Genomic DNA, 72,089 nt, shown 5'->3' with positions numbered 1-72,089 from the left:
ATTTTTAATGTTCAAACTCATGACTTGATATCCCACAATCAAAATATTTAGCTTTTACTTTTAAAATGACTTTGGAACATGGATTTGGACTAGTTGAATAGTAAACTACATGTTTGTAATTGGGCAATAATTTTTTTGTTAACAAAGAAAAATAGACTGACTTATAAGCCATGCTGCTTATCAGGTCTGAAATCCCCAAAGTCTCCTGTTCTACATGCCTTATAGAATGAGAGGGGAAAAAAGAACAGAACTTCATTTATCTTTGACCATTATCAGCCACTTTTTTAATTTCAAAATTTATGTTCTAATATTCAAATTAGTAAAACATTCTTTATATTTTTGGTAAGTAACCATTTTTCTGTATTAAGAAGATCTGAGATTCCTTTATACCTTCCTTCTCCCCCTGACTTTTGCCATTTACTTAATCAGGTGTGCAGATATGGACACTTTAAAGAGGAATTATTAATCTGGAAGCATGCATTTGTGGTTCTCAAAGTTCGAGGCCTGGTTATAAAGTTTTATTCCTTCTAGTGAGCACAAAAAGTTAAGGGGTTTTAATTTACAGAAAGATGGTTGCTACAGGCTCTCTGGGTAATTTTTCTGAGTGATGTAAATGAATTATGCTTCTGAATAATAAGAAGGACCCAGTATAGCAGATAAAGAATTATTCTTTACTACAGTGCTAGCAAAAACCTTAACAAAGAAATGAAAAATATGCTAGAAAAACCAACTGGACATTGACTTGCAGCAGAGTACCTATTCTGTCACAGTCTCATGCAATTATATATTTTCTTCTTATTTAAAAAGGATATTGTGATAGCATCTCTTTTTTGTACAACTGGGCTGTGCATTAAAAAACATGCAGCCTCTTCTGTCATTAGTAAATAAGGAAAAAGAACAATTTTCATTGACCTTTCTTTATAAACAAACCATAGAAAACATTTTGTTTTTCACCAACACTCCAGATATCATATCAGTGTATCATACAATGGATATGATTCAATAAGGGTTCTAAGTTGTTATGCATCTTTAATTTTATCTTTTATGGAAAGCAAAAATCTTTCAGTTTGATGCCATATATTTAAGAGAAAATGTCTTCATTACACTTCAAAGAGCATTCTGGGGACCTGTTTTAAGTTGTCATTTGAAGAAAAATATATGTTTCCCCTTTGTTCTTTTATTTTTAGATGCATTCATGGATAATGTTTCTAATCAACCGTATGCACAGACGTGTTCCTGTCCACTTACTTCTTTCATCATTTAGTAACTTGCTTTTATTGCTTTGTATGGCTTACAATGAAAATCTATATGCAGGTAAGCTTAAATGAGTTTGCAATGCTTTTATTGTAATACATAACTCTTTTTTTATCTTAGTGTTGATTCAATGCCTTTCTTACAGTTACTAAATTAAATTTTGTTGCTCTTATTACACAAGACTAGTTCACAATAAAGCAAACATGGAATCCAGTAACTATATTAACATTGTCTTTAATTAATTTTATCATAACGGTGATCATCACCTGTGTTTGATCATACAACACAATCTCTTTAACATACATTGGATAAGAACGCAGATCCCTGTGTAACATGTGAGTAAATGTGTTTTAATAAAAGGATAGAAATAAAAACCCTAAAACCCCAAAAACCAACCCCTGAAACCTTAGCTCATTCTCAGACACCTTGTAAGAAACTGAGGTTTGTAGAATTTGTGGGAGGTTAATAAGAGACTTACTAGATCAAAGTTGAGGCAGTTTAGGAAAGGAAGACCCCATCAACCAGGAGATTTCCCCAGTGACCATGTTGTCTGTGCCTATTGCGATGTATGTATCCATAATGTTGTATATTTTCCAGATCACTACACACATGTCACAAATGTAGGCTTTGCAAACCAAGTACAAGTTGCATTGTCAGTTAGGCTGCACACAGATGAATGGCAGGTGCAAAGCAATAGTTGATATAGTAACTGTTTTGATTAGAGGAAATTTCATCCAGTTCCCTGAAAGGATAGGCAACTTCTTCTAATGTTGTTTTTATTTCTAATTTTGCATTTATGAGGGATGAAAGCAATATTTTAAACACAGGAGAAATTATAGTTACACCTTACAACAAGGCATAATTGTTAGATTGCAAATGTTCTGTGTCATAGCATAAATGAAACTATTTAGAATACATTGGCTGATAAATAATTACCATTCTTTGGCTTGTGCATGCAAAACATTGTTAAACATATTATTAATACTAAGAAAAAATGATAATGAGTTTTGCAAATAGATCAGGGAGTCTGCAAACAGAAGAATCCTGTCAAGCACATTGGGAATAAAATCCCCCTTTCTAATGCAAAGTACAACTATAACATTTCATAATTGGAGAATTAAAAACCTCCTATTTCTGCAGACAAAACTCAGTTTTTAAAAACTCTCCTATCATCTGAAATGAGTAGATTATTCTCCTAGAATGCACAGAGAATTCGGCTAGCTCAATATACTGAAATATCCTAGAATTATTGCCCAACAGCTTGACAAGATAGACATGCACACACTGAGCTGATAATCTCCACGACTTCCAGTGAGAAGCCTGTTTAACCTTTACTAACAAAACTACTTCTTTAGTGTTTTTTTTTTTTGTTCAGTACAAGTATTTTTTGTTAACTTTACTGTATAATGGCATTTCCACAGTAACACAAATGATCGCAATTTGTTTGAAAAATAGCTTCAATCTTATCCAATAAACTGTCACTGTGGTCTCCAGGAAAAAAAAGTGGTATGGCGTTATGTGCTCTAATCACAGGGCACGGTGTTTCAAGTTCTCAGTGCCATTATGCTCAAACATACAAATAGGCTGTTTAATCTCTTACGTTGCTTTCTTTAGCATTTAGTATTTATCTTCTCAAAAGACTGGCAATTCCCATTAAAATCCATCTGCATACTATTTGCTGTTAAATAATGGTACTATGCTCACACCTATGGCCCCAGTAGACCTAACATATTCTGCTGCAGACAATGGAAAGAAGAAGGAACCTCTGAAGACATCTGGAAGCCACCATGGGAACCCAAGCTATACCTCCTGTCTCTCTGTGATTTGTATGGGGAACTGAGAGGAAAAACAAAGGACACTTCATGTGGGATTGAGGCTGCCTAGCCTTCTGCTGTGGTTAGATGCCTAATGGAGAAAAGTTGCCTCTTTTTGCAGCACACAATGATGCCAAAAGTGTCCCAAAAGCCTATGTTCGGGGTCCTTCTCACCTTGAGGAGGCTTGACCCCCCAACCACACCAAAATTACAGGGTGTTTTGAAGGGGTGGCAGAAAGAACAGTTCAGGTCCCTCCCGTTGCAGCAAGCAGACAGATGGAAGCACAGGTCTCACCTGTACAGAATGAAAAAGGCACTGGTTCAACCCCTGCACTATGGCACATGTGCATATTTATGGAAGAATATGACTGGAAAAGAAAGAGAGACAATCCTAGGAGCGGAAATCAAAATGTGAGGTCTCATCCCCTTCCACTGAGCTGCCCTTCTTTCCTTTTTTCTGGGACATTGTCCTAAGTAAGATTCAGGTTTTGTTTTCCTTCTAGTATTTGCAACACTGAGAAAGCCCTCTAAATCAGCGTTAGTACTCTGCTGTGAAGATCAGCTCCTGAACTCATCAGGCTAATCTGTCAATGTCAATACTAGAAAAAAAAATAATGAGTAAGTTAGCACTAGTGTTAGTTAGTTACCTAATCTGTGACTGATAATAGAGTGGACACCAGTTTGGGGTATTTATTGGTTTAAAGAACATTCAACATTTATTTATATTTGACCATGGGGCACTATGTTGGGTTATTGATAGGTGGTCTTTTTTATTGTCCTGTGGGTGCTACTCTGCATTGTTTGTAGTGCTTTTCATAGAATCATAGAATGCTTTGGGATAGAAGGGACCTTTAAAGGTCATCTAGTCCATCGCCCCTGCAGTTGGCAGGGACTTCTACAACTAGATCAGGTTGCTCAGAGCCCCATCCAGCCTGTCCTTGAATGTTTCCAAGGATGGGGCATCTACCACCTTTCTGGGCAACACGTTGCAGTGTTTCACCACCCTCATTGTAAAAAAATTTCTTCCTAATGTCTAGTCTGATTTTAGTATATGAATAATTTATTTCCTTTTTGATTTAAACTTTGATGTGCAGATTTACTCTGATAGTAATAAGACATTTTGAATACTTATGAATTCTCAGTGAGATTGTCTTTGTTCAGAAGGTCAATACCAGGTCTGTTGCTCACACCATCCCAACCGCCACTTTAAATATCTATCATACCATGTCCAAACACTACATTAATGAATAACTTTTTACAGCTCCATTGATTAAGGAGTTCAGTTTGCTAGTTCTCTTGTTTCTGTCTTTACACACAGTTTTACTTTCAAAGAAGAGACTCACATTTCCATGTAGCTCAAGAAATGGCATTTACAATACGTATTATTTTGGCTGATTTAGCAGCATTTCTAGAATCTGTTTGCATTTCTTTGTATAATTTTTTTTCTGTCTCATGCTGTTGTCGCCATGGGACTATACTCACCAGCCTACTGTGTTATTTTTTCAGTGTCTCTTAGGCTCGGTCATACCAGGGATTTGCCTGTTTTACCCTTTCTAAAATAGAAAAGATCTCCAAACTTAAATGCAGTTATATATATGTAAAAAGGCTTATATTGGTGGATGATGTTGTACTGTAGTGCAGGTTTTTACAACATAGTTGTGATGATAAAAAATAATTTCCAAAGTTATCATAGATATTTCAACAAAACTTTCCAATACAAAACTGCTTTTGAATTGAAGTGTATATAGTGTTGTAGACAAACTGATCAAATCAGTGTCTCTGTCATCTGCTTGTTTCATCCTGACTTTGAACAAGTGTTCTGCATTGGGCTTTTTTCTTTGTTTTTGAATGACAATATCAGTATTACTAACATTATACTGTTTAAAAGGCTAAAGACCCCTCTCTACAGCTTCCTAATAACTTTTGGTCTTCTGCTGTTGTCATTCTTGGGTCATTCGATTGGCTTCATTTGCTCTGAAAAACTGTTGGACCAGACTGTTCTTTCATATGTGTTGAACTAAGTATGAATAATTTTATGTATGTGTGTGAGATGTGAGTATGTATGTGCAAAGTATCTCAGCAAAATCTAGTACTGTCACACAAGTTCTTTCATTACAAATATTACATTATTAGATTAAAAGGACTTTTTGCCTCTTTGCTGGATGTACTTTTTTAGAGAGAGAAGGTACTATGATCCAAAATAATTTTAAAAGAAAAACATCTGAAAGTGTTTTCAAGGGCAAGAGAGTAGCACTGATGGAGAGAATAAAGAATTGTCATTAAATGAGTTTAGCACAAAGAATGCTAGCAGTAAGAAGATTAAGAAGAGACTGAATCCTGACACATGAATGGCTATTAAAATATTAAAAAATAAACTCTCTCAGCTTTTCCTCAGGGTTCTCAAGTAGACTAAAAAACCATGTAATGTAACATAACGTAACATAATGGCTGAAAACAAGCTGCAATTAGAAATGATGGGTGATGCGGGCTAAAAATAAGGGCATTTTCCTTAGAATAATGGTGGAATCTTTAGCACTTGAAATCAAAACTGAATTATTTTCCAGAAGATATTATCTAGCTCAACCAGAAGTCATGTGCTTGATTTGGGAATCACTTGGTAAAAATGATGGCCTGTGTTATGCAGGGAGTCAGACAAAATGATTAACATGGTCCTTTCTAGCCTTAAAATCTATGAAATTGAAACTTCCATTGACAATTTCATTGTGATTTGAAGGCACTCAGCACACAGACATATGAAGGTATATTAAAATAATGAAAAAATGTCAATGCGGCTCCCTAGAAGGTAAAGCAGATGATCAAAATGCTCCCTTTTGGCCTTAAGTGATACGCTAGTGAAATTCAGAGCATGGTTAATTTCTAAGGCATCCATAAGTAGGAATAAATCTTGACTTTTCACTGCAGAGACTGCATAGAGTCCTGTTGCTACAGTTAAAAACACTACTATTTGTAGTCCTCCAGTGAAGCAGATTTTAAAAAATTGCTCAGTTTTTCTTGTCGATTCTTACTGTCATCATGTAATGACAAGGCAAAGAAGCATAAGTCTGGTTGCCTTCAATACTCATTTCTGTATGTTTCTGCTCATTTACCTTCTGTAAATGAGAAAAGTTTAGATTTCATTAAGCTATATTCTTAAGATTCTCATTGGCAACTTTGGAGATGCTCACTTTGGAGAGGATGCAATATTTCTTTAATGTTTTCACTGCACAATTTCTGCTCTATCCTTTCAATTTCAACTTCATTTTAAACAAATTTTTCTAAGTAAAATCCCTTATTTTTACTAATTACTGAAAAAAAAACCCAGTACATAAAAAATAAACTTGCAGGGCATGTATACATGCAGTGTTTCTAATATGGACATACATAACAAAAATCTGAAAATATTTCATTTTAACTCAAAATATGATTCACTGCTACTCTGGGCCAATGCAAAACATCTGCAGCATTGAGGCTTCACAATGACAACTGTTGGATACCAGCCAAAGCTTACTTTTGAAACTGCCCACTTGCAGTGAATACCTTTGCAGAAAGGGTTGTGGTAGTGAGACCAAGGTTGTGTGAAAGGCCATTCCTCAAATCATGGTATCTCTGTGCTTTACGGACTTTTATTTTGATCCTGTCTCCTATGCATCTTGGCTTCCAACCACCTGTTAAATTCTGGACATGACTGGTTAAATGTTTTCACGTTAGTACTATTTAAGGTTCATTTGAGCCACTGGCCTTGTCCTTCTAGTGGAGTATACAGTTATAACAATTTAAAAAAAAAACAATAGCAATCTTAACTAATACTTACTGCACAAGATTTCGTCATTGGTTCTAAGTGAGATTGGGAGAATCGCTTCTATTTTATTCTCGCAATCATTTATGGAAATAAAAAATTACTTGGATAAGAAATTTCATCAATGACCCGATTAACAACAACTTCACTTGTAAAAAACCTCAGCTGTAAAATTTCACCCTTGGAAAATTCATCAGGTCTCAAAAGAAGTGGAAAGTTTGACAAGAGGGCATGTTATCTTTTCCAACATCCTGAATCTATACTTTAAGAGAAAGTTGAATTTTAATTTTACAGTTTAGTGGAACCTCTATCACAAAATGGCCTCAGAGTCTCCAAGTATGTCATTGCCTTTTGCATTGTTCTTTAAACTATAAGATATTAAAGTCAGTGACTTTTTACTTTTTAAATGTTATATCTTGTCAAAAGCTCTGCTTGTATTCAGGTAGTGTTAATAAATTATAATTTCACAAATCTCTTCTAATACCATGCATTTACTTCTGTTTCTGATTAGAAATGAATGTAGTATTAGTAAGAAAGTGTTAAAATGGAAGCTGGTTTAAATGTGAAGGCAACAAACCTTAATACCTTTGCATGATGCATGTGTACTGTATGTATTTCCTAAAGGTGATTAAATATTCACAGCACAGTCTTTGAATGTTGCCTAGATTTTGAAAATTTAAGAAGTGTTAAGCCTCACCTACAGTTCACCTTCTTTTGCTGATTCCTATTACAGTAAATGGCATTTTCACATATCTCAGTAATTTTCAAAGGTCATTTTATTGGCTCAAAATACATGCATTACAGAAATACATTATGTAATCCATTTGCATTTGTTCTGTAGCTAATAACAGTCCCGGTTACTTACACTTTACTTAAAATGCGTATGTATGGCATAGCAAATGATTAGGCCAAGATCTTCAATTAAGCATGTATGAAATATGGCTCTTTGCCAAAGTCTATTAGGATTTTTTGAGACAGCTTGTTGAATGGTGAGAGAGAGATGAAAAACATGGCAGATACAACACTGAGAATAAAAAATAAATAATTTGTAATACATTTTGTTTTCTCTTACATAGGTGCAATATCATGAAATGTTCTGCAATTTCCAGCTACTGATTCACAGTAGAATTAGTCCTTTTGTTAAAGCATTCCACTTCAAGGCTTTTGGCTTAATAAATACTAAAATACGCATTTAAAATAAAATAATTTTAAGGAAGAGTATATATATCATAGGAATCTATAAAACAGAAAAATAACACTTATATTTAAACCCCTAATGAAATGTCAAGAGAAATGAGAATGAAAAAACAATAGTTAACATTCTTCTTCTTCTTTGTTTTGCAATCTTTTCCCTGTTAGAGGGCTTGGCTTTTCATTTTCCAAGTGGCTTTTATATTCATTGTCTGTTACTATAAAATTTCACTAGAAAAACACTAGATACTTGATGCCAGTTGTCATTTATTAATATAGTAAAATAACAGTGGGTAAAATCCTCATGGCTTATAATAAATTAAAGCAGATACAGGAGAAACATTAAATTCTTGTTCTTTCTGTAGGACAGTGAAGATTGTACTTTGTGTAAATATTCCTTAAGAGTCAGGTTTAACTTAAAGAATTCATCTTTTGATTCATGAACGCTCTTAAACAGATATTTAATTTCATTTTTTTGCATTAGTCCGTTGTCTAGAGGTAGATACAAGCATATGTTCAAGTGCTGTAATGTACTAGAATCCTACTTGCTGTTTTTCATGCTGCTAAGTGGAAGAAATCACATGAGATTTGTGGATGTAGCTGACTAATGCTCAAATTGCAATAGGCATTTTTTAATGGGAAGTTGAGCTGGAACGTTGTTTTCTTTGCTTCAAGACACTTTTCAAACTCTGGGAGGATTGCTTATTGTTGGCATTCTTTATTTGTGTTGTACTTCTAGTGGCTACCAAAGGCACTTTGACTCCTTTTGTGTCTTTTCCTTGAACAGGTCTTTTACGCTACTGGAATAGAAAATGCAAAATAAGCCAGAGATTTCATTAAGTTCTGGCTGGGCTCTGTGCTTTCTTTGTTTTCATTCTATCTTAAAAAAATTAAAAAAGGAAAAAAAGAAAAGAAAAAGAATGAAACAGACTCACACAAAGAAAGACACTTCTTAATGTATAATAGGTGCATATTTTTTTAAGTGCCCACTGGGAAAGTTCAGAAAGTAGCAACATAACAAGTCCAGCTTGGACTCATTCATGTTTAATGGGACTAACTTCAGAAGGGTCGATGAAGCGTTTATGTAAACCCCTCAGGCAGCTCATAATTGGCTATGTAAAATGAATCTCAATATATTTTGAAGAGACAATAAATACTCAATGCCTTGAAAAAATCTGGCTGAACTTGTAAAAAATCACAAGGGTATTTTTAGAAGTTTGTGTTGCTGCAGTATGATTACTATAAAACCTTAGCATAATTATAGTGAAAATCACTGCTATGAACAGCGGAACTCATTTAGCTGAGCTACAAACTGTGTGGAAGTAAGCTGAGACCTATATAGCAAGTTATAGGCATTGGCTATATGTTGCTTCCTGAACTGTTCAAATGTTTTTATTTAGAAAATAGTATTAAAATATCAATAATCAAGGGAGGAGGGACCAGAATCTAAGATTTCTCCCTGATGAGTACCTAATCAGGAGATTAAATTCATGTTTCTTGCTCTTTGCTCTTGAGTGCCCAATCAGTACGCTAAATCATGCTTCCCTTTATGTCTACATTTCTTGCACTCTTGACTACCTAACTGGGCAGCTTCAACAGGAGAGAAAAGTCATGTTTGCCAAAGCCTACAGCCTGGTGGCTACAGCTCCTGCCCAAGATATGACAGTCAAGGCAAAGCATCTAATCATGAGAATACAAAGCATTGTTGGTTCTCAGCTCTTAAAAAATAAAAGACCTTGCCCATTGGGTCGTTGATTCACAGGAGAGGGCTCTCAGCTTGAGCAGAAAGAAACATGCAGTGTGTGTTTCATCTCAACTAACTTCTGATGAACCTAAGTTCAGATGATTGCATCTAAATGCATTTTCCCTAGCTACTTTGCAGGCAGTAAAAAAGGCACTTTTAGAGAGCGATTCATCATGGGTGAGTCACACCCATTAGTATCGTTTTCACCTCTTTAATTGTAAAAGCAACTTCTGTGACTAACTCAGATATATATATGTAGATTTGACCAATATTTGATTACTGTTATAGGGTGCCTTGAATGTCTAAGCTCCAGAGAAGTATTGAAGTGTTAAACAGGCAAACTTTCTGCCTGCCTTTCCAGAAGTGCCTAGGTCATTATTGGCAATGAAGGGACCCTAAATGCCTAGTTTGTGTGCTGTGGTGCACCTATGAGAGCAGGGCCCTTAAACCTCATGTTTAATTCTAGTACCAGAAATTGGTAGTGTAAGAAGATAATCAGACTCATTCCTCATGTTGTGCTTTTACTGGTTGATTGGAAGAGTGAGCAGAGACAAACAAAGGGTATAGTTAGTCTGCAGTGTCTTAACAGATGATTTGAACAAGTTTCGTCAATATGTAACTGCACGGGAAATTGTACTATGGTTCTGCTAAATATTTGATGGAGGCACCATTTGAAACCCAGTTTTTCCCTGTCAGCTCTCTCAAGTGAGCAGAATTCTATCCATGGCTGCAAAGGATATTCCCCAAAACCCTGGAAGAGATGGGAAACAGTATTTCCAAACTATCCTGGCATTGCACTCAAAGGAAGACTAGAGAGATTAGACTAGCACTTAGCAAGCTTGTCTACTTAGTGTGAGTTTAAGGTATTTGAAAAGTTCCACACAGTATTGCAGCTTTTGCTGTGATGGGCATCTAAAGAATAGTAGTACCATCATACAACTACTATTTAAGGGAAAGGTTTACCAGTAGGCATTGCTGTTTTAATGATGTAGAATACCATTGACTAACCAGCTGTTTCTGTTTTAAAGAACTGGTAAACCTGTACATTTTAGAGAATATTTGATGAAAGCTGATTATGCTTACCTTCAACTTATGAACAATATCACCTGTTTGTTGCAACGGCTTCACATTTTGAGTTCTGCCTTCCCAGGTTTGGTTCTTGCTTTTCTGGCTATGAGGATATTATCTGTGTGCCAGGTGCAATGGAGTGGGGAAGCAAACCTTGAATATTTAAAATGTTTATGCACTTAGGATATTTAAACTTCACAGTACACTGAAAACCAGAGTAGAGAAAGTGTGTTTTCGTAATTTGAGAATATGTAATTAACAATATATTTATTATAATAATCTAACAATTGCAATCAGTCAAGCATGTTTTATTTGCTTTCATTTTCCATATCTTTAAAATTTGTGCCCTTGTGTTGTGGTTTAACCCCAGTCGGCAACTAAGCACCCCACAGCCTCTCACTCACCATGCTCCTTGCAGCAGGATGGGGGAGAGAATCAGGAAAAAAAATGAAAAGTAAAACCTGTGGGTTGAGATAAAGACAGTTTAATAGGACAGCAAAGGAAGAGGAAATAATAATCATAATTAATTAATAATAATAATAAATATTATAATTATAATAAAAGAATATACAAAACAAGTGATGCACGATGCAATCACTCACCACCCACTGACTGATGACCAGCCTGGCCCTGAGCAGCGATCACTGCCCCGTGGGCCAGCTCACCCATGTTATATACTGAGCATGATGTCATACGGTATGGAAGAGCCCATTGGCCAGCCTGGGTCAGCTGTTCTTTTCAACTTCTTGTGCACCTGGCAGAACATGGGAAGCTGAAAAGTCCTTGACTTAGTGTAAGCACTACTTAGCAACAACTAAAACATCAGTGTGTTATCAACATTATTCTCATGCTAAATCCAAACCACAGCACTATACCAGCTACTAGGAAGAAAATTAACTCTATCCCAGCTGAAACCAGGATGCCTTGACTATGACCATTCCCTCCATTTAAGAGTTAGGTTGTGGTTTAGCAAATCAGCACAATCATTCCACAAATATACTAGAGTTTTCCACACAGCAGGTAAAATTAAGAAGTTGATTAGAAGTGATTCTTGAAGTGTTTAAGGTTGTATTACTTGTTGTATAGCCCTGTTCATCTACTAAACAGTAATTGTTATCCAGCATTTAGGAGAGAAAAGAAAAAGTAAACTCCTGCTTATGTAATTTACTAAGTCATTTGAGCTGCTGCACAACAGTTATTCTCTGATTAATGTAACTGCTGAAGCAGGGAAGATATAGATGATTATGAACTTCATGCATTAAATAATTATCCAGCTTTTCAGCATGAATCAAATCTTAAAATGATTTATGAATAAAAATATTTAAAGAGAAATAGCACAAGCTTATATTGTGCCTTGAGTCTGCTGCTGTTTAAGAGTTCTGTCATTGATTTTAAGAGGTGTTAATGGATGGTGCAAACTCTCCATCCATTTCTGGGAGGCTCCTTTTGATCTTGCTGGATTGCCAGGCCTGGGCTCAATGGCAGGAGTTTCACATGTAATAACTAACCGCCCTTTCTGTTCAGTTCAATAAGAGACCCCTTAAGATCATTTATATTTTTGCTTTATATGTTAGCCTCCATAAATTCAGGCTGACTCAGCAAAGGGTTTTAGGTATTAAAGGAGCTCTTAATCAGAAAATAGCAAAATTCAGTACTATATTCCAAACAATTTTCATCTCAGCTACCTTCCAAAGGCAGCATTGCCTAAAGTACTGTGTTAACTCTTTTTACATTCGTTCCATAGACTTCTAACAATCTGCCTTCATTTTTTCACAGAAATGTGCTGATCTTAATGGTGCTGAACAGCTCAGTATCAGTCACTGTGGGGATTCAGGATTTGTGAGTTCATCCACCTTTATTACCCGAAAGGTTCAATTCAGTTGGTTTTCTCAGATCAGATTGCTACTGCTGCCTTCCTTCTAAACATAGACCGAAGAGCTGCCAGCTCACTTTTAGAAGTAACTTAGCAATTAAAGCACAAGTCAGGAAAAAAAAGGCCCTGAATTTAAGTTCTACCTGTGCCTGGAGTGATTAAAACCCATAATATTGACCTCCAAGCATATATCATTCTCTCGTTACTCCACTTCAAGATTAGACTGCTTTGTTACTCACCCCTTCTTTGAAGTCTGTCCACATTCAAAGTAGAATCAAAGTTCTAATAGGTCCAGAAAAAGTCTGTAAGAGTGAGAGTCTTTGGCTTAGTGATTAGGACACAGACTGGACAGCAGAGAATCAAAGATGACTGGTATGCATTTATTTCAGACTGCCCTTGAACAGAGCACATACGAAGGTGTGCTCTAGATCATCCTATTTAATTCTCCTGCTTCCCTTGGTACCCCAATGAATCCTGAGGTGCTCTGTGTATCTTAGACAAATTATAGCAGAAGCAATGGAGACTACAGATCAATGGAGCATTGGAGGAATAATGTGGAGAAAGGGCATTAAATACATTGCCTTCGTAGATTAACTGGCCTGACAGATGAAGCACTAAATGTGATATAGCCTGACTTCTAGCAAAGTTTGCAACACAGTTCCAGGTGAGATTTTCATAAACTAATTGGACAAGTATGTTCTGTGTGAAAACATCATCAGATGACCACACATCTTGGTGGAAAACTCTGCTTCTGGAGGAATTGTCACTTATTTTTAAGTAAGCTTGCAGACAACATCAAGTTGGGTGGGAGTGTTGACCTGCTGGAGGGTAGGAAGGCTATACAGAGGGATATGGACAGGCTGGATCGATGGACTGGGTCCTGCACTTCGGTCACAACAACTCCATGCAACGCTACAGGCTTGGGGAAAAGCGGCTGGAGAGCTGCCTGGCGGAAAAGGACCTGGGGGTGTTGGTTGACAGCCAGCTGAATATGAGCCAGCACTGTGGTCAGGTGGCCAAGAAGGCCAACGGCATCCTGGCCTGTATCAAGAATAGTGTGGCCAGCAGGACCAGGGAGGTGATAGTGCCCCTGTACTGGGCACTGGTGAGGCTGCACCTCGAGTACTGTGTTCAGTTTTGGGCCCCTCACTACAAGAAGGACATTGAGGTGCTGGAGCATGTCCAAAGAAGGGCAACGAAGTTGGTGAAGGGTCTAGAGCACAAGTCTTATGAGGAGAGGCTGAGGGAGCTGGGGTTGTTTAGTCTGGAGAAGAGGAGGCTGAGGGGAGACCTTACTGCTCTCTACAACTACCTGAAAGGAGGTGGTAGCGAGGTGGGGATTGGTCTCTTCTCACAACTAACAAGCAATAGGAGGAAAGGAAATGGCCTCAAGCTGCGCCAGGGCAGGTTTAGGTCGGATATTAGGAAAAACTTCTCCACTGAAAGGGTAGTCAGGCACTGGAACAGTCTGCCCAGGGAAGTGGTTGAGTCCCCATCCATGGAGGTATTTAAAAGACATGTGGATGTGGTGCTCAGGGACATGGTTTAGTGGTGGACTTGGCAGTGCTAGGTTAACAGTTGGACTTGATGATCTTAAAGGTCTTTTCCAACCTAAACAATTCTATGATTTTATGATTATTTACTGCTCACCCCAAAGACACTTCAGGTGAAACCTTACAGAAGTCTGTTCTGGGTCTGAATCTATTTGATATTTTCATTAATGGATCAGGTGATGGAGTAAAGAATATAATGCATTTCACTGATAAGTCAAACCTAGAATAGCTGTTTTGGGGAGAGGGATGAGAATTCAGAATATTCTTAGTAAACTGAAAGGAAAATTTGAAAGAAATAAGCTGAGATTCAAGACAAAGAGCTGAAATATTATGTATTAAGAGAAGCTGAATTAGAAAATTGAGACAAAGGGACTAGGTAACAATATTGCAAAAGTGGATCTGGATGTTGCAGTCTGACCCAAAAATGTGATATTCTTGCAAAAATGAAAGGGAACATTCTAGGATGTCTTAGCAAGAGTCGGGTATTCAAGATACATATGGTTCTGGATTGATAAAGATTTATACAAGTCATGTATATTTTTTGAGAAACACACTTGGAGAAAGATAAAGATAACTTGGAAAGCATCCAGAAGATAGCAGCAAGTATGATAAGAAATTTCAAGATCTGTTGAAAGAATTGGTTTGTTCTTCCTTAAAAAGGAAGACTGAGGAGAGATGTTAATTCTTCCATGTGAAAGAGATGTTATAAAATGGATACTGGAAGAGAACAACATATATTTCTGCAAAAATTAGTTAGGCTAAATATTGAGAGAAGTTTTAAAGCATGGAACTGAATATGAAAATAATATAGAATGCCCTTCACTGGAACTGAATAAAACCAAACCAGAGAAGAGGTTTATTGTAGCCAGTGGACATGCATACACCTGTTCCAGAGCAGAGATCTAGATTGCACCTACACATACATTGTTATATTGTTAGATGCTAAATAAATTCTTGCCAGTTAGATGATTTGAATTTCTAATTTAAATAGCTTAATGCAGACTTATATACTGAATACCTACAACTTTCTACTGAAAAAAGGTTGTTTTGGTGAGGAGCCAATGATATCACTAGAATGAGAGGACAGGGAAAAGGATTAATTCTATTAACCCTACTGAGTATTTAGCTTTGCAAAATTGTAGGCAAAAAAATTTAGGTTTTGGTACTGATTTTTAAGCAGAAGAGGCTCTGGTTAATTGGGGAATAAGCGTAAGATACAGTAGTGGTTTTGGTTGGAACTTTTGGACTCGATACTAGCATTATTTTGGCATCAGCTATTTTGGTTCACAGCTTGTAACATTAAATTGCAGTAAGAACACAACCGTGGTGAAGATGCTGTAGAAATGATGTATATTTAAATGAATGTTTTGTATAGCCAGCAAGGAAAGAGATTCATTAAAGCGTTAGTCAATATTATTTGAAAATGACTGCAAAATGAAAGTATAAATTAGAAAAAACAGTGGTTTAACAAGCATATTAGAAGGATAATACTTCAGAATGTGGTATTTATTGAGTCCAAGCTGTCTTCTTAATTGGGCCAAGTAAACAAGGTCTGAGCATGCAACTAGACAGCAAGCTGCTGACAGATTTTGCTCTGTGAAAGTGCTTAATTTTAATATTATCCGTAGAAGAACATAGTGCATTTGTCAGATTCTGCTGAAGTAAACCTCCAGCTTCCTGCAATAATTTCAGAGTGGCTGGATAGAGTCAAACCCAGCCAATGTCAGGCATGTTGAACAGGCCTTATCTAATCTAGCAATCAACACAGGCCCAGCGTTTCAGGGAAATATCACACACTTCTGTTTATGGTCCTTGCTGCAGGGAAAGAATACTCCATTTATGTAGTTTAAAACAAATTAAGATCAAAGTGCTTTATTGATTTATAAATGACACACAAATAACTGGCAATCAGTGAACTACAGATTCAGGATCAGTATCAGTAATACAACAGATAGACCCAAAATACGAATCGCAAATGCTAATAAACACGTACAAATTTTTGAACCTCCCTGGGGGAGGCAGTGCTGCCTGGCTCGCACAGAGTGGGCAGCACCCACCTGCCTGCCCACCCCCTTCCCCGCCCCCAGGGTCTCTCACACTTCATGCTGCTTTTCAAGCCTTTTCCTTTGTTTCAAATTCTGTTGGTAATCTCCTGGCAACTGCTTAATCCATTTGATGATTATCATCATCTTCCTCATTAGCATTATCTATTTGGCACAAATGTCATCCAGAACATTTTGGGTGTTCCATTCCAACATTCCTATACGTGCTAATATATAATGTTAATACATTAAGAACTGTTGCTACCCAGGCCATTTTGCCAAGCGTGGTCTGTGGGAACAGCACACAGCCCTGGTCTGTGTTCATCACAGGCAGAAAGCATCACCAAGAATTGGCTTGGTAGCAATACACTATATGCACTGCTGGGACTAGTTCCTTAGTGCCTTGGTTTAACCCCAGCCAGCAACTAAGCACCACACAGCCACTCGCTCACTCCCCCCAGCCCTTCGTGGGATGAGGGAGAGAATCAGAAGGGTAAAAGTGAGAAAACTCATAGGTTGAGATAAGAACAGTGTAATAATTGAAATAAAGTATAATAATAGAGTAGACAAAGCAAGTGATGCATGATGCAATTGCTCACCACCCACTGACTGATGCCCAGCCTGTCCCCAAGCAGTGATCACTGCCCTCCAGCCAACTCCCCCAGTTTATATACTGAGCATGATGCCATACGATATGGAAGAGCCCATTGGCCAGCCTGGGTCAGCTGTCCTGGCTGTGCCCCTTCCCAGCTTCTAGTGCACCTGGTAGAGCATGGGAAGCTGAAAAGTCCTTGACTGGTGTGAGCACTACTTAGCAGCAGCTAAAACATTGGTGTATTATCAACATTATTCTTACACTAAATCCAAAACACAGTACTATACCAGCTACTAGGAAGAAAATTAACTCTATCCCAGCCACAACCAGGACACTTAGCCAGGCAGTAAATTTTAAAGAGCAATAAGACTTTCTGAGTCATAGACACTAGAGCTGGATAAAATCTAATAAATTTTTTAGGCTCTTCCTCTGTTAGCACTGAAATGTTCCCCAGGGTACACTATGCTGTATTTTCTAAGACTTTGTCCAGTATAGCTTAACTTGCATCATGCAGTGTGCCTTCTTGCCCATATTTTGTTTATTTTTTATATCTGGTTTGTATTGAGGTACAAATATGAAATGAAGACAATAACAGCTTTCTGAAAATTCCTGGTAAAACCTACTATTCTCAGGTGTCCCTTTGACATGAATACAAAAAACAATCCAATAGTAAAACAAATGCCATGAATAATGTTTCATCTAATGTGCAACCCTGGCATAAGATGAAGGAAAATGCCTGCTGGCAATAGTCTGCTAGTACAGGGACAGCATCTGAACAAACCTGAACAGAACACCTGTAACAGTTATATATTTCCCCAGTATGATACATGCAAAAACAATTCTGGTACTAGCATTTAGAATTATCTACCTGAAAGAAGCTGAGGGACAAATGCAGAAATAAAGTAAAATAGCAGTGACAAGTAGAAATGAAAACACTGAAGAAATTATGCTTATGAGCTCTTCTAACTGCATGTAAAATACAGATAGCTGCCCAGACAGAACCGCTCTGTGTACTCTGAGCCTCCTCCAGGAACTGCTTTACCTTTGGACAAGCAGACCCTGTTTTTTTGTTCCTCATTGGCACCTGCTGCACAATGAAATATTCCAAACTTGAGCTAGGATAGCTTCAAATCAGAAGAGCCTTCTCCAACTGAAGCTAGTAGAAGATCAGCTTTGGATTTCAAGGGCAGCAGGGTAAGTTCAGAAAAAGCTGAAAGACTTGAGTGTATACAATTTTGGCATAATATCTGCTGATCTATGACGAGATTTGGTGCCACTTGAGCTTTAGGATATATTACAGAGGACAAACCACTACAAATGGAAAGTCCTGCAAACTGCCTACTTGTTGTTTTTTCTGGAAAGTAAATGCTTATCCTATTATTTTTTTTTTATTCATGAGGAGTGATTTCAGTTCCCTTCTCTATTAAAAAATCAGCAGGGAGACACTACAACTTCTGAGCTGATTCAGACATAAATGCTGTTTTTCTGTGAGGAAAGGAATATTCTCTGAGTATTTGCCTCAGGATTATGTTACTAAAAAGTGAAATAAAATGAAAAGCCAGTGTAATTTTTTGTCTCTCTTTTTTTTTTTTTTTTTTTTTTTCCTTCCTCTAAGGAAAAAGGCTTGAAGAAAGCAAGCGGTTTGATTTTAAAAACTGCCGCTTTTCTAACCTCTTAGACATAGTCCATTTCTTTTTTTAAAAAAAAATCCAACCCAAAATCCAAATAAAGCATACTCAAATCTCCCCTCTCCCCTGAGCCCCAAAGCCTGTCACCAAACCCCAGAGGAAGGCACAAAGGGTGCAGGCAGTACTGCAGTAAATTATTTCTTGGTCTCTATCAACTGACAAAACCAAAGTATAGTAGAACTAAAAGTGGAACTGTCCCCTTAGACACATACCATGATCTTTTGAATATTTTGTACTTGTTCAGCATGTGGAATTTCAGGCGACATGGGTAGAATGAATCAAGCCTCTACGCCAGGGATTCATAGTGAAAACTGAAGAGGACAATTTTCCACCTTATGTAAATTCCCCAGCTGCTTAGAAATTCAGAAGTAAGATTCTGCTTTTCAACACCAAACTTCCTACACTGATTCGTATCATATTTGGGGGAATAAAATGGGAGTAAAGTTAAGTCTAATAAATCTGAACTGCAAATAACATGAAGTGTTCTGTGATAGGAATGATACTGAAAATAAGTTTAAATATCCAAAGTTGGAAACCAAAATTGCAGCATAAATAATGATAATGCTATACTGTAAAAACAAAGAAAATCAGTTAACATGAATAATACAATCCTTACTTATTATTTATGTAAAGTTTTTATGTTTGATACCAGTAGGCTTCTTTCTGTCTTTCTTGGTTCAGAAAAGCAATGCAGTTCTGCAGTCTGTAGGAGCAGCTGTGCAGGGTCAGATTACAGGTTTGTCTAGCCCAATAGCTAGTCTGTAGCAGTAGTAACCAGAAAAATCTTATAGAAAGATTAAGGGAAAATGGAAAATATTATAAAGCAATTTTCCTTTTATATCCTATCAGTTTCTGACAATCATGAGGATTAAGAACTTCTGAGCTGTGGGTTAGGCAAAGACTCATTTTTAATAGCTGCTGACGGACTTTTCCCCGTATACCAAAATAATCCCTTTTTCAATTCAACAAAACATTTTGTGACATTCTTTTGTCTGAGTTGAGCCTGTTGTCAAATAATTTCACTGGTTATGGCCAGGTTTCTGTGGCATGGGAAATAGTGAATAATCATACCCCGTTCTTCTTCCTTAGCCACACATGAGACAGTGATGTCCTGTCTCAATTGTCTCTTTTCCCATAAGAAGGCCTAATCTCTCCAGTGTTTCCTATATGGAAATATTTTTTGTATCTCTGTTCTTGGTCATCTTCTAGTTTTTCTATATTCCTTCTAAGATAGGAAGGTTAAAACCATGTGCAGTTTTCAAGGGGTAAAATTAATCTTTCCTAGGGAAGATGGCATACTTGTAATCAAGTTAGATGTTTAGTCACAGCTTATCATCTGGGCTCTCTTTAATCCATGCAGACACATTGGCATCTCTAAAATTGTATCACTTGGACATTTTTGGATGAGGTGAATTATTGTATTTACTTTGAACTTTTCTTTTTTTGGTGGCAAAAGTTGAGCAAACTAAATTACATCCTAGAGCATATGTACAATGTATTTATGCAACTGACATGATGAATAATTTCTTGTTTGTTTTCAGTGGTTTTATTAATACTATCTACGTTTGCCTTGTCTTTGGACAGCTACTGAGTGCTGAGCAATTTCCAACAAAATGAGTAACAAAGGTGTGTTAATTTCTATAATTTATTCTTGTTCAGATTTTGTTTGGTTCACCTGAAAAAAAACAACAAATTAGTTCAGTGTCAGATGTAATTACATGTCTGTAACTGTAAACTGAAAGCAAGATTTCACTGTAGGATCCACCTTATCAAAATCACCAAATCTATTCTATAATATTTTTATGACAATAAATAATCCTGACAATACTACTGTGTACATTTTTGTGTATATTCATTAGAATATTTTATTTCTGTATTAAATTTCGTATCAGCAATTATTTGCTTTTGTTGAGTATTTAGCAGTTCTAAAAGTATCCAGTTCAGACTTCTGTGTACTATAATTATGTAACTCGAAACAACAGCAGCAACAATCAAGGAAAGAAGCTGTATTCTCTCTTATATTGTCCCATCAAAATTCTTATAAAATCCTTATCAGGAAAATGTTACTTCTTTCCTATTAAAGATATTTTTAAGGATATTTCATGGGCTGCCAGCCAGCAGGTCTGCAACTTTAAGTTATTTTTTTACAGAGTAAGTGAGCAGTGTCTTACTTCTGAGGGATGACTTCTGGAAGAATGAGAGGACTCAATGGTCTGTACCTTTCAAACTTGACTCTGTGCTTATATGGACACATTTCTCTCTTCTCTGCGTTGATTTAAGGAAAAGTAACTGAAGAGTAATGCTTTTCAATTATACTCTGTCTAAGTGGTCTTTGGATAATATAAGACTCCATAACTTTGTTCCATTCCCTGATCATCTAGTCCTCTGAACTGAAGTCAGCGTGAGTTTGCCACCGATTTTTATGGGGAAGGGATATTCAGGAGAAGAGAAGCATCATTGCTTCTCACGTATAATTTGGTTTTGGGGAGTAGAATTTTGGACAAAAATAGTATGTGGAATTTATGAAAACTTTTAGATTAATTTGAATTATAGTCAAACTTTCAATGGATTACTTTTTAGGTCTTAGTTCTCAGAAATGATATTTATAAATTAATGTGATTTTGTGGGCAGAAAGGATTAGGGATGAAGGAAGCTAGACCAGGAGTACACAACTGACATAATTTTGTTGTCAATATTATTGTTTTAATGAGAAAATATAAGAATGACATTGAATGTTTATGAAACAAATGAGAGACACAAATGATGTATTAATGGAAAGTAATGCTTTTTGCATTTTTTATTTTCAAGTTTCTGTACATAGATGTTTTAAGATGACTTTTTTTTTAGGATCAGTCTAACCACAATGCATTAAAAGGAGATTTTGATTTTCATAACATTATTTCTGACAAAGCTATTTCTGATGAGGCTTCCATGTTGCAGTTGTAAAATAATCAAGGAAAGAAAACATTAAAGAAACTCAAAGGGAGGATTATACCTCTTATGAAATGAGAAGAGAGTAATTAGTTTGAGAAATTTCAATGACACAGATACAATTTTCCTCTTCTATAGGAGACTGAACTCCAGCATAGTCCTTTCTCAAAGAACATTGGGGTGTTCAACGAATGAAGAAACTAAGAAATTATGAAAAGAGTATGTTATATCTTTAAAGGCAGACGAAAACCATTTCTGATCTTTGGGTATGAACTAGAGAAGAACAGCTTATTCATTTCCAATCTTCAAGACATTTTATGAAGTAAAAGTTGAAATATCTCCAAAGAAGATAGTGTCAAGATCAAAAGCCAGGGAGATGTCAAACAGGAACTTTCCAAAAGACAAGACGTATTGTCTTTTAAGACAAAATTAGAATGAGTGAAGTTTTAAAAGACTATGAAAAGTTCTGTACAGGCTTAAGCTATATTATTAAACACGGGTCATTTATTCAATAGGATGCAAAATAATATTTCCCTCTTTTAGTCCAGGGATCCCCAATTTCAAACTTGGAATTTTTTCACATTATCATACAAATGTTCTATCAAACATCTACCTGTAAGCATATATCAGCTTCCTGTGCTCTCCTTGATCACTCTTTTGGAGTCGCTCATGCAGAATGCTTAACGAATTTTGGAAGTGAGGGGTGACATCCATAGCATTTTTAGTTGCAAGCAGTAACTAGGCAAACCGCCCCTCCCCCCTATTGTCAATGTGATCTTTTTCAGTGTTTCTGAAGATATTTTCAATGGCTGTTTATGATTTCGATCATGAACTGAAGTCAATTAGAGTGGATTGTCTTGGCAGAACTGCAGACTGCTTGAAACATATCACTAGCCATGAGCAATTGCTTATGTATTGCAAGGAATACAAATCTCTTAGCCTGTTTTCTATGATTTTCTCACTTACTTATCTGACTAGAGATATGCTTATACAACAGTCATCTCATGCTAAATAGGGCAGCATTGTTTGTCCTAAGCATTTCTTAAGCATATCTTAATACTGAGTTCCCTACAACTCTACGTAAAGATTCAGTTATTGAAAAATGGTGTCTTTGCATTGCTGAATTGGAAAAATAAAATTTAAAGCATTTTTTCTGTAAATATTAACAGTAAAGGCAGCTGCCCTTAGAAAATGAACACAGCAGACACCAGGAGAGAGATATCATTTATATAGCTATGGATTCGTCTATAAAAAAACCCTACCACATGGTGACTCTGCAATTTACAGATGAATATTGAGTGTTACATTTATTTACTCTGGAGAATAAAAAGATTTGTTTCTAAGTGTTAAACTCATACTTAAGGTTGTTGGGTTTTTTTTTGGTTGGTTTGGTTTTGGTTTGGTTTTCACTGTTCCATAGAACACTATTTATTTAATGGGTTGATATGAAATAACTCAGCTATCCATTGGCCAGCTTTGAGACTCTTTCACAACACATAGTCTGGAGTTATAAAAATGGCTTTAGTATTTGGGATAAAGCACATAAAGCTAATGACTCATAAAGCTATTGACTAAGAAACTACTTTTTCTTCTTCTGAGGTCAATATATGTTGGTATGTATATATCTCCTAGCTTTGGGTTATTATACAGAATATGGTGTCTCTTATCTGGATAACACAGAAAATAGACACATATCATATTTGAGGTCTGGATTCAAGAAAAAAGAAGTATACCTTACAACACTCAAGAGACTACTGCTACACTAAGTGCAGAATAAATAAACAGATATATGACATATATTAACAGGATTACATTTGTCAGACATCCTTATATCTTGTATAATTATTGCAAGAAACTGGAATTTCTGTATTAGTCTACTGGGACAAGAGAACACAAACAAAACAGCACTGTAGTAAACATGAAAGAATCACTGCAGCCTATTATGATGTTTGTCACTACTTAATACACTCAAGGAGAATTTATTCAACAAAGACAGTAACTTGAATTTAAGGTGTTCTCAAATATGCTCATTATCTTAAAAAACAGTAAACTTTGGTCAGTAATGAACTACCTCCATGTATTTACAATATGCAAACCGATAACATAGAGGTCTGCTGCACAGATATTTAAATTAGTTAGACACCTAGACTTCCTCTATCCTCTTCCTCTTCCTTCAACAGAGAGGAAGAAACTTTAAGACTGTAGCCTATCCAACCTATTTTAGAAGTTTACTTTAGGAAAAGGTGAAGTCAGTTGTGTACAGGTCTATTTGATTTCACTGACTACTAGGGAACTAGCTTAGCTGCAGACATCTGCATGGTAGATGTCCAGGTTTAGTTAAGTGAATGCTGTGGTCGTTTTTTTTTTTATTCTAAATATTTATTATGTAATTAAATAAAATATTTTGTTGGTTCAGATTCTTTTTCATAATTTATTTTGCACTCTTCCAATAAGCTGAAAATGTTTATATTCCAATCACATTTCCAGCTGACAGTTTCATATGTTTTAAGAATATAGGAATACATGGCAATTATGTATTTTAGAAAGGGTATATTCCAGCCAGGTTTTTGAGTCAAGCTCATACTTTTCATTAACTCCAGCAAATTGGGGGCGTGGAGGGAGCAGGCACAGTGGGACAGAAAGAAAGAGTGGTCTGAATTTACCTAGCTTCAGTTTCTTCTCTTTGGAGATTTTCTTTTCCCTTCTCACAGTACAGTCCTATTGCAAAACACTTGATATGCAGAAGCTGCAGTTATTATAGATTATGTCTGAAGATTTCATTGAATCTTAGTCTTGAAGCAATAAGTTCTAGCTACAGTCATGATCAAAATTAGTTTTACACAATTTAAAATTCTTATATTGAAAAGAGAATTGAGTTTACTTATTATTCTTCTAGTAATCTAGATCATATAACTACTGCACAGAAAAACAAAACATATTTTAAAAACATTTTAAACTTCTACCCTCATAAAATATTTCTCTTTATACTAAAAAGTGGAGATTAAAAAGGAAAAGAAAAACACATGTGATATTTATATTTTTGTCCTATGAGAAATGCTTATGATGAAATTTTAATGTTTTTGGATTTGGGAATAGAACACAAATTATCCTTCCTGCCTGGATAATTAAACATTTTAATAGAACTATGAGAAACATGAGAGAGGTAAAATTATTTTCTCAGATATCTTGTTTTTTAAAATTCTTGTCTATCTCATAGAACCTTAATTCTGTCTTTTGCACCATTTGTTGAAGCAATATGGGGCAGGCAATTTGGATATGACTAGAAATTGATAAAATGCTGTGCTAGTTTACTTGATCAAGAACACAATACACAATGAAAATATTTCAAAATGACTTCTGTATCAAATGTTGGAATACGCACGCAGATAGGTACCCAACCCCCATTGCTTTCTTGGAAAAAAACGCTTATGAACATTGTTGATTTAAAAAGGAACCATACTCAATATGCTTATATACATGCACATATCCGCATAGAGACACTTATCATCTCTATATGAAGCAGGGATTAGGATTTCACCTGTGGTGGCCTAATCACATCTCTCTGCTTCTGATCGTTAGATCTCATTCAAAGCAGGGAATTTGACTTTGTCTCCTTCATGCCAGTAGACTTTCTTAAGGATTAGGTGTAAAGAAGGCCTTTTATAAGTCTATTTGATGGAACTGTTCTTCTTTGGGAACAATTAGTCCAGTTACGTAAGAGTGTATGTGTGTGTGTGTGTGTGTGAAAGAGAGAGAAAAAAAGAAAGATACATACTCTGGTTGTTAAGGTGCTTTGTTTAAGGATTGGACACTTTACCTGGCTACCTTCAGGAGGTGGTTGATTGCTTTACCATTTTTTTGATCTTGGATCTAAGAAACTTCTCCTAATGAAAGCTACATTAAAAGTAGCTTGTTTGAATAAAAGATTTTCTTTCTAGAAGTCTATATTTCCTTTTTAAACAATTAATTGGGGATGTTTCACCCAGCTGGGTATCTAACTTCTAGTAAAATACATTTGCCTATACAGACTTTATTGAATTATACTGAATTTACTGTGCATTTTCAAACTGAGTTTATCTATCTGTTTACTTCAGTCACACCTAATCAAGAGAATATTGAATTATCACTAGACTCTCTCATCTAGTTGACTGCTGAAGTGCACAAAACATTAGTCATTTAGGAACGAGGACTAATGTTTTCTACTCTTGAGTATTGAAGCAAATGAAGAATCTGGATTTACAATTTAGCACTAGGAAGGTCAGCAAATATTAAGAAGGTTTCAGTATTAATGGAATTATTAAAATATAACATGTTAATATTGGATGCAGCAGAAGGAATGACAATGTGGAAGAAGTTGAAAGAAGGGAGGTGATATTAATTTAAGACATCTCTTTTGTAGTTGTACCAAAATGTAAGACTCCCATACACAGAAATGACATTGGGGTTGCTTAGACTAAAATCCTCGCGTTTAAAGTGAACATAAATCAGCCAATGGTAGAGGGAGGGCAGCTGTTGATCAGTGTAGAGAAAGCTCATTAATTTTCACACCACTGATTTGCCAACCTGTGTCACTTTGCTTTCTTGCAGAGATTTAATAGCAGATCAAGGCAGCAGGGAGCCTCATATTACTAATGTTTCATTATTTAAATTGCATTTGTGAACATAATGAAAAGTATTATCTTAAACACTTAAAAGCAGACTACAGGTGTCAGACTAAAAAGACTACATTTTTCTTGTGCTGTTTCCCTGATTTCTTTTTTCCCTCATGTCTGTATTTGGTTTTAAACTACCTCTTTATTACATTTAAGCTTAAGGTTTTTCTCCTCCTCTTTAAATTACTTACAGCCTTTCATTTATAGTTGCTCTCCTCCTCTTGTATCCCATAATGCTCATATGGAATTACACCAGTGTGAAACTGGAGCTAAACAGCAGTCATTGAAACTCTATATCTCTTTTACAAGGCTGCTGTGCATGGTAATTTTATACTGGAATTTGGCAGATGTGGTAATCTGTAAAACAACTATCTGTCACCAGAAAAAACCCCACTCTTAATAGTGCATAGTACAACACAGCTAACTAGGTCTTTCATCCTTAACTGTCTTACTTTTGCTGCAGTGTTTTATCATCTTTTTTGTTTAAAACTTTCCTGTGTTCTAAGCCTGTTTTCATGTACTTCACTTAGATAAATCAAGAATTAATTCTTGCTTGCTATTAATTAAAATATTGAAGGCAAGTTACATAGTTTCAATACTTACTTCCCTACTTGAATTTTAAACATTTTAGTGAAAATACTGGTGATGTTCAAGGGGAGTTGTTTTATATCTTTTTGCTGACAGAGACAATTTATAATGATTAATGTACATAATTACAGGATAAGCCAGATCACAATATGCTTTTATTGTGTTAAGACAAAATATATCAGGTACATTATAAGGGAAGAAGAGAGTTTTTGTTACCTAGGTAGATTTTAAGGGTTGGATTTAATTTAATGTGCATTTTAATAGAAGTAAATTGTGTTTACTGTGTTCCATGTGTGGAAGCCACATTAACTCTAAAGAGAAAACACTGGTAATAAATCGCTACCAGGAAATCTTGACAATTCAGAGCACTAAATCTGCCAGGTAGCAGTAGGTGATAACAATCCTGTTCTCCGTATCATCTTGTACAATCCAAAGCGATACGAACACTACAAAGTATAAAATACCCCACTTTTATATCCTATGTACAAAATTTAAAAAAAAAAAAAGCTAATCGCAATTCAGTGACAATCCAGAGTAGTTTTACATATGGCTTCACGAAAAAAGGGTTTTGGCCTGTTCTAGTTGTTTTTGAAAATTCTCCTTCAGTAACAATCCTATTCTAAATGGAGAGAAACCTTCTTTATGAAGATATAGAGAGAAAAGCAAGTGACTGAGAAATTCACTGGGCATGTTGTTGCAAAGGTCCCACTATTATGTGTGAGGGAAATATGCATTTTTTAATGGTTTTAAATACAGGTGGATACAGGAAGCCTACAGTGGATCTGAAGGCAAGGACACACCATTGAATTTGTTTGTAGAGAATTTGTTTGTTTGTAGAGTGAAACATGAAGATTTAGAGAACCTGATGCTGTAACTGTCGGTGTATCATGAATTACTGGTACATACTATAAAGTATTATTTTTTATCTGCTTCTCCTGAATAAAAATGGCAACAAATAAAGAGAACAACTTAGGAGAATATGGAGGACAAAAGCCAAAACTGAAACATTTTGCTACCTTTCCTGAGGTCTGCTACTTTGTAAAATACTCAGATTTGAAAGACATCATTAACTCACAAAAGCATATTCTTATTTTTGTTGTAGTTGATAATTTTCATTTTTTTGCCAGAATTCTTTTGGATTGTTGCAAGGTATGACAGTCTGTTTTATTATGTGCTCAATTATTAGATCATAATGTATGAAGAATGATATTTCTCAGTCACAAAGCAGCTCAGTGATTTTTAATTCATATAAACCAGGCTGCTGAACAGGAGCAATGAGCTAGATTGCTACCCTGCACAACTGCATAACATTTTTTTCCACTGGATAGTTCTTCTATGATATAGTAATAATAAAGCTATTCCAGAAAGTAGAGGTGTCACATATATCGTTTTTCACTCTCCTGTGGGGTTTTGACCATTGCTGTCGCTGTGGCGTTCTCTATTTCACCTGTGTAAGTGATTGTCTTGTGATAGCTATACTTCCCCTCTTGTACCTTTTGTTTAATCTTGCAAGTAAGTAACTCAGTATATCAAGTCTATTTGAAGTAATCTCTGAGCTCTCTAATTGTACAATATCCCATTGTTGGTGCTCACTGCCTCATTTAGTAGTTCTTTGTGGATTTGAAATACACAATGCAGAAATTACATACATTATTTCTAAATATGTCTTCCATTTAACTATAATTTTCTGAGTCAATATGATTATTAGTACTCTCATGAGTGAAAACTAAATGGTCCCCTAATCCTGATAAATTGACAAACAGCATTTGTTTCACCATTTATTGTGGTGTGTTTTTAACCTAACAGCAATGTACTGTAGGTGGCACTTAAAATTTTTAGAGCAGTTTGAGTGCTTCAAGTAGTGCTCCTGTGACCTGGTGAGTGGTAGCCTCACTGCAGGAGATGCCCTGAGCTCTTTCTGCTTTGCTTTTAAGGACAGCTCCCTTTTTTGGTATTAACACATTTTCAAGGCCACAGCTATTTACCAGTAAGTTGTGGTAAACTGAGATACTCACAGACAAACATAAGGAAAATATAAATTAATGTCAAAACTAGATGTGAGGAACTCCTGCCTCCCAGATTTCTGTCCAATCCATGACAGCAAGTCTCCCTTTGGAGCACTACACTTCTGAAAAGGATTCAGTAACAGATGTCAGGAGTTTGCTGTTTGTCATGAGAGGAGGCAGGAGGCATAGAAGCGTGTGAGATATTTGAGAACTGAGTATTAGGCTGGCAAATGTTTTACGGAGTAGGGAAGCAGGGCTCAGTGTCATTGCTAGTGGCTGTGTGAAGTGACTTCATGATCACTGGGTGAATCGCTTTACTAGCAGTTGCTGTCAATGGACATCAAAGAGTTTGGGGCAACTGGCGTTTTCGGAAGAGATAGGTAATGTATATAGGCTGAGCAGTGTGTTGAGAAAACAATGGGAGAGCTCCTATAAATGTACATGTCCTATTACATTCACATTCTATGTTTTAATAAGACCTATCCTTGCAGCTATTAACAGGAGTAAGATTAAAACAAAGATTATCTCAGGTAGTCTATATACATTAAATATTCAGCTCATACTCATTTGATTTAACTGAACATTAAGAAAGAAGGCATTTGATAGTGAGAGGAAGATGTTGCGACTCACAGTGAGTAAACAGACAGGATCTGCTGACAGTCTGCTGTTTGTTCATCTGTTCTGCAGCTAAGAATATTTCTGAAACTTTGAAAACGAGATAGCCCACAAGACTTGAAAAATAATGCATGCAGGAATTGAAAATCTGCGTGAACACAATGGTGGATATTTGGATCAGCATAATGATTACCATGACTATAGCAATGAAATTGGTTATTATAACACATTTCTAGTTTCAAGGCTTTGGCCTTTTTACAATTATGCTGAAAGCTTATGACAACCTTGCCTAACATGAGAAGGATTTCAAAGCTGTGTTTAACCTTTCAAGACTGTGTTTGAGCAATTTACTAGAATGTTTAACTTTCAAAGAGAGTGACCATTAAAAGCACTAGTGGGGGAATGTATGCTAGCATTGATTTATCAGCTCAAATCCAAGGCTCAAGCAAAACTCAGGGTAAAAAGAGGTGGAATATTTCAAACTGCAATCAAAATGTGAATAAGCTACGTTTTCATACTTTTAAAGTGTAAAATCACCACTTTGTCATATCTGATCGCTTTTGCCATTTTAAGACAATTTAAATGTAACTCACTTTGGAGATTATATCCTCATGCTCTTTTCACCAGCAGATAATGAACAGCAGCCAGTAGCATGCTTTGGAGATAGCCTTCAAACTAAATTATTGCTCAAAGAGACACAGAAAGCAGAATAAGTCCTCTCAAAGTAGGAAGATGAATAGGAAAGTACACAATTATTAGGTAGATTAATCCACTTTCTAGCAAAAGTATCATTTCTAACAATTAACTTCTGAATGAAAATAATTTAAAAGGACAATCAACATATTTCAGCACTACTTCTAAAGCAGTAGAGCAGATTTCTGCTTTTTCCAGTTTGATCTAAATATATCCAATGTAAACTCATGGTCTTCATTTCCTCTTCTATACTGGCTGACATATTTTTATTCCCTTTATTCCAGACTACAATTTGGGATTGATAATTTTTAACATTCCCCCATTTGTTATAAAGCTTATTCCTTAACACCTCCATATCTATAATTTAATTTTTGTTCATACATAGCTCAATCTCTCATTTAGCCTAAATCTCATTATATTCCACCTTTACCACTGGATCATCCTACTCATCCCTCTCCCATCCATAACAGGCCCTACACTGAAAAGCACCTTAGCCTGTCCTTGTGACCACATCCCTCCCTCTCCACATCCCTGCAGGGGTTCCCTGTCTGGGGCTCACCGAATACAGTGTTCAAAGTGCTGCTGCACTCTGTCACTGCCTGTTGACATGAGATTACTTGCCTTCACGTCAACACCTTTATTTTCCCCTAAATGCTTTTTTTTCGTTCAGTTTCTCACAAGTCCTATGAAATACTTCGTTCTTCTCCCCTTTTTCTCTAATTAGACTAAAGCTTTCTTGCACAGGGACTGTTTCTAATAACATGCATGCACAGTGCCCAGTTCAATAAGATCGTTATCACAGCCGGAACCTCTCCATTTTATGCACTTATGAGCCTGGATAACCTATCTGGTAAAGGTATACCTGGTTACAAAGCAAAGCCTCATAAAAAAATGGAGTGGTCAGCACCTGTGCTACTGCCTCTGAGTCTCCAGTGTGAATAACCAGATAGCCTCTCATGGTGGAGCTGCCTGCTGGTGGTCTTTGGCACAATACCAGAGCAAGACGAACTCTCATCTCTGGATCTACAGCAAATTTGCTTATCTGCTCAGCCAGCACACCTATCCATAATGCTGCTGTAAAGCAAGTAATAAATAACATTTCCAATAATTAGTTATTCCTGGAACTGTATTCTCTGGATAAGGATAATTCCTGACATGATACTGCTGTGCAAGTTAGGCTGCTCTCTATTTGCTGGCTGATGCAGAAAGGAGGAATCCATAGCCAAGCCCTTTCTACAAGTTTTGAATTTCTATCAGTATAAAGACACACCTTGTCCTTAAGTTCAGTGAGGGTAAGGAAAGGGTCCTGAATGTTCCTGCTTCAGGCATGAAAGGAAACACAAGAAGGAGGACTTTATGATGGGTTTTGGCCCTACTTTGCAGCTGAGCTTCTGTGCATTTAAACTTAATATTTTGCTTTTCCCTACTGGGTGTGTGGCAGCACCTCTGCAGGTGCCCTAGAAAAGAAAGACAAAAAAAATACGTATCTGAATACTTATCTCAAGGAAAAAGTCTCAAGGTGTTTGTAAGAAAATGAATATGAAGATGAATTTGTAGGTACCTCAGACTATTTCTGGTCAGAAATGGAAGTCACAAGCCCTTGCAACCAGTTCCTCTGCACTCACTTGTGTGTAAGAGACCTCCTTAATTCTTTCGGTTTTAATGCATTATGAAAGCTCCTTGGTAAAACAGAGCTAAAAATGGAATTTGTTATCTAATAAAAGTCACTTAACTATTATCAGTATCTTGGCACTCTCTCTAGTTTGGGAATCTTTTGGGACTAACGTACTGAAGCCCTATTACTGAGGTATTAATCATATCAGACTTCCAGCCATGTCTGTCAACTTCTCAAAATAAGTGTAACATTATTCTTTTTCACATACAATGTCTCCAACTTTCCAATTGTCAGATAAGAAAGAAAAAATTGATGCTGCGCTCATTTGGAATTCAAATCTAATACCACATTCATTCCCAATCTAGTACATTTAACACATTGTGAAGTTGATTCTCTGTGGGTGTAAATTAGTGCAGCTTCACTTACACCAATAGCAGGCTGCTGATTGACATCCACTGAGAAGCCCTACAAAGTACACACAAGTAACAACCATAAATTTGGAGAAAAGTAATACCCTTTCACCTCTTTACCTTCATTTGTGAGCTGCAGGTTAGGGGTCCTTGCCACTCTAACACTGATTCTTTTTTAAATGAAATTTAAATTTTATGCTTGTCTCATGAAGGATAAGAAAAGTGAAAAGAAGAAGACAATGAAACATTTTATAAATGAAATTGCAAATGGAAAGAAAAAATATAAACATAACTAAATTTTCTAGGTAAAAGTCAATCGTCTCTGGAAGCTGTTCATATAGGGAGAGATTGTCTACAATTTTTTTTTCTATTTAAAATAAATCAGATTAGAAATGTTATGTTTTTATTTGAACATCTTGTTTTGTAGGATAAGAGATTCTCTCTTTTCCTCTAAAGTGTTTCAGAGCAGAAAAATTCAGCTCTTAGGTCTTCAGATGGCAGAGATGGACTCAAGTCATAACATTCAGATTTAAGTTCTAAGTGCTCCTAAAATTTGGGAATACACTAACTGACATATAGTCATATTTTTTTCACTGTCAAAAAGAATTTCCTCTCTTTGACTCCTTCATAACTGGTGTTATCTATCCCACAAAATATCTTTCACTGTTTGTCATTTGCAGAAACTTTCTGGCAAAGGACCACATCCCTTTCAATAAATAGAGAAATCATTTGACCTCCTTGCTTTTTTTTTTTATGTCACACTCCTTACTAATTCCCATGATTGCTATTGCTAGTGTAGTCCATCCCTATTCAACACAGCACTGGATAACATACCAGTCATGTGGTATCTATTTACATAGGCTGATGGGTGTGCTTATTTTGTGGTAGAAGCTCCAGGCTTGCGTCCTTTTGGTGTTGCCTTTGCAAGCTTGCTGTTATGTGGTACTTTCCTGTCACCAGACATTAAAGTCCTCAGGTCCTACCTAGTATGGGACAGCATCTCAGAGTTTATTTCTGCATTGAACTAAGATCAAAAACTTTTTTTGTCTTCCAGTAAAAATTTGTCTCTTCTACTATTACATTTTTTCTCCAGGAGACAGAAGTTAGCTTTTGTACAACTTATTTCTGCAGGCTTTACCTCAACCCAGATCATTGCGTTACATGCCAAAATTGTTTTACTACATGGGGCATCTCTACTTCTACTCCATTATCACTCAACTTCCTCACTTCTCATACAAAACATAAAATTCTTAGTTAAAGGTTGCTGCTAGGATAAGCAGCCATTTTCATGGCTACAAACACCATCCCACACTGCAGTTTCCTTATTCGTATCCTCCCCTTTTTCTTCCATGGTCAATCACTCCTTTCTTTCCTCTCCCTCTTTTCATTCAACCAGTGGTTCCTCCACTTTTCTTCAGCCTCCTGCCTCCCCTCCATTTTGTGCTAAGTATGTCCTGCAGTGAGGGGGCTCTCTCATTTTCTGGGATCAGGTTTATCCTGGAAAATTCCATTTTTTCATTCTAAAAATAGTGCTTATCCTTTGTGTTACAGTTCTTTTCCTCCCCCTTCCCTCCTCTTTCACAAGCACTTACCATCTCCCTCTGGGAACTATTTTATGTTGCTTATAGAGTCTTCCTTGTCTGGCTACAGCAACCTGCCTTTCTTCCTCATTAGGGGGCTGACCATGCTGCCATACAGCTGTGGAAGAGAAATGTGAAGACTAAGGATCAGAGAGGCAAAAGATGGCAAAAAGCTTTAACAAGGTGAATGAGCTCATTTTTTTCAGAAACAGTCCAAAAAATGAATAAGGAAATCCAGATGCTGCTGGCATGTCACACACCACCTGGAAAAGTAGCAAAAGCAAGATACAGCTAATACAGGTTGGCCAAGTCTGAGGGAGAATGGGCAAGTCATGTTGCGCCATTCAGCTGCTTGTTGCATTCAGACAGCCTATAGGGTTGGGACTTGAACACGAGCCAGCATCTGCTGCTGTCCCTTGACAGCATATCTGTTTGAGGATCCAGTCACTTTGTTCTGCAGTCGAGCAAAAGTGTGAGCCAACAAGCAGTCATTCTGGACAACTGGGAGATTTGGGCTTGAGCGTGAAATTGAATGTGAGCTAACATGACAGTAGAAGACACCTGATGAGGGAAATTTCTTAAGGGACAGATGTGTTGCATTTCTCTTCAGTTAATCTTGATGGGAGTGGTAGTGTAACAAGTCCAACTGTGAAAATGGTAAGACTTTACAACTCCTTTTTTTTTCCTCCCAAATACTAGAAAATACATCAAAAGTCAAGCCAATATAAATGAAAGATAGAATGGGTGAGCTTGATACCACTTTTCATTCAGAAAATTGTGTACTTTCTACATGTTGTGACATGACAACCTTCATTTGTATATAAAAGCAAAATCATCTATTAAGCTATGCATAAGTCCAAAATTCAGAAACACACTGAACATGAAAACTACTGAACATAAAAACAAAAGGACAAAAAAAGGAGAATTGCTTATTAATATTTTGAATACCCATCTTAATTTTTCTTACATTTCTATTGTGAATACAGAATTCCTCTTCCATTTCTACTGTGAATGTAGAATTTTGTCTTAGGATACTTCTTATTCTTATTTTAAAATGCTGTTATTGAGTAACTATACAGTAATCTTTATCATCAATGAATAAAAAAATCATGTATGTTATAAGAAAAGAGCAACTAGACTGATAAGGATGAAAAATGATATATTTTATATTAGAAGTTATACAGTGGTGTTTATTTAGGTTTATGTTTTTCATTTCTACTATTTAACTTACTGTATGTAACATACAACTGTATAATCTGTCTACAAGTGGGCTGGTGGTTTGTTAATCATGGAATCATAGAATATCTGGTCCTCAATGGATACATATGAATGCAGTGCTTCTAAAAGACAACATTTACTCCTACCTTCTCATTAAAATTTCTCTTTTTCATTTGACTAATTTTTATTGAATATAAAAAGAATGACCTCTGTCATTCTCCATACTCCTAGCTTTTATCTAAACAGCTGAGTACTTTGTTCATATTTTCTGTTTCCATTATACCTGGTAATCTGATTTAAAAAAATACAGCATGTTTTAATTAGAGAACTGTGTGCATTTATGCAAGGGAAGATAATAATATCTGCATTACAGTAGAACCTTGTTAATTTGCATTAATGATAGGGACAGCTATGGTGAATTAAAGAATTTTGCAAATTAGCATCAAAGTAAATAAATTATGAAAACCAGAGGGTAGTTAATCCACAAATGTTTCATTAATTCATTTGAACAGTTGTAGTTTGGCTATAATTATCTGTGATATTTTTTTTCTTTAGTTAAGTGCTAGCAAAACACCTAATGTATGGTATGATGATTTCTGCCCCAAGAAGTTTACAATCAAGAGAACACCTACAGAAAGAAGGGATCATACTGGGAAACACACAGGTGAGCAAAACCTGTCATTCTTCCTCATCATCATCCACATCTCTTTTCTGGGGTGTTCCAGAAGTGAGTATGGTAGTGTCCATATGCATACTGGAACACAGCCTGAAAACAGAAGTCTTTTCATTACAACTACTTTCAATTTTCTATATTCAGTCTTTAAAGGAGAGACTGGAAGAAACTGAAGGGAGTTTTGGGCTGCTCATACAACACACAAGTAAGTGGAATGCAGATTAGTGAGGTTTTGATGTATGATACCATCAAAGTGAAACATATCAAAGAATAATTTCCCCCATTAGCTTAAACTGCAGGGAAATTTAGATAGGATTTGAACAAGATTTGGTAGTATATGAATTCACCTTTATATACTCTTGCAAATAGGGCCTGACATCTTAAAAGACTAGCAGTTTGTGTTTTGATTACCAAAGGTCTTATTTCATGCTGCCTTTTAAGCACAGTAATTGCAGAGAGGGGAAAGGGAGAGGACTGGTTTTGTTTTTATCAGAATGTAAAAATTATGGCAGTAACACTATAACAAATTCCCTCTTATACCACTTCCATTGTACTGGTGGTGGACATTCAGTCAGGAGCTTGCTTGTATATGCCCCAGAAATGACAGGTAAATTTTCTAGTTGTCTGCACGATGTGTCTAAACTGGAAGAGATTGAGGGTTTTCTCACTTTTGGTGAAAATTCTGACCCAGATATTGTGCTGGGCACAGCAGGTCACAGTAGTACAGATGGTGTTAACCACACTGGCATACAAATAGTGTTGTAAGCAGCGCTACCTTGCTTTCAGCTTGCCAAGTGCTCAGGCTACCACCATCCTGCAACTGCCAACTGTTTCATTAAACCTTCTTCTGCCTGATTGTGGATTGCCAGGGCATAGTTTAATTGAAAAAAGCACAGAGGATTTGAGGAAGGCACAGACATCTTTTTAGGTGCACCCATACTCTGCTAAATGCTCTAGTTCTGGATTCATTACCAGACCTAGTCTCCTGGTCATCTACTTTGCATACATGTTAGTTAAGACCCAGGCTCTCCTGAGCTAGCTACTTTCTTCTGAGAAAAAAAATCATGGAATAGTTCAAGGGATAGTTCACTCAGGAGTTCTGCTCCCATAGGTAGGATGGACAAGACCATTGGTAACACTCTTTCTGTGGAAACAGATCTTACCTAATTATTGCACAGCTATGAAGTATTGGTAACCTCTGCAATTGATGTGGGTTTTTTGGTGCTTTGTTTCAGAAAAATATCGCACATGTACACCATAAAATTCCTCAAGGTGCTTCAAGTCTGCATTATCTCAATGCTAACTACTATTTCAGCTAACTTTGCCACACTTGAATAACTGCAGTGCTCAGCTGAAGTGCAAACTTTCACTGTTAGGTACTTCATTGGTTAGCACCATACTGGTTACATGTGCATTTATGGCAATCCACCTTGTCAATATTTTAGTGAGAAATAACACCCATTTCATTTGGATTTGGGCTTGTCTGTCCTAGTTTGGGAGGCAGATGAAATTTTCCAGCAATTCTATGAGCGTGCACTCCCACATGTACAGGTGATATGACTGGACTTCATTTGTTTGGATGGTGATGAGATCCTTCTTCGTTTCCATACTATTGTGCACCTGAATTGATGGTTGGTGAATGAGGAACTCATAAGACTGTGTGTGCTCCAGTGGCTTCTGCTCTGCCACCCACTACACAGAACAGTTCAGGGCTCTTCCACTGTAATGCATGAACCAGTTCAAGCGAGTAACACACTAAGGACCTCAAGGACAGATTCTAGAAAAAACAGTGTCACACCAAAGTAACGACAATAGTAATTTGGTTGCAACCATATGCTGGAACATTCTGGAATATGTGTGCAAGTCTGCAGCAGCTGGGGAGAAAAAACACCTGTGAAGGAACAGTGTCTGCACTAATATTGCACTTATCTGAAAATGGATCAGTTGAACAGCACAGATCATGGAAATGGGATAGTACAAAAGTGAGTGCTTGGGAGGAGTGAGGGAATAATCAGCAAATAAAAAATACCTGTAATGCAGGAACAAGAATCAGATATACAAAGGGGTATTCAGGCTCCAGGTTTATAGGTATGAAGGGCAGCGCATGATAGAATTTATTCCAGGTGGGTTCAGTTCAAGGAGCAATCTCTCTAGTAAGATGTTCATTTCACAAAAGATTTTAAGAATCTCAGTCTCCCGTTAAACGAAATAGCAGTCAGAAATTAGAGCAGATGCAATAAACCATTAAAAATGGAAGTTCATTTGATATGGATTTTTCTTGCTATGTTAGTGTGCCACTTAATAAAAACCTTAATGTGGGTAAGACTATAAATATGTCACTCATCATAAAGCTGCTTTAAACAATGAGAATGTAGTGACATAGCAGGATGAGTGTAGCCACTAAAATAACATACACAGTAATTCTGCTCTCTCACCCAAGAGCTGAAGAAAATGAAGTGGTAGTGAGATTACAATGGCTGCAATCACTTTTATTTTATTCATGCTCCACTGAAGTTTGATGCATATGCTCCTGCCTGTACTACACACTTGTGTTAGATAACAGGCAGTATTTTAGTGATGGGGATAGCTATATGTGAACTCAGGATTAAAACTCCCTTTCTTCTCTCAATGCTATTTATATTTCAAACCTTCTCAAGTCCACTTATGCCATAGCATGATGTAGGTCTCCATTTAGTAATTGTGTTTTTCACTGTCAGCCTACTTGTTTTCTCAGCATACTTTCATAAGTTTTTGTCTTTGATGTTTGATTTCAATTTGTTTATCCTAGCACTTCAGCTTGGTTCTTTTCACTTTAGTCTCCAACATGGAGCTGTTTCCTTTCTTCATGTCCTTTCACTTCACTCTTCCCTTTCTACTATTTTCTTTCTCTGTCTCTTAGCTTTTTTCCCCTCATTCTTCCCTCCAGTTCTTTTTCAGTCCCCTTTTCCCTTTCTCCCCCCCCCTCCTAGTTCTTTATCTATACTTCTCCTTTTCCTTATTCAACCCTTTATCTTTCCTCTCTTGAATCACCTTGGGTTTTTTTCATTAGTTCTTCAGCCTGAATTTCCTTATTTGTGTTTTTTTTCAGCATCATCAGTTGTTTGTTTTTATAGCCATTGACATATCCTCAAGTGTACCAGAATGGCTGCACCTGTGGTGTTGTGTCAGTTAAAGAAACTAGTGAAAGGGAACTAGTCTACTATGGAAATTAGTAAAAAAACAACAAACAAAACAACCTTGGATGGATGGCTTACCAGGGACTGCCAGATGTTCTTCTAAATTTAGAGTCTCAGGCACAGGATGCTTCTGTGATATAAAGATCTTATTTCTGTCTCCGTTTCTGATGACTCCTGACTCCTTTGGAAGAGAAGTCGTAAGGAAATGGTGGAGAACTGGATAAATGAGAAAGGGACAAAGAATAAAGCATAGAATAGGAAAACGTGGTGGCTTAGAGGGAAAGATGATCCATTTGGTGGCTGAATGGTGCTGTCTGTCACATACTGTTGGAAGTACCATAGCTGCCTTCCTGAGAATGAGGTCTGGGTCTTATGCGTGGGGGAGGTGGAGGGCTCTACCTGAGAAGTGGGGCACAATGTTGCTGGTTTTGCAAGCTGTATGACAGAGCTCCGTAACAAAGCAGAGACATTTGATTTTCCTATTTTTGTTCTTAAGCTGCCCATAATACCTCTGAATTTTCTTCTTAAATACTTTCCTTCCTGCAGCTCAGTGTGTGTTGTGAGAAAATACAGTATCTGCTGGTGTTTTGTCAAAATGTCATTCTGGAAACTACTTGGGTGGATAGTAAGGTTCTTTTAAACCTAACATGTGGTATCATCCACGTTGTCTTATTAATAAACACTTTTGTAAGGTTTGCATAGACTGTATGTATCATACCTACCATATAATAATGATCTCATACAGCACGGCATTTCAGGAGTTGATACACCAGCTAAGTATGGCCCAATTAGCACAGTAACTTGTGTAACAGTAGAATCACTGTAGAAATCTCTGACAGAATTCCTGTGAGGGTGAGCAAGGGCAAGTAAGCAGGCATAATGTATTGCTATTAATCAGTAAACATTATGATGCTAATGTAACACCTCCTCAAGTAGCCCTAGTACAACATATGCTGCATTAGTAGCAGATGTCACAAATTCTGAGGCCTTACATAACATGTGCTGTCTCTAAAAAAAAATTAAAAAATCACTTCCATGTGGAAAATATCTCTATATCTTAGAATTTTCTCTGCTATTGTTAGGAAACCTGATCACTGGTATTGTGTTTTACTGGGGAGACAGTCTATAGTTCTGGTCAAGAACATAGTTTAAGTGTAAGAAGGTAGATAACAGGTCCAATGTATCACGTTGTGTAGGAAATATTTTTTCTGCACGCGGTAGTTTTACATTGTAGAGCAATGTGTTTTGGTGGGAGCAAGAGACTCTATAGGCAGTGAGTAGATGGGAGCTGCGAGGATGACAGAATATACATTATAGCATTCTCTTCACAGTAGATGCTAAAATTGCTCTGTGGAAAAATACTATCATTAACATTGTGTCTGAAAAGATTCTGTGTTTAGCTTGTGTTAATGAAATCTGGGTGGATAATGTGATTAAAGTCAGGTTTCCTTTATGACACTACTTTTTCAGTATCTGAGAAAAAAACGCATGAGAAGCTGTCAGTGTTTACACTGTGACTATTCAGCTGTTTGAAGCCATATGATTTATTTTTTGTTTTGGGTTGATTTTCAGGTTAATATCCTGAAATATATGCATTTTGCAATTAGCTGTAGTCACTGAAGGTGTTCCTGTCCTTTAAATGCTCTTCTCTTTTTTATTAAATTATGGTCTAAATTAACAAAACTGACAGGAGAGGAACATATGAGAACTGGATCTCAGAGGAATAAAAATGCACTGGAGCATATTGGATAAAACTAGTATGGAGACATTACTTCTTCATACATCATTACTGAAATCTATACGGAAATGTATATGTTCAAGGTAAATATTTAGGTTTGGCAAATATATTTGGAAAGCTTGGAAAAAAATTAGAAAAATAATTACAAGTATGAGATGAGCTGGGAAACCTCCCGCCCCTTCCACTGTGTAGTGAATATTAGAGAGTTTAGAAACTTAACATCTTTAGTAAAATTAAGGTGGTAAGCACATGAATTTGCTCTCATATTTCTCCCCTGAAAGACAGTAAACATTACTTTGTATTACTGTAGGATAAGACTGTCAAGATAAATTGTTGCCATGCAATAATATATCTGTCCATAGCCTGAGCAAAACATAAAAAAGACACTGATCATAATTTATAAACACGCTCATGGCCACCAAATTTCTGATACTAGAGAACTTCTCAGTCTAATTCAGGAATGAAAAATGTAGATTTTGCTCCAGGTGAAAGAAATCCAGACAAAAAATTGGTTTTAAAAGTGAATCCTGTTCTGTCTCTAAGGCACAAAGATCACCTCTAGCTGACTTCACTTCCATACATTACAGTTATGTTTACCTATAATTCTGCCTACTGAGATTTACTTATTCACCTGGAAACAGGTTTGACTATATAAATGGTGCTTATCACTATGCTTATAATAAAGCCACGGGTACTGTGAAGAATATGCCGTAGGGTGAGTGAGCTGCCTTAAACTTACTAGTAGAATAATTTGAGCTGTGAGTGAAAGCAGAGGTTCAGTCGCAGCAGACAGAAAAGCTCAGCCAGAGCCTCCCGGACCTGCCCAAGGGCTCCATTTTCCTTTGGGATCTCCAATGCAAGATTGTGCACTCTGTATGGTGGGCATCTAGACTGCAACAGACCAGCAGCAGAAACCTGCCTCCTCACTACCTGGGATGCTCACTGGAACAGTGAGCAGAGCTTCAGAGGAGTGGATCTTATGTTGAACTGAAGTGAGACTTCAGGCCATTAGCTAGACAGCTGTTATTTGGAATTTCTTTGGAATAACATTATTCTTTGGAATACCATATTTCATATCAAGAGAGGCTTTCTCCTTCTTTGATTTGTCTTTTTTCCTTTTTTTTAGACAAAAATACACTTAGGGTTTGTAGAACAACAAGTGCTACCGATTTGGTAAAGAATTCCTAAATATTGCTGGAGAAGAACCTATTTTTAGGAAATAGGATAATGTGTTGATGGGCTGAGCCAGTCACATTTATTTGCAAAAATTGGACTCTAACTAAGGAACTGCATATAAAAAAAAAATCCCAATTCTTCCTGCTGCCAATATTATACATGTCCTGCTGCGAAGTTAAAACATGCTTCCATTCAGCAATAACTGTGGAGAAATTTAATCATCATCTATCTCCTATGCTGAAATGTGCTTAAACTAAAAAAAAAAAAAAAAAAAATCATTCAGAAGTTTTTCAAAAGTTTGCTAAGGAGCCCCCTGAGTCACTGCTTTTACTTTTTAACCAGTCTCAGGATGAAAGAACAGCTAGAGAAGATTGGAAAAAATACTATGTCAATATTGATAGGGAAAAACTGCAAGATTCAAATATCAATAGGTCAGTGCCTCTGATATCACTTCTGGACAAAGTCTCCTATGGGGTTGTGCAGGAGTCCCTTATCTAAATACAAAAGAGTGATAACATGATAACATTATTATCAATTAACTTTGTTCAAGTATAATTTATTTAAGAATTTAACTTAAAACCTACTGTGACAAAGAAAATTACATTGGTAAAAGAATCTCCTGAGAGATATGTGGCTTTGTAGCTCTGTGATTCATGTTTAAAATAATACTATAAGAAATCAATGTGATATGTACTAAATGAAGTAAAGACAGGCTAAGTTATGCATGTCAAAAAGTACGTGTAATTGAAAATCTTCTGAATCAAATGAATTTTTTTTTTCCTCATGGGTTAATGCAGGTTATTTGTCTTGGCTCACTGCCATTCAGTCTTTTTATTAACATCCTAGAAAAAAAGTGAAAAACAGATACCATCCAAATCTTCCAACTGTGAATTTTGAAAACAAAAGTGGTCAAGGCAACTATTCTGGCAAGCCATGTACATTCAAACAATGCATATTTTAACACATCCATGTTCAAAGTCTTTGATCTAAGTCCAAAGAACACTCACTGATCTACAGCATCCCTCTTTGCTTGCATTATTTTGTAACTATTCTGGAAAAGTTGAGACCTTTCAAACACTACAGGAAGATAAAATGAGTGCATTTTTGCTCTGTACTCATCTCTCCTACCTTATTAAGTCATGTAAAGCATGCAGATTTCTAGTAACAGTAATATCTTTTAATGGCCGGTGATGACCAGAAGTGTCTGTCTTAAAGAAAGATAGTGGGAAACAAACACAAGCCTTATAGATTGGGAGAGATTTTGTCATACTCATTAATCTTGATTTTCCTACCTAATTATGCATGTCCTCTTTGCCCTTTTCTACTGAAATGCAAGAGTTCTTTGTGTCTGAAGGGGTCCAGCTTCTGTTTAAATAACTGTTTAAAAATCTACTTCCACAAATCCATCACCTTCAAAGGAAGTGTTACAATTAGATTATTAAGTGCTGAAATTGTGTTCTTCCCTGTGAGAGAGAGAGAAGAAACCAAGGTCCTGCTAGCTGCATCTTACAGTCAAGAAACCTACTCCAACAATTCATTCAGCACCTTCTGTGAGGTTTTGAACTTCCAGCTGTCTGAGACTTCCATGAGTTATTTCACAGCATCCTGAAGTGAAGAGAGCTCTAGGGGGGAAACATTGTTTGTGATGTACTTAGCTAAAGAGCATCAGCTGCATGTTATTAAGTAGTTTCTTTCTGCTTACGGAATCAATGGCTTCCCATATAATCCTGTAGAATCAAAATCCAATGAATAAAATATTGCACTGCCTTCATGATAAAATATGGTGTTTATTAAAGACACATAAAAAAATTACTGGATACATGCAGAGTTTGTTGTGAATACCTGAAATGCTATTAGGAAGGACTGGATCAATCTGCCTGATTCTAGTAGAGTTTATTTGTGGAACATATCTTATTACACAGGCATAAAATATGCTATACCGGCACCTCATCCCAGGATTTTATTGTGACGATTACAGCTTTCAGTAGTCAAGCGAGGAACTCCATAAAAGTACTCTGAAATTGCATTTTTGAAATTCCACCCCTGCCTACAACTATAAACTCAGAAGAACTGAAATTTCAATAAAATAACTCAGGAGTATTTAATTTTCCTCTACTCTGGATCTGCTACCTTATTATATCTATTCTGTCAGCTATTAAATGTTCAGTTCTGTAAAGCCTGCATATGATCTTCAGAATGTGCAGAGATGCCAAGGTATAAATTACTAGAGAAAGCACAAAAGAGCAGAGGTACAGAACGCTACTGACTGTTGTGGTAGTTAGAACTTCAAATGAGAATGCGCAATCCTACTCTCCTTCTGTGTCTACAGTAAGGGGAGGGAAAGATGAAGGAATAGAGTTGATTTAATTGTGCAGCCATAAATAAATTTTCAGGCCAGGACAAAGAAGCCATTGCATAAACACTAGACCAATTTCTGGTACAACCAGCCATGTAGAGAAGGGGCTCATCATTGCATTATGACATAAAGTCAATATCTTGCAAAAGTCAGAAATAAGATCATGAAAGAGCAAGGTGTTGTATCTACAAAGGTTACATATATCCAGTTTGGTATTTAGGATATCAGACTTAGCAAAGGAAAAAAAAAGGCAAAAATCTTTCTCATTCAGATGTGTGTAACAACGTGTGACAAAATAGGCTATTTAGTAAGCTTCTGTTTATGTGCTTATCAAGATGGATGTGGATGGGTTTGAAGATCTGTACTCTCTGCAATAATCACTCCAATAAAGTACTTAGAAAATCATGTTTTAGCAATATTTCTGTTATGACAGTAATTGGCAAAATGAAGCAAAACTGAAAAATGTGAATATTTACAAGGCAATATTTATTGCATTTCAAAAATGTTTTCTAGGGTATTACCCGCACAACCCTGACCCTGTGAAAAGAGACATGGTGATCAGCTCCCTTGGACTACACTGGGAAAAAAAAAAAAACCTTAATGATTATTTATCTGTTGCAACTTTTGGGGGATTTGAATGACGATAAACTGGTAAAAAAAAAATATTGATGCTACAGGGAATTTACAGTATTATGCCATGCAAATGGCATCATAAAAAGCTCATTAAATGAGGTGTTTGCACAGTGTAGTGGATTTTTTGCATATAGATTTTTATTGCATATGTCAGACCTTTACTTAATGATATCAATGTAACATATCTGCATTCAGTTCAGCTGCACTGTTGTAACTCGGGGTGAAATTTGGCCGTGCAGGACCGGTTGACTTGGATATTGCTTAAGTTTGTAACACTGGTTATTGGAAGCAGACTCGATCCCATTACATTCTTCCAAATGGAATCTATGTCTATGGTCATTGTACCCACGAGATGCCTTGTCTTCTATCTTACATAACATAACATTGCACAAAAAATTAGGTTTTCCTTCCTCCTTTTCTCAGAACATTCATATTCAATGTTAGGATGACACCAGGAATTTTAAAGCAGAGAACCACACCTGAATGACAGTGACAAGGAGGCTCATCTGGATCCTAGGCTGAGCTGATGGAGCAAGGATTTGAATATGTCCCAGATGAACGTCGTAATCACTGCAATATTGGCTATTCAGAGAGTGAGTACAGAGCTCTCGTTCTCACTCTGGTTTTGATCAATTCTTTCCTGGACCTGAGAAACCTTTACTGTCAAAATTTCTTCTATAAGGAAGTTAGCACTCTGTATGAAAATTTCCTGATTAGTGCAAATACATAGCTGATGATACGAGGGATGTTCTCAGTTCCAAGTCTAGGAGCTACTGTATTGTTTTCTTACTACAGTATTATTATTATTATGTCCACTTAAGGATTATTTTAATAGTCTGTGTTGATTTGGAACATTAACTCTCAATTTAGCTTTGCAATGAAAATGGGAGAAAGTACAATGGCTTCTTTAACATATTGATTTACAATGGAAAAAATACGTAGTATGCATGTTTAATGGAATAAGGGTATGCACTAGGCACTGTACATGTATACTTAAAAGGTGGCTTTAAAAATCCTATTCATAACAAGAACATTGTGATAGTGATTCCAAGAAAATGGAGATGTTTGTGTGGAAGACACAATAAGATGAGATGAAACTATGGCTTTATTGATACTACTACCAAAGTATATCTAAGATGTAAAATAAAGGGAAACAGAAAAACAAAATACAAAAAACCAAAGGATTTTACAGGGATAGATTTGTAAGCATCCACTTTGTATTACAGTCTGTTGTTAAAGTGGTGTAATTCAGCAGCAAGTCATCAGCTGAGAATTCCCCCAGGAGAAAATGGCTCCTTTTGCTACACCCAGTCCCAGCAGAAAGCAGGTGTGTATGTATTGTAGAGCACTGCTACAATATACAAATTTTCACCTGGTATATCATCATATATATACAGGTGAGATTAAAGCTGCAGTGTGAATTTGTGCATGTCATATGATGCTGAGGATATATTCATAAGCAATACAGTCAGAGGGGACAGAGAGTAAAAATCCCTAAATCTCCATGAGTTATATAGACTTCTACGTAAAACATTCCAATACATTTTTATTAAAATTATTCAAACCTATGCTGCTGCCTGTCTTCCCAGCAACAAAAGTTTCATTGACTTTTATTGTCCAACTGACTTCTTTCTGTCAACTTCCCTTTGATTGCTGATATCACTAAGAATTTCACAATCAATGCCTGTGAATAGAACAGGTTTATAGAAAAAAAAGAATTAAAAATTCTGATCCAAGTCATAAGATGATTCATAGAAAAAAAGTGATAAATGAAACAGGGAGCTGTGAAATCAGAAAGTCTTGCTAAAAAGTAAAAATCTGCTATTACCAGATTTAAAGTAGTGATGGGAAATACACCGGTATCATAACAGCACTGCAATTGAAACTGAATGCAGCATCATTAGGGTTAGATCCTGCTGTAGTACCACTGCACCCATGGTACAGCTCTTCTCTGCTCCCTGCCCCACTGTGCTCCTGCCTGCCTCAGGGCTCTTACTCATTACAGTTTTGAAGCAAAGTTGCCCTGGGACAGATTTGGATCAGAGGCAATGTGGCTTCAACAGAAGCTATAAATAATTTCTTCCTATTTTGTTCTTGTTCTTGGGATTTAAGGGTTTTTTTGTTCATATCTTGACTAGTAGATTTCTCATTTAAGATGACATTCTGTGTTTTATAATTACTTCTGAATTACTATATTAGAATGAAAGGCTTGCAGAAAAATCTTCTAATATCAGTAATGAGAGACCTACAAAATGTTCACCCAAGCTGAAACTGTCCTTTGCTGAAAAAGACTGGCAAAAGCCTTGCCTCCTTCATGCTTCCTGCGCTTGGATGATGTCAGTGAGAGGTGAGTGATTCCACTGAAAGACAGCTATTCCCGGGTGCACGACACAAAGAATTCTCTTTATCTCAAAACTGCTATGTGTAAGGTAGGGGACAAGGGGAAAAGTACAATCAGCATAGTTTTCCTCAAGCTACAAATCTATCGTTTCCAAGGTCTGGCAAAGGGGTTGTAGCATAACTTTTTTCCTGTTGCATAATAATAACTTTAAAATCTGAGAATATGATATGCTTTGCTTTTCCTTTAACATTTGTTCTTATTTATAGATGTAGCCATTGAATGTGAATGACAGTTAGAAAGCTGTTATTTTTTTTCTTTTCATTTAAAAAAAAAAGTATCAGAAGGAAACTAAAGCCCCGCATTGAGGAGCAGAAGACAGTCACAAGACACCCACAATTTTGTGAGAATGGCATGCTCATAGTGAGAGTATATAACTTTATGTCTACCTCATGCGGAGTTTTTGCCTAGTGTCACTAGCAGTATAATATTGGATTAGACAGACAGCATCTCTGGTCCAAAGTAATAGTACCTATATTCCTCCTTAGTTTATTACTGACATTACTCTTGAAGAGTTCATCAATGATGTTTGCCACTGACACCTCTGATTTCAGGTTGTCTTGTTATTGACTCCTCCAGTACTATGAGGAGGTAAGGATTAAGGACATCAGACTCATGGACGACTGAACTCTCTTCAGACATCCCCAGTTAGCTGGTTCTCACATGCCAAACCAGATATTTATACTGTGTGCTTTTAGTCTCTTATAAGCTCCCTCACTTTTTCCCAGTTTCGTACACTAATGATGCATCAAATGAGAGAACCTAATATGCTGTGTTGAAAACAATGACTGCTTTTGAAAACATTTTGGAAATCTGTTGCCACTAAATCTTTATGGGAGAATAAAGGTTTGGATGTGTGTCCTGGTTTCAGTCTGGTGAGAAAGATGCAAAGTTGGTATGGGTCTGTTCAGGAAGGGATATAATGTCTGAAAGGTAGGAACTTTTTTAACAAAAGATGACCCTTACTGAAAAAGACTTCTGTCAGTAACCCACCTCTTTCCAGTCTCTTCACTTCTTCACTGCCTTATTCTGCTTGCCTACTGCCACAACTTTTGAGTTTGAAGTTTAGGAACTTGCATATGATATTATGTAATAATTTGTAGGAAAAACTTCAGTAGCAATAATGTCAGATTGCTGCTTTTGGCTGTCCTTAATAATCATGAAGTGATCATCTTTTACTGACACTCCCTAACCTGGCACAGAGATAGAGGGAGGTAAGGGGAACAGTATCTCTGTTTGTCTTTTGGCTTCATTTCATTATCATAACACACAACCTCGTAATATTTAAATATTGTCCGTTGTCTCAGATAAGACTTTCCATTAGCTAGCCTCAATATTTGCAATGTTCAGGTTATTTTTACTATGTGCCTATAGAAATACAAGGCAAGGTATATGCAGATAAAGCAAACTAAACATTTCAATCCATAATCTTCATTAAAATTGGCAGTGTTTATGATATCATTTTTGTCCTGAGGTCTAAACAACCTGTGATCTAAAAACCCAGCACAAACTTCAACAAAAATATTTAGATTTGGAAATTACCAGAAAGCATTTACTAATAAATCTTTCTTTCTCAAAGGTCATGAATTGATAGTACACTTGGAACTGAAGGATCAGATAATGAACACAAATCTAAAGTCTGCTTTTCCACATGTGGGGTTTCATTGTCTGTTTTGTGCATATAATATTTTTTAAAACTCACTCAAGTGCAACAATGGCCATTTTGAGAAAGCTTATGGTATAGCTGATGAATTGAGAATGAATGTGTATGTTCAACTGAGTTTAGACTACAAGCTTTAGATTTTGTTCAACCTTTTGTACTGAACTTATTTTTGTACTAGGAAATTTTCTCAAATGACCACCTCATGTGCAGGGTCACTTAGATGACCTATTTCATAATTTTGTCATTTTTAGCACTAAGCTCCAGTTCAAAATAATGATACCCCCGAATCCATTTCAAATTATTTGATCAAGCCAGATATTCTTCATTAGAATTAATTACAATTTGAAATTATAAAGGCTGTCTCAAATCATGACAATGCATTTTTACCATTACTTTATGCATTTTGATTTAAATTTTGAAATTAACTGTTTGCTTAAATACGTTGTCTGTAGTATACATGAATTCTCTGAGCTGTAGTCAGCAACTCTTTTAGTAGCTTCTTGTGTGATTAACAAATAACAAGAGAAAATGAAAGGATGTGAAGGCAAAAAAAAATTGCAGTTTCCCAAAGAAAAGAAAGTGACTGTGCAAGCTGGTTTTTATTCTGTAGTTCTCAGGATTTAAACACCTGTTTGTGTTCTGTATCACAACAAAAATCCAACCTTTTCTGACCATTCTCAGGAAATGGAACTGTATCAAATAGGCCAAGTTTTTAATATCTCTTTTGCTACCTCTGTTCCTCACTGGAAACAAAAAAAGAGTCTGCCTTGGATCCAGAAGCTTTTTGTTAAAATCAACACAAGTCCATCAAATGTTTCAGCTTTAACAGTAAGTCATATTGAAAACAAGACCTAAAAATCTTCTACCAGTTTCAATGCCTATGTTGCACCTCCAAGTCTGTGTTTCCATTAGGCTCCCAAATGTATGTATGAAATAAAATGTGTACAGCTTTAAACAAGTACACATAGTGGGGAATATTTGACCTTTATGAAAATATGAAGTATATAGGCCTATACACAGCACTGCAGCAATATCTTCAAACATCTCACAGTTAGGAGATATCTTTTATCCATTGGGAGATTAGTTTGTGTTTGTGACACTGTGAAAGTGAAATGTTGAGATAAAATAAGCAGTATCATATTTTTTAAGTGGTTGCATGTCATTTTTCAAAAACATTTTTGGTCAAGAGACATGGGGAGAAGCTTTTATGAAATTCATATGCACACACACACACACACATTCATTTACAAATTGCACTGTCACACACACAGTATTTGTGAACTCTGGAAGAAATGTTTTGAAATCAGGTAGACGGCTCCAGTGTATGTGACAAGTATTTCAATGGAAAACAGTGGAACCATAAGGCACCTGACTACTGATACTTGCAAACAAAATGAATTCAACTGCTGTAATTTTGCTCAAGTGCCATGGGGGTTTTGGATACAGCTTTTTCTTGTTTTTGTGTTTTAATTAATTCAGCATTTCTAAGTAGATTCTTTGAATGCAAATATTACTACAAGTAGCATATAAGAAAATTAGATACAATCCGAATAAGTGTAAATCCACCTTCATATACCTAATACAACCTTCTGTCATTCTCACTACAAAAAACAGTGTGGTTAACCATGTGAAAATATTGGTGCTTTCTCCTAGGAAGTGTGACGGGAACCTTAATTGCATAGAAATTGGATGGGAGAAAATGCTATTGCTTTAGCATCAGACTTTAACTGCTTCCGCAAGAAATACTGGATGCAGAATATGGTTTTGTGTTTGCTGTAAGAATTTTGCCATAGTTTATTTCCTTTTTTTCAGTTGAGGAAAAGATTTAACTATTTAAACATTCAACCTAGTTTATGTTCTGTCTTTCTCTCTCTGCTTCCCCTATGCTGCCTTCCATCTGAGTAACTACACAATGATATGCAAGACAGATTTCTTAGAAAATATAACTGACATAATATAAGACAGACAATTGTTTCAGACAGTATCTATCATGACTCCAAGTAGCCCTGTTCTGAAGATTTTCTTGAGATCTATGATGCAGGCCAAGCTTAGTTCAGAACATTATCGTTTTCAGTGTTTATAGCAGAAAATTTACTGTAGTCCTTCACAATCTAAGACCTCCAGGTTTGCAAGCGGCTCTTCTGATATGCAATGAGAATTGTTTGCAAATACTTGCCATTGGTTTCAGGAACTGGTAGCAGAACACAAGACATTGAGGCTCTAAGGGCTACTTCAAGAGTCAGAAGACCAAAGGAATATGTGGAATAATTGGTTAGAGAAAGACAGTTGTTGTAGGATTTTCTTATATCTTGAAACTTTCTGTGTGTTGTCTGTCCTAGAAAAGGCAAAACGAATGGAAATGCAACCGATGGGAGAGCCTGAGTTGGAATCAAGTGCCCAGAGACAGACAGCAGCTGGTTAAAAAGGTTAATGCTGGACCCTGGGAAGACCAGGACTGGACAGAATATGGGAGAAGGGACTAATGAAATGGGGCAGGAAGGTAAATATGCAGGGCATGTAAATTTCATGAAGAGTTAAAGCATGTGGAGAAGCAGAATACCTAGAGAAATGGACCGAGCCAAGGAATCAGGGAAAAAGGATGAGAAAAACTATGGATTGGAACTAAGTGAGGCAAATTTCAGCAGCAGGAAAGCAAAGCAATGTGGAGCATAAGAGAGGGTAAGGGGATGTACTTGAAATGATTCACCAAAGAGACTAAATAAAAAGCTGATTGCAAGTGAAATGGTAGGAGGGACTGTGAGAGAGGAGTGAAGGCAGCCTGGGACTGGAATGGGAGCCTAAAACAGCAAAAATAGAATTTTCTGGGTAAAAGGACTTGGATTGTGATGTGAAGCTTGTGAGAGCACACTCATGCGACAGTGAGGTGAGCTGCCAGGCCTTGGAAGGGAAAAAAAAAAGAGTACCAGAACTAAAAAATGCGCCAGAAGGATCCAACCTTACATCAAACCAAAGCTGGTTTTGATAGGATGGAATTATTCTATTCTCTGTCAGCTAATATTTGTGAAACCTGGCTGTCAGGTGTTCCATAACTGATCAATACAGGACCATACAGAGGATAATAATCTACTTCCTTAGTTATCCTGTCAAAAATGTGCATGGGTGAGCTAAAATTTTCAAAACTGCTAGTAGAATATGCAGAGGAGGAGGAAATTCCCTTTAGTTTTGCAAATAACTAATATATTGCAAAAGTTTTTTTCTTGTTAGATATAAGTTAATTTAGATTTAAGTTAAAAAATGATGAATAGTGCAAACTTCAGCATGTAAAATGAAAAAAATGCCATAATGCATCTGTGGTGGATTGACCCTGGCTGGATGCCAGGTGCCTACCAAGCCACTCCATCACTCACCATCCTCAGCTGGACAGGGGAGAGAAAATATAATGAAAAGCTAGTGGGTCAAGATAAAGGCAGGGAGAGATCACTCACCAGTTACCATCATGGGCAAAAAACAGACTCAACTTGGGGAAATTAATTTAATTTATTATCAATCAAATCAGAGTAGGATAATGAGAAATAAAACCAAATCTTAAAACACCTTCCCCTACCCCTCCCTTCTTCCCGGGTTCAACTTCAGTCCCGATCTCTACCTCCTCCTCATGAGTGGTGCAGGGGGGTGGGGAGTGGGGGTTGCTGTCAGTTCATCACACCTTGTCTCTGCTGCTCGTTCCTCCTTGCTCTCTTCCCTTGCTCCAGCATGGAGTCCCACCCATGGGAGAGAGTCCTCCACAAACTGCTCCAGTGTGGGCCACTTCTATGGGGTGCAGTCCTTCAGAAACAGGACTAGCGTGGGTCCCCAACAGGGTCACATGTCCTGCCAGCAAACCTGCTCCAGCATGGGCTTTCCATGGGGTCACAGACTCCTTCAAGTGCATCCACCTACTCTGCTGTGGGATCCTCCACAGGCTGCAGGTGGATATCTGCTCCAGTGTTACCCTCCATGGGCTGCAGAGGGACAGCCTGCCTCACCATGGTCTTTACCATGGGCTGCAGGGAAATCTCTGCTCCAGCGCCTGGGGCACCTCCTCCCTCTCCTTCTTCCCTGACCTTGGTGTCTGCAGAGTTGTTTCTCTCACATATTCTCACTCCTCTCTCCTCCAGCTGCTATTGCATAGCATTTTTTTCCACCTTCTTAAATATGTTATCACAGAGGCGCTACCACTGTTGCTGATTGGCCCAGCTTTGCTTATGGTGGGTCCGTCTTGGAGCCAGCTGGCATTGGCTCTATCGGACATGGGGGCAGCTTCTGGCATCTTCTCACATAAGCCACCCACCCCACTACCAAAACCTTGCCACGCAAATCCGATACAGTATCACGTTGCTGTGCAAACTCAATCAAGTTCCTTTCTAACATGTTTTTCTTTCCATGAGTGAATGATATTTCTGCTTTATGCATAAGGCTATCTCTGTGGATGACCTGAGTACAAATGCACTATTACCAGTCTGGTAAACAGAACTGCAGTCTCATCAGGAAATTCGTGTATACAAAACCAAATGTAATAGTGGGCAATGAATGAAAACAACTGAAAATGTTTTCATGGACCTTGCCTTCCTGTTCGTGGGGCAGTCACCTGTCTCCCTATTAGCTGGGTCCACCAACTAAATCATTGGCCTGTTTCCTCTTGTACCTTTCAATTTCCAGTCTGGCTTGTGAGGACAGCTGGGATGCTGGGTTTCCAAACAGGTGGTCTCTGTGGAAGCTCAGTAGGCCAGAAAGGTAAGTGTCCAGGAAGTGGAGGGAGCTGGAAAACCCAAAGAGCCAAGCAGCCTGAGGAAATGGGCAATATGGCCATTTACCAGCTGGGCAGCCTGCGAAGAGTAGGAGAGAGGTACCAGGAAAATGTTCAAGTAGGAAACACAGGCATCCTGCCAATGCAGTGAGCCTGTGAATCTGAGAGCCTTAAGGAATCAGATGGCATTGTACGTGATACCATGGCAGAAAGCTTGATGATTTGGCTGTCTCTCCTAGATTAGTCACTTCTATTGAAAACTGTGACCAGTCATTGGGATTTGTTTCATAAACATACTATTGAGGGCCTTGTGGACTGTCTCATCAGCTACTCTGAGATTTATCAAATGTGTGGCAGGCTCAGAGTGCTGAAGACAATGTAGTTCTTGATAATGTTGCAAAAAGTAGAGTTTCCTCGGCAAGCTGAATCAGAATTTTGCTAGCCAGAAAACAGGATTTGAATGATAGAAAAGTGGAGAAATAAGGTAAAGAAAGAAAACAATTCAGGAAGGAAGGAGTAATAACGGGAACAGAGTTCTAACAGGTGGTGTTATGTAAATTAGCTAAACCTCATCAAATATCTTATTTTCCAGCCTAGTCCACTCAGGATGCCTGACAGGATATAGAGAGCAAAGCTCAAATACAGATATGCCCAACCCTAAAGTCATAGAAAGTGGTGGTCTGGAAAAAGTAGAAATGAAATTGCCACATCAACACCCCTTTGGAGACTCTCCAATCAACACTGTCTAAAGAGTGACATTCCACTCTCATGAACATCAATAAATTAAACACTTTTTGGAAATATTACAATAAACATCACTTCCAGAGATGTTTCAGCTTCTTCTGGTACTGTATGGTGTTCTGACAAGGAGCCTGCAAGTCAGCTTATTGCAATTTCTTCAACCTGAGCGTTCCATTTTGCATATACATTTTTTTTTTTCATCTCAGTCTTTTGCCAATTTAGACAATTTAGACAATTTTGTGTAACAGCACTGAGATTGAGAGCTGGCATTTGTTACTTTGGACAACTTAGTGCACGGCCTTTTGCACAGTCTATCTCTAGGAGAATGAACTTTTTAAGTGCATCAGCTGTAACAACTGATATGTGGGCAAGTGATCAAGTAGATGACTCCAGGGCAGTCACAGTTCACTGAGCATCTTTCATTCCTTCTGCAGACTTAGATAAGTCATCTGCTTCCCTATCACTCCCCCATAATGTCCCAGTCCCACAGACATTTTTATAGACAGGCTGCCCTTTCCAGCACTTATTTGAGGAAAACAAAATATGGCAAAACAAACAAAGAAAACCCTATTGGAATTATCAGGGGAAAGAAATAGTTCACCTCAGATGGCTTTTGTTATGATGGGTTAATTTCCATACCACAGGACTGCCAGTCTGGAAGTTCAAATGGAGGACGTACTATGTTTTGAATATTCAGACCAAATATGACTGAATGATTAATCCTGAACAAACACTGTCTAACATGAAACAGAATAACAAATATGTTTTCTTTCTCCATCTCACCTTTCCAGCTGTGATTTCTGTCTCTTAGCTGAGGTGGTATGTTTCTGAAGCTTGTAGCTACCAGATCCTGCTCTGTCCATAGCTCATTCATGAGCTGTTTCAAAATAATGTTTTCTGCTTTAATGACTAGATTTTTCCATTTCAGTGCTATGTGTCTGCTTCTGTATTTGTCCCTTCTGTGCATGCCTTGTCAATATAATTAAACATTACAAATGTCCATTACAATATATGCTGGATGAGAGTACTCCCCGCAACAGTGCCAGATACGATCCTCCAGCTCATATCACTGTAGTTAATGCACAGACCTTTCAGCAGCTGGCACAACTGAATGTATCACTGCTCTTATTCACCATGCTGTATCCAAACATTTTGCTTCCTTCGGCCAGCTTTGATGCTCTTTCTTCTCACATGGATCTTGTCTTTCAAGAGCAAGTCCTACCGGGTTCTGTTCCCTCTCCATCTGACATCAGATCTAATGTCTAGAAACAGTCATCTCAATAAAAGGCAGTTAACCACTTATGGAAATGAACGAGGTGCAAACACAGAAGTACCCAGACAGTAGGGAGACAGAGATGTCAAGAAGGCGGGAAACAGAAACAGTCACTTGTGCTGGACTAGACAGGAATTTCTCTTTGCTGATTTAAAACTTTGCTTGGATGACGATTAGATTTTTGTAGTGTGCTGCAATTTTGTGTTTCCCTTTTAGAAGACTGAAGTAGCTTCAGTAGCTTTTGAGGAGCTTCTATGTATGCCAGCCCCTAGGCTGTTCATGAGCATTACAGATTTCTTTCCCATCCCCCTCCACCCCATGGTGGAATAACTGGCCTGAAGTCTACACACTCAGAGATATGAGGACACAAAAAAACCCATCACCTGTTCCTGGTAGTTGTGATACTTTTGGTTGTTGAAGTGAGATTGTAATTTGTGCAGCTAAGAGATGAGCTTAAATCTAAACTCAATGAACAATTTCTGGTTTTTAACTCTCCTCAAGTGCTGCTGATCTGAAACAATCATGTTTAAGTGATGAGACAGAAACTAATTGATCAAGTACACCACTCAGTACAGATGTATGATATTCTGGACTTCAAAACAATTGTAAAAAGAAATCAGTGTTTTTAATTAATGCTTTTATACAGCTAAGAAAAATAATATTGCTGAAAAGGAAAGTAGAGAGGAGTAGAAAATACATAAGTTCTTGGACATAATCTTGAGAAAAGACAGGGTTGGATGTTTTAATCTTATTTCATGATCTATCTGTTGATTTAATGGTATTCAATTGTTAAAGAGAGTGTGTCCTGCTATAGATGTCAAAGTGGTACTTTGTGGAATTGCCACAGGTGAGAGGGTTTTTCTCTTCAGAAGACAATGCAACAGCTTCTGACCAGCTTGTACTGGTTAGGAGTTCTCTCCTGATACGAGTTACTTTTTTCTATGACAATTATTTTGAGAAAAAGGGGTAGTAATTTCCTTAAAAACAGACTAAAATTGCACTGCAGGTGTCAATTGCTTGTGAGAGATAACCTCACACCTGCAAACACTTAGAAAGGGATCTGCCTAAATTCACCTCAAAGACGAGCAAAGACACTGCTTTTGAGCTCATAAGCTTTAACTGTATAAACCCATGTATATTTAACTATTAAAATAATGTAGAGTGAGTAAAGGAGGAAGTAAGGGGTGTCCTGACTACATAAGACATCTCCTCATGAAGGGGCAAGCTCTGCTCTTTCCAGAGTGTGCGCTTCACTCAGTCACTCCCTCTTTTAAAGGAATGATTTACAAGCGAGACTAAGTTAGATTAAAAAGCTGTCCCCTCTACCCTAGCCCTTCTGCACTATCATGTCAGACTTGTGTTTCATCAGATACCTTCTTCTATCAGTACAGACATGGATGTTAAGAGGTAATTCACACTTTTGAGCCAATGTTTCTTTGTCTAGGTGTCGTGGTTTAGCCCCAGCCGGCAACTAAGCACCACACAGCCACTCGCTCACTCCCCCGCAGTGGGATGGGGGAGAGAATCAGAAGGGTAAAAGTGAGAAAACTCATGGGGTCAGATAAAGACAGTTTAATAGGTAAAGCAAAGCCGTGCATGCAAGCAAAGCAAAATAAGGAATTCATTCACCACTTCCCATCAGCAGGCAGGTGCTCAGCCATCCTCAGGAAAGCAGGGCTCCATCACACATAACGGTTACTTGGGAAGACAAATGCCATCACTCTGAATGTCACCCTCTTCCTTCTTCTTCCTCCAGCTTTATATGCTGAGCATGACGTCAATGGTATGGAATATCCCTTTGGTCAGTTGGCATCAGCTGTCTCAGCAGAGTCCCCTCCCAACTTCCTGTGTACCCCCAGCCTCCTCACTGGTGAGGTGGGGTGAGAAGCACAGACCTTGAGTCTGTGTAAGCACTGCTCAGCAATAATGAAAACATCCCTGTATTATCAACACTGTTTTCACCACAAATCCAAAACACAGCCCCATACTAGCTACTATAAAGAAAATTATCCCAGACAAAACCAGCACACTAGGGTCTGAGAGCTCATGTGGACATCCCTCTCAGGCCTACCTGGTCATGGATTCTCCTTTTCACTTTTCTTATAAGCTGTGACTCTAAAAAATAAATTCAGGTTTGGGGTAGACAGTGTCAGGTTAGGGATAGTCCCTAGTTTCAGGATGGCTCCATGTTTCTGAGAGCAGACCAAGGCTGGGAGTGCCCTCTGCATAGGGCAATGTTCATGGAAAAGGTGTGGCTACATGCTGGCCCATCTGTGAACCCAGAGCATCCTGAAGGTAAACCATGTATGAGTGAATCTGCCCGGAGACTGCAGTTTTACAGCTGAGCTAAGCTTCAACCTGATTTCTTTAATTTCAATCTGCTTTTAATTAGTGAGTTCCAATGACCTATTTTTAGATGTGATTTTTTTTTCCCTATTTTGTTGCATGGTAAACTCCTTCACCATATACAGGTGAGTTGCAAAGATAACCAACTAATGAAATATACGTAATCAATTTATTCAATTAAAGAATCTATTTCCCTTTTGTTTCTAGAAAGGTCCTGCAAGGATAACAATTGAGGGGGAGGAGGGCTGGAGAAGGAGAGATTTCCTGGTGAGATTTGTATTTACCTCCCGGGACAATTAGTAGTTTTATATCATTTAAAGCAGCAAAATAAGACAGTTCATTTAAGCAAACTAGCAAGCCTTTTTCATCAGCAACATTTGCATCATGAATCACAGTCTGTGTCACGAGCCAGGAGAGAGCAACACCCCACTGTATATTGTTTGCTGTCTCTCTCTTGCCCAATATTAGTTCTACAATGCTTCATGCCTGTGTTTTGCTAAAATAAAATGTTGGGCACAATAAAATATGTCTCAACAAAATCCTTTTGTAAAAATACATGAATAACAAATTTTATTTCTAGAAAAAACTCTAAGTTGTGTTAATGAGCAGAAGAAAAGCAAAAGATATCTTGACATATCTTCGAGGATTTAGCAAAGCAATTTCTAATAATATCTACAAGTGCTTCGTACTTTCCATTTTAACAAAACCCTTCAATGTCTAGGACGTTAAAACAGTGAATCTTTTTGGTATAGGATATAATTTTAAATCAGAAAGGTTTATGAACGTATGCATTAAAATAGTCGTGATGCAGATTTCAACCAGCTCTGTTGATACTCTTGAGGGGGTCTATTGTACCCCTCTCTGTTTCTGCCATTTTTAGGTCATTTCCTTCCTTAGGTTTTCTGTAATTTGATTTTTCCCCATTTCTGTTCTCCTCTACCCATTCATCTTTTCCTTCTAAGCTTATCTCTAGTGTCAGTTGTAGACCAGCATGGAAAGACATGATTATATTAGAATAAATTTGTCTGATTTTTATTATGATGACAGATGTGAAGCTTATTTGTCCCTTGGAGGTAATGATTAAATGTCTCCTTGCTTTTGCATTGAGAAAACTGAGGCTGAAGTTGAACAGCAATGTTGAATTTTTGCCCCTGAGTCTATGTAACTTGACAGTTTAAACTGAAGATCACACAAATTGTCAGTGTGTGATACAAATATGCTCTATAATTTTCAATTATTTTTTTTTACATTTTACTTTATAAACATATGAAATTTAAGATAAAATTACAAAGATTTTCCTTTTTTAATTATAAGGTGAGCTGCTTTGCTATATTTTTCTATAAAAAGATAATTTTTCACACAACTAATTGTTATCATGGTGTATGACAGCTTGCCTTTTGCTATTTTGTAACAGCAAATGCATAAAGGCAAAACAAGTCAATTTTTGCAGGTTTTCTGACCACAAGTAGCATCTACCTCAGAATCTCTGAACAGACTAAAAACATCACTCATCAGCAGCTAATACGCTGGGATAAATCTGGGAGTAGAAAGTACTAGATAAGCACACTTATACTGTGTTGGTTTAAGTTAGAATTCTGTCTTTTATTCTTTTCCCAGCAGCCTGTGGTAGAGATCTCAGTGCTGACAAGCTGATACAGGGTGTTGGTAGGTACTGTGAATGAACATAGTTAGAGATCTAAAAATGAAAGCTTCTCCATGGCTCTTCAGCCATGCCACACAGCCTGAGGGTGTACTTGCTCCTGCAGCAGTTCCTGAGATGATAGCAGAGAAATTTTCCCTCCTGTGCAGTCTTGAGAGAAGGTAAAAGAGGCAAATAGTTGGTTTTCATATTAGTTAAAAATTAAATCATGTTTCTAAATTTTTCCCCAGTAACTACTTCAACAGAACTTGACTAACACCAGATACACCTCATATACCCTTTTCAGACAGTAGCTATATAGAAAGTTTTATAAAAACCAGTGCTTTTGTAAATAGTTACCATACCATCTCATAGCTTACAGGGATGGCAATCACAATGGCAATACAACAGAAAGGAAATACCATTTTTCATTGCAGATAAAAGATACAGTCCTAGCAATGACTTAAATGTTTTATGTTTTTAATACTGAGATCACTAATACTCCTTGGAATTTAAAGACCTGTTATTTTATTGTATTAAATCATTTTTCATCATAGCTTTCATGCATCTTGCACAATGCAGGATGTTGTGAATAATTTCAGTCTTCTATCTGTACTAGGAAAATACTCAGTCCTGTCGATGTAAACATCGATATTTATTCAACACAAAAAGCAGGTTCAATAATATGCAGTCTGAGACACAATATAAATCTTGATGTTTTTCAGAACATGAAGACAGTATGTGTTGAATACCTCCACAAGAAATATTTGAATATATCTCTGTACGATTCATGAATATTTTGAGAGGAACACAACAAAGCTGTAATTCTGGGAGACTGTCTCCTAGGCTTGATAGCCTCAGTACTGGGCAGCCTTGGGGTGCATCACTGAGAGGGAGTAGTCAGCCTCTGGCAATTCAGGTCCTCTGACTGTGTGTCAATTGGTTAATCAGAAAACTTGGACTGATACAAAATTACCTAAAAATTTTGGCGGATCAAAAAGTAGAAGGGCTGAAATGTAGCACGTGCAGGTTAGAGCCACACTAGGTGTGTAACAGGTAATTGGCCAAAACAGTAGATCTGGCAATTTTCATCTTTTTCTACTTTCCATGATATTATCTTGTGTGAATATATCTGCATTTAAAATCAATTGCGGTTTGAAGTTCTCTCTTTTTTATTTTCAGGTTACTGCTAGCAGAACAACTACATTAAAAGCCTTTCCAAGGTGTGCAGTTGGCTGGTGCTGCAATATGGCCTGGTGTTGACTCTACATTGGGACCCTGGAGGAGTCTTCTCATACAGATCTTACGCGTAGATTCCTTTCTTGCAACCTACCATTTCTACACGGAAAAGAGTGTGAATGCTGTCCTCAGTGGGCTATCAGATGCCTCCAGCAGGAGATCCCTGGATGTTGAGTCAGATATTTTGTAGTCATAGTCCATTCTACACTCGTCATGGAGTTTCTAGGTTGACCGGCATTGCTCGGGCATGCTGGCCACTCAGTCTGGTGCAGTGACCTTGCAGCGGGTGTGCTGCTTGACAGACACAGAGGCAGGTTTGAGGTATTTGAGATGGTGGTGACAAGGAGCATGCACTGTCCATGCTGCATGTGAGGTATCCTTACAGATGCCTTTAAGAGCATGGTGCCCTCAAGACAGCAAGCCTTGCTATGTCACCTGGGGTACTGCCATGCTCCACTGGGTGCTCAAACAGCTACACCATATTTGTGGCTGGGGAATGCAGTCTTAAAGCGTCCTCAGGGTGAATCAACAATACAATGTAAATGCAGCTACAGGCAACTGGAGTGCAAGCATGTCCCCAGAGAACACCGTTATCTTTATGATTTAGCTACTTAATGCACTGCATATTATTAATGAAGTAGTTAACATTATACAGCACTGGAGTTTGCTGGCTCATCAGGTGACTGTTTTTAAAAATCCAGGACATGAATTTATATGCCAGTATTTAATGTTACATTGTGTTTCCTTGCTGCCAATTGCCCTGTTGGCTTGGTCACTGTTTTACATCTATTTGCATGCTGTTAGAGAGCCCTAGTCTTATGGTGAATAGAGAACAATACACAGGCTATTTGGTAGCACAGTAAATTTTGCCAGAAAGCTGTGAGGCTGTATTTTCTGCATGTTCAGCCAGAGTGGCTCTTGTTTCCACAGTCTACAGGATCCACGTCTCCTGTTTTGCAAAGGCAATATAGATTAAGAGTGTGTTTTCAAATTAGGTCTCTGGAAATGGAAGGGAAAAGGAGAAAGGAAGCAAGGAAACCTTAAAATCCACTTCTGACATCCTGTAATTCAGTAATCACATTCCAGATTCATAGGAAAAGTTAATAGAACTAGAAATTATATTAGGCATACTTGTATATTTCTTTCACTTTCTGTCCATTTTTATTTTATAGCCATGTTATACTGCTTATTGAGATTATGATTGTGATGTTCTATCTTTATTACTTGGTGGTCTAACCTTTGAAGTCTATAGAGCTTTCATGGATTAAACAATAAATTTTGCTATAACAACCTCATTTAATTCCCCTATAAAACTGATGTTTCCTGACGCTTGTCCACTGACGTGTTCTATAAATATGGCATCCATAAATTTTAGAATTTGGTCCCATGTGGTCCATACAAAAAAATAATAAAAGCCTATATAGCAGGAAGTAGTAATAGGAAAGGATTCACTGTGTCAGTAGTAACTCAGAGTCTAATTCTGTTCCACAAATAAAAAAGTATAATTCAAAAATGTCTTGAAACGCATCACTTCCCAAAATTACATTTGCAATTTGACTGATTGCTAAATTACTTCTTTAGCTGTTACTTAAGGACCAGACTGTTACTGGAAAAACATACACACAGAGGGGATGGTAATGAGGAACAAGACCTCTGTCAGTATATGTGTGAGTTACGGAGCTGTGTGTGAAGCTGTAAACAATTACTTATCCTCCTCTCAGAGCAAGTAGGTAGAGACAGTCATGTCTCCCTCCACTGACAGTGAATGCAGTCCTGCCATAGGGATCTGTAATTAATGGATGGCATAGCCTAGAGTGCAGCAAGGAGGAGAAAAAGGGAAGCAATTTTTCTGGCAAAACCTTTCTATATTACAAACTCTTGTCAGCTTTCCTCAGGTATTGGACCTAAATAACAGCCTAAGGTTGAGTTTCATTTTGTTATAGTCTGTTGCTCTCCTCTAGCTTCCAGGTGTGTACTTGTAATAACAATAATGACAAAGCACAGCTTCTGATTAACACTAATGATGTGATTGTTAACTGGTGCTGTGGCAATACAGATGTTGTTGGACTGCTTCAGCTTTTTAACTTAGACCTAGCGCTGATCTGGCTCCACCTGAGCCATTCAGGCAGTGACCTCCCCTTGCCAGCTTCCTTGTGGGATTTCTTTAGTTTTTTTTTTTTTTTCCTTTTTCTTCTTTTGTTTTTCTTGGGTTCTGTTGAATGGTGCTCTCTGTACAGTTAGGTGACTTTTTTGTACAATCAGTGGCTAGAATAGCAATGTCTTGAAAAGAGAGATGTGGAAAGGGGAGAAGCCTATAACCTATGGCTAATGAGTCACTGGAAGTTGAGGTATAAAATTACGAAGGGAAAAAGAGGAACAGAGGCAACTTTGACAGTTGATTATCTCCTGTCTTCATACTTCAGCCATCCCAGATTTGTCCCTTGCATGTTTCACAGATACATTTTTTTTTAAAAATATTTAATAATTAATAATTTCAAGTGTAGCAAGAAGTTCTAGGTACAAAAGACTGAGTGGTAAGACTCAGTTTCAATAGGAAAAATTATCTGCATTCTGTCAACAGCTATGTTGGCTAGTTTGCATATATTTGCTCAATGTTCTTCATTTAGTCTTTTTAAACCTGTAAAATGTCTTATCATTTTAAACAGCAGATTGTTCACAATATGAAAAAAATAAGAGAAACAAGTCCAAGAAGGCAAATGTATCTTTTCAAATAGAACTGAATCTTCTCCTATAAATATGTAACTGTCTGCATGATGTCATTGTACAAGATTATGGTGAAACTGAGAATCCCAGAGAACAGTTCATAGCCCCACCAAAAAATGTAAGCTTAAGAATTCAAGAAGTTAAATTAGCTGAAATTAGGCACACCTCAGAACAGGTTTACATCAATTTTTGCTGCAATTTATGCTAGGTGCTCAAATATCATAGCAGTGAAAGGTGCAGAAATGGATGGACGAACTGACAGATGGATATGAAAAATCATAAAATTAGTTTAAATTTCAGGATTTAAATAAATTAAGCATGACAAGCATGGCATAGGAATGCATTATTTATTTAGTTCATTTAGTTTATTTTTTATTATAAAAAGATAAAAATGCCAGTAGGTATTGGAAATCTCATTTAACACAGAATACAAGAACATGAACTTGGCATCTGATGACGCGGTAAGAGCAAACCCAGACCTGCAAGAAAACACACATTCTGCTTGCAGGATTAGGGTGTGATTCTGAAAAATGTGGTCATGGTTTAAGAAAGTTTTGTACAATTGGGCTATTGAACTGACAGAATTAATTTTAACAGTTATCATTTCAGACTAGACGATCCTTCAAGATACAGAACGTAATATGTTTAGAAGAATCGAAGGACGAAGTGAAGGAGACGGCATGAAGAACTAACAGACTTTTATTTAAAAAAAATCTATGTGAACACTTACTCAAGTCTGAAAATATTCAGTTAAATCTTGCATTATTGTTCTAATATTTTTTCTGATGCAATGATACTGCTTTATAAAGGTTGGGCTAAGAGGTCATTGTATTATCTACTTCAAGATAAGATGCATTTCAAGATAAGTTCTTCATTTAAAAACATTAACAAAATTAAGAAACAAAATATCTAACTGTACAATTCACAATACTACCTAAAATATATAAATTTCTTATGCTTGAACTGCGATCCAACACGAACTATTTCTATTCATAGAATTTCATAACATGGAAAGAAAATTTTAGTAAGCTTACAACTATTGCAGATGGATTAACTTTGAACATGATGACTTGCTGAAAAAGGGCAAAATTATTTATTATACTCATCACTTGATTGTATCTGTCTAGATGGGAGATGTTTACCCTTCCCTCCTTCTTTTCCTCCTCTTCCTCTTTCTTCCCTCTCTTCATTCCCTTCCCTCTCTTTCCAGTCCTTCTGCTGTTCTGTGAGGTTTTTATGTCACATACGCACCAGCCCCTGGAGGATGCAGAGTGTTCTGTTACTCCACATAAAGACTGTTCTCATTCACTTAAGGAATCCCATGCTGGACTCCATAACAGCTTTTTCTTGCTTTATTTGTACTCTTGAGTTTAATAAGCTAGATGTAAAGCTCCATTCTGTTCTTCCTGTCTCTCAGAGTGTAGGGTATCTCCTTCAGTTTTGTTGATTGCTGCAAATCCTTTTCTTACTGCCTCTGTTTCTGTTCTTGGACAATTTAATCTCTGATTTTTTCCTTTGCTGATTTAATGCTCGTACTCACAGTCATTTTCTTTCAGCTTTCTCTAGGGCTTTTCTCCTCTTCTTTCTAATCTGCTGCTTGGCATATATACATTGGCTTTCCCACTGTCAGCTTCTTCCATTTTAATGTCTGTTTATGGACCTTCATGCTGTTACACCTAGAGACAATCTGGTCTTAATAAGAGTCTAAATATTCTAGATTCATAGTACTGGCTGTAAGTCTGTAACAAATTCATCTCTCCAATTAATTGTCTGCTATTGTCCTGAGCATACACCAGTCACAAGGAACTTCTCTTTTACTAGAAACTCAATGATTCTCCAAGATAACTTTCAGGAAGCTTTCCCCTTCCACTGCAGCCATCTCCACTAGTATATCTAGCGTTTCCATTCCTACCAATCATTCTTCTCCTGATTGTCCAGTTTTTCTCCTGTGGCTTTTTAAAACTGTTTGTTTCTTTGGATTTTTTTAATAGTACAGGGACCCTCACACCCAGAAATATAAAGATATGAAGGAGTATGCTATTTTCTTTGGCTTCATAGGTGACCCTCGTGACAAAAACCTATTTGCTTCTGGGAGTCAGGCTGAAGATCTTTGTCTGATGAAGATGCCTTGGATCATGTAGCTCCACTTTTGTCCTACAGAATATTAATGCTTTCTGCAGCAGAAACCAGGCTGCTGGGAATTAAGGATTGCACAATGTGCTGTCACCCGTGGAATGCTACTTATTACAATTTTATTACTTCACTAAATCTCTGTGCTTATCTATTGATCATATCTTCCTGCTAAGGTGTCATAAGACAACCCTTTACTTGGGCTAGAAACTATATGCACAAAGAAGAAAAATCAAATCTCTGTTTTCAGCTGTAGCCTATACATCATCCCATGTCCTTTTCCTATTGTCTTTTCCAGGTAAGTAATACCTTACAGAATACACAGAACATAATCTGAAAGAGACCTGATATTTCTACATTTATACTGATTACTTTGTAGTGTTATGAACACAAGTTATAACAGAATACTCTTTTCTCAGTGTCCCACTTCCAGTCTGAAGGAAAGCTTGGGGTGCCAGAAATTGTATTCATGAACAGGTACCTACAGTTATTTGTATATAGATATCTTTGTTCATGTGTAAAAGATTCTATGTAGATGTCCTGGTTTCAGCTGGGATAGAGTTAATTTTCGTCTTGGTAGCCGGTATGGGGCTGTGTTTTGGGTTTAGGATGAGAACAATGTCGATGATACACTGATGCTTTGGTTCTTGCTAAGTAGTGCTAAGCTCTCTCTAAATAGGTGCTAAGTGGCGCTCACACTGGTCAAGGACTTTTCAGCTTCCTCTGCTCTGCCGGGGGCACAAGAAGCTGGGAGGGGGCACAGCCAGGGGGAGGGCTGGCCCAGACTGGCCAAAGGGCTATTCCATACCATATGACGTCATGCTCAGTATATAAGCTGGGGGAAGAAGGAGGAAGGAGGGGGACATTGGGCGTGATGGCGTTTGTCTTCCCAAGTAACCCTTACGCGTGATGGAGCCCTGCTTTCCTGGAGATGGCTGAACACCTGCCTGCCGATGGGAAGTAGTGAATGAATTCCTTGTTTTGTTTTGTTTGCGTGCACGGTTTTTGCTTTGCCTATTTAACTGTTCTAATTTATTTTGCTTCAATTATTAAACTGTTCTTATCTCAACCCACGAGTTTCCTCCCTTTTACCCTTCTGATTCTCTCCCCCATCCCACTGGTGGGGAGTGAGCGAGCGGCTGCGTGGTGCTTAGTTGCTGGCTGGGGTTAAACCACGACAGTAGATAATAGAATAAAATCAATAATAAAATGATAATAAATACACTTTAAGACATTTTGAACAGAGGAAGTTCATATTGTTTGGTTAAAGGCTGGATAAACACTTGATCATTTGTGCATTATTCAGACATAATGCATTATGTGTACAAAACAAAGCATGAACTTCTGGAGATTTTTCATATTAAGTCATAGTGGAAATAGCGTGGTGAATATCAGAGATTAGGACATGAGCTCTACATATGATGATTTGTCCACTCCTACCTAAATGAATACATATATACATATATATATATATATCCTGAAACAGGAAAGGAGATTGGTTTGTTCTTGGACTGCATATTTTGATATACTGTCATCAAAGATTTTTATACCCTGTTTTGGCTGCCAGAAGGACAATCAAGTGGCAACAACTCTAGCTGCAACTATTCAATGAGAGAACGAGCTTACTAGCTTCCCAGCTTTTGAAGATCTATTTAAATATGCAAATAATTTTCATGTCTTTGCTGACCTAGTTAAGTATTGTGTAGAGGGAAAGACTAGCAGCTGTTCTGTATATGTTTCATTTTTCTCCTGTTTTCCCCACCTCCTGATTTGACCCTTACAGGGTTTCTTAAGTATTTTGGAGGTTCATAGACTGATCCAACTGTTTGTATCCATAGCAATCCATGGATGTTATAACCCTCACAATAAAAAATGAAAAAAGATGCTAGAAATATCTCCAGTATGAAAGTAAATTCCCAAAAGAAAACAGATGCTGGTTAAATATCTTCTGGTGAATTATTTTTAAAGAGCTTAGACAATTAGCAGTAAAAATGTGGGCACCAAAAATCTTTTAACTAATGCAGGCAAAACTTACACTGCAATAATTCAGCCCATACCAACCAATGATGTCCATTTTTAAACCAAATTTGAAGCACAGAATTTTATTACTTTGCTTCTTTAAAACACTCAGCAGAGCTGGAGAATGATATATTGTTGTTAATGGCAATCTAATAAAATTCCAGACTGCCCCACATACTGTGATTGCCATTAAAAGACCAACATTTACACTGAGCAGGATATATTTTGGAAGCTAGGATATGTTGGGTAGGCGTGGGCTCTGCCAGGTAATTAATCAGCATGACTGTTATTTTCAGCAGTAAAAAACAATGGGAAAATACAGATCATTCAGAATGAAGATTAAAAAAAAATTATATATATAGTCTTTGGCCTAATTAGACTGACAATCAGGCTTCAAGTTCTGTACTTGAGAGTAGAACATAGCTTATGAAAGTTCCTATTTATGTATTGTCATCTGTCGGATCACATTTTCACTGATCTAAAGACTACTTTCCTTTTTGATCTACTACAAATCTTTACATGACTTGATAATTTGACAAGTCACTTTTGTAGCACCACAAAAGAAATGGCTTGTATTAAAGAGTTCAACTTAACAGCTGACAAAAAACAGTAAGGCAGGCTTAGGTTGAAGGGGAAAACATGCAAACAAATCCAAATATATGTACAAAGAAAGCTGCAAAAAGAAGTTAAACAATTCTTGTTGGTGGGAGTCTTTCCACCAAATTTTATCCATGAGATGGTTTGGCATATGGAATTAGTTGGTTGTCTGGGCTGCTTCTCTAGCAACTGGAAAAAGACCAGCACTTCTGATAAACATATAATTCCAACTAGCTTAGAAGCCTCTCCTAGTCAAGCCCAGTGAAATGTAACTTTAAATCTAGAGTTTCTACCTCACCTATAAAGCAGAATATTTAGCATGTTTAATCATTTTCTAAAATACTTCAAATGAAAAAGAATAATGTCACAAAAAGCAATCTGATAAATACTAATAATATTGAGTAAGTATGCCAAATCACTTATTTTTACTGTCAATCAGTAGAGGTATGGTAGGTAGACATAATTTAAAATCACTTCCCATTGTTGCAGGTTTTTTCACATTCACTAAAAATTTTCTCCATATCTCAGGATGTTGACAGTGATTAGATATCAACAGACTAGGAGACGTATTCAGGAGTGAAAGTATTATCCTATTTAGCAATTCATAATTATTTAGATCAATATATGTCTTTGAGATAGGCCAGTGGCAGAAAGCACTACCACTCTCTTGCAACAATATCCAAATTGTGCTTAAAATATTTCCCTTACAGATACAGAAAGGACTCAATCGTCTGACAATCTGTTCTGAAGTACAATCTATTCTGAAGTACTCAATATAAAACAACGGCAAATCTTTAAAAGATATTAAATATCTCTAACTTCACTTAGTTCTTGCTAGATGCCAACATTACAGTCAATGGATAGTGTATTGGGATTTCTTATTAAAACTAAAATGAGTTGTTCAGGATTCATGTTAGATAAAAAAACTTTGAAAACTTTGAGATGATCTGTTCTTTCCTTTTTCCAGGCTGGAATTAAAGGCTTTTGGTGGAAGACAAGTTGATGTAAAAAAAAAAAAAAAAAAGGAAACAGCTGACCTCTATCATAAAGTATAAATAATAAACCCATATTATTGTGATTAATAATGCTAAACAATATATCTCAGTCACTGAACAGCAATAGCTCTTTCTGGCAGGTATGTACCACCGGCCCATCAGATTGTAATGGGCTGAAATGACCTCTGGAGGTATCTAGTGGTTTCTTCAGCCAGCGAAGCCTGCAAGCTCCTGACCATAGCAACTCAGGTTTGTGACACGAGTCTGGCATTTAGTCTTAATTGATATTATAAATTAATCCACATTATCAGCTGCCCTTTCCATTAAAGAAAGAACATACCTATACAGAACAGTCAACAAAAGGTCACAATCCACTCCAGAAGTTTTTCTCTAGCCCAGATCATTTCTTTTGGCCCATTTTGTGTGGTCTATCATAACTCTGAACCTTCCTGGAATCTAGAAACATGAAAATGCAAGAAGTTTTCAATGAGAGCATGTTGCAAACAAAAAGTAAAATCCACATTAAATGGTGACATTATGAGGAAGAAGTGTAATTTATATTTTTAATAAAACATTGTTAGTGGCACTTGCAGAAATTGAAAGAATCCAGCAAACAAAACTAAAGATAAAGATTCCTGTTATGACAACAATGAATTCTTGTTGACCACAGCACACCTTGAAGAACTTCTTTTACCTCTTGTGGATACCATGAGCTCTATTTTGCATTTGGTTTGCAAATGCTCATGTTACCCACTACTACCTGATTAAGTATGTACATGATGCTATTTGCTGTCATTATCCTTATGATCTCTTCCATACTATGCCATGGAGGATAAGAAATGAACAAATACAAGACAACTGGGGCCAATAAAAATGGTGGAAGGAGAGCAAGAAAAGCAGGTATGTTCTTCTTGATTTTTAGAATCATAGAATCATAGAACAGCCTGGGTTGGAAGGGACCTTGAAACATCATCTAGTCCAGCCTTTCATGGGAAAGGACACCTGGGTGAGATTATCTAGCACCCTGTCCAATTGCATCTTGAAAACCTCCAGTGAGGTACACTCTACCATGTCCCTGTGAAGTTGTTCCAGTGATTGATTTTTCTCACTGTAAAAAATTTCTTTCTTCTATTGAGATGAAACCCTTCCCAGTGCAACTTTTATCTATTGCCCCTCATCTTCTCCATGTGAAGAGAGACAAGAGTCTCCATCCTCTTCATAGCCACCCTTTAAGTAATGTAATACTGTGATGAAGTCCCCCTTGAGCTTTCTCTTCTCCAGGGAGAACAGACCTAACTTCTTCAATCTTTCCTCATAGGGCGGGTTCTCCAGCCCTTTGATTATCTTCATGGCCCTCCTTTGGACACTGTCCAGTCAGTTTGCATCTTCTTTAAATTGTCAGGACCAGAACTGGACATGGTACTCAAGGTGTGGCCTGACAAGCTCTGAGTAGAATGCAATGATCACATGTCTATCTCTGCTAGTAATTCCGCTGCGGATGCAGCCCAAGATCCTTTACTTTTTATTTGTTTCTATTGCAGTTGTCAGTTCAATTCCAATTATACCCCATAGTCCTCAAGAAACCTTTCTGCACACTTTGTAAGAGACTATGCCTGCCCTAAAGAGTTCACAGTATAAAAGGATGAAACTAATGAAGGGCAGGAGAAATGAAATGAGGATTATGTAACATGTCCAAATATGTACGGCACATCAATAGAGAATTTGAAAATAGCATCCCAGTCCTATTGCAGTTGCCTAGACACTTCTTTTTCCAGAGACCCTGCAGGCAGAAGTGTTTATTCTTCTTCAGGATTGTTTCCAGGCAAACCAAGAGATCTGGAAAATCCAGTTGCTGTCAGTGTCAAATGTGCTGCTTTATTTTCTTTGATATTATTAGGTAATAGTGTAGGTGACTAGGTCACTACTGTTCATCTGTGGCTACATGAACATGAAATAACATCTGGTGGTGGGATGGGATATGTATATCTTATAATATTCCTTACCATATTTGTAGAAGAGTGGGCAAAATATTCTTAAGAATAAAAAAGCAATGGCTGAAATTTATTTTCCTCAGCTTTGTTTAAATGAGTGGAACATTTCTAGCATATTGTCAAATGCGGAAACTTCAGTTACCAGCTTTTATGAATTGAAAATACCTTTTTACTACTAAAAAAAAATGCTTTCTACTCAGAAGCACTCTTTATTTACAATTCAAGGAATAGTATGAATTGTTATTTGTTAGATTTCATTAAAATCTCCTAAATATAAAGACAGACTAAGTCTTGCACACATGAACTTGTTCATTCCTATGTCAATGACTAGAATGAACCATTAGTATGCATCAGTCTCGCATTTCCATCCATTTTGCAGATGACACCAAGCTGAGTGGTGCTGTTGACATGCCTGAGGGATGGGATGCCATCCAGAGGGACCTCCTGGACAAGCTCAAGAAGTGGGCCTGTATGAACCGCGTGAGGTTCAACAAGGCCAAGTGCAAGGTCCTGCACCTGGGTTGGGGCAACCCCTGGTATCAAAACAGGCTGGTGCATGAAGGGATTCAGAGCAGCACTGCAGAGAAGGGCTTGGGGCTACTGGTAGATGAAAAGCTGGACATGAGCGGGCAATGTACTCTCACAGCCCAGAAAGCCAACTTCTGATGAACTGCATCAAAAGAAGTGTGGCCAGTAGGCCGAGAGGTGATTCTTCCCCTTTACTCTGCTCTGGTGAGACCCCACCTGGAGTCCTGTGTCCAGTTCTGGAGTCTTCAGCACAGTAAAGACATGGACCTGTTAGAGCAGGTCCAGAAAAGGGCCACAAAAATGATCAGAAGGATGGAACATTTCTCCTGTGAGGAAAGGTTGAAAGAGTTGGGTTTGTTCAGCTTGGAGAAGAGAAGGCTC

The sequence above is a fragment of the Platalea leucorodia genome (assembly GCF_965183815.1).
Source record: "Platalea leucorodia genome assembly, chromosome: 4".
Taxonomy (NCBI): domain Eukaryota; kingdom Metazoa; phylum Chordata; class Aves; order Pelecaniformes; family Threskiornithidae; genus Platalea; species Platalea leucorodia.
The sequence above is the reverse complement of the archived record's forward strand: the minus strand, read 5'-3'. Positions refer to the sequence as shown.